The 60,948-nt window shown below is 43.8% G+C and overlaps 3 protein-coding genes across 3 annotated transcripts in view; 1 reads left to right on the forward strand and 2 right to left on the reverse strand.

Moving 5' to 3' along the window:
• The window catches only part of purg (purine-rich element binding protein G), a gene marked incomplete at both ends in the record, with an annotated part of 11,740 nt that extends 815 nt beyond the window's left edge, over positions 1-10,925 (reverse strand). Inside the window, one exon of the mRNA XM_083638366.1 lies at positions 10,437-10,925. Within this exon, the coding sequence (XP_083494492.1) occupies positions 10,437-10,925 (489 nt within the window). The remainder of the gene's footprint in view (positions 1-10,436) is intronic.
• A 3,764-nt stretch (positions 10,926-14,689) lies between these two features.
• Positions 14,690-28,741, reverse strand: LOC310777735 (uncharacterized protein; the record flags this gene model as incomplete). Its single annotated transcript, XM_083638103.1, has 11 exons — positions 14,690-16,753; positions 16,977-17,429; positions 18,852-19,295; positions 20,767-21,198; positions 22,757-23,013; positions 24,679-25,039; positions 25,262-25,657; positions 26,185-26,226; positions 26,512-27,089; positions 27,288-28,124; positions 28,613-28,741. 11 exons carry the CDS (start codon positions 28,739-28,741, stop codon positions 16,477-16,479), a joined length of 4,206 nt encoding a protein of 1,401 aa, XP_083494229.1. The 3' UTR covers positions 14,690-16,476.
• A 2,446-nt stretch (positions 28,742-31,187) lies between these two features.
• Positions 31,188-60,181, forward strand: slc38a9 (solute carrier family 38 member 9). The gene is made up of 15 exons (XM_083639510.1): positions 31,188-31,213; positions 33,598-33,734; positions 35,375-35,504; positions 39,112-39,230; positions 44,730-44,793; positions 46,019-46,112; positions 47,828-47,998; positions 48,976-49,035; positions 50,081-50,293; positions 52,321-52,440; positions 53,756-53,862; positions 55,172-55,285; positions 56,396-56,544; positions 58,781-58,870; positions 59,228-60,181. Exons 2-15 carry the CDS (start codon positions 33,637-33,639, stop codon positions 59,391-59,393), a joined length of 1,695 nt encoding a protein of 564 aa, XP_083495636.1. The 5' UTR covers positions 31,188-31,213; positions 33,598-33,636; the 3' UTR covers positions 59,394-60,181.
• Positions 60,182-60,948: the final 767 nt, after the last annotated feature.

A 60,948-nucleotide genomic window follows, 5' to 3' on the forward strand; every position in this document is an offset into this window, starting at 1 on the left:
GGTTACTTATGGATAGTCAGTGTGTTACCTGTAGTAGATGGTTGTAGGAGGTTACTTATGGATAGTCAGTGTGTTACCTACAGTAGATGGTTGTAGGAGGTTACTTATGGATAGTCAGTGTGTCTTACCTGTAGTAGATGGTTGTAGGAGGTTACTTATGGATAGTCAGTGTGTGTTACCTGTAGTAGATGGTTGTAGGAGGTTACTTATGGATAGTCAGTGTGTTACCTGCAGTAGATGATTGTAGGAGGTTACTTATGGATAGTCAGTGTGTGTTACCTGTAGTAGATGGTTGTAGGAGGTTACTTATGGATAGTCAGTGTGTTACCTGTAGTAGATGGTTGTAGGAGGTTACCTGTGGATAGTCAGTGTGTGTTACCTGTAGTAGATGGTTGTAGGAGGTTACTTATAGTCAGTGTGTTACCTGCAGTAGATGGTTGTAGGAGGTTACTTATAGATAGTCAGTGTGTTACCTGTAGTAGATGGTTGTAGGAGGTTACTTATGGATAGTCAGTGTGTTACCTGCAGTAGATGGTTGTAGGATGTTACTTATGGATAGTCAGTGTGTGTTACCTGTAGTAGATGGTTGTAGGAGGTTACTTATGGATAGTCAGTGTGTGTTACCTGTAGTAGATGATTGTAGGAGGTTACTTATGGATAGTCAGTGTGTTACCTGTAGTAGAGGTTGTAGGAGGTTACTTATGGATAGTCAGTGTTACCTGTAGTAGATGGTTGTAGGAGGTTACTTATGGATAGTCAGTGTGTTACCTGTAGTAGATGGTTGTAGGAGGTTACTTATGGATAGTCAGTGTGTGTTACCTGTAGTAGATGGTTGTAGGAGGTTACTTATGGATAGTCAGTGTGTGTTACCTGTAGTAGATGGTTGTAGGAGGTTACTTATGGATAGTCAGTGTGTTACCTGTAGTAGATGGTTGTAGGAGGTTACTTATGGATAGTCAGTGTGTTACCTGTAGTAGATGGTTGTAGGAGGTTACTTATGGATAGTCAGTGTGTTACCTGTAGTAGATGGTTGTAGGAGGTTACTTATGGATAGTCAGTGTGCAGTGGTGTAATGTAACTAAGTATAAATACTTAAGTACTGTACTTAAGTATTTTTTCTGAGTATCTGTACTTTACTTGAGTATTTATATTTCTGTCAACTTTCACTTTTACTCCACTACATTTCTCAAATAAAATGGATACTTTTACTCCACTACATTTCCCCCAAGCATCTTAGTTACAAAGTAAAATCAGAAGAAATTGCGTAGCCTGCAAGCGATCAGGTTTGGCAAATCAGTGCTCTAGTTTGCAAGTTACGTTAATCACGATCCACACGCCATTCCATTTGGTGGCTGTAATGCAACATAACGTTGTTTGCCAGCGGCTATAAAAGTCAAGAAGAAGAAATAGACTTCCACTTAAGCCCAGGGACGTCTTTTGCTTGATTTTTTTTGCAGCATTTACTTGTACTTTTTACTTCCAATACTTAAGTACATTTAATATCAGAAAATTACTTTTGATACTTAAGTACATTTAATATCAAGTACTTTAAGACTTTTACTCAAGTAATATTCTAATGAGTGACTTTGACTTTTACCAAAGTCTTTTTCTGGGAAGATATCTTTACTTTCACTCAAGTATGGTTTTCTAGTACTTTATACACCACTGTCAGTGTGTTACCTGTAGTAGATGGTTGTAGGAGGTTACTTATGGATAGTCAGTGTGTGTTACCTGCAGTAGATGATTGTAGGAGGTTACTTATGAATAGTCAGTGTGTTACCTGTAGTAGATGGTTGTAGGAGGTTACTTATGAATAGTCAGTGTGTTACCTGTAGTAGATGGTTGTAGGAGGTTACTTATGGATAGTCAGTGTGAGTTACCTGTAGTAGATGGTTGTAGGAGGTTACTTATGGATAGTCAGTGTGTTACCTGTAGTAGATGGTTGTAGGAGGTTACTTATGGATAGTCAGTGTGTTACCTGTAGTAGATGATTGTAGGAGGTTACTTATGGATAGTCAGTGTGTTACCTGTAGTAGATGGTTGTAGGAGGTTACTTATGGATAGTCAGTGTGTTACCTGTAGTAGATGGTTGTAGGAGGTTACTTATGGATAGTCAGTGTTACCTGTAGTAGATGGTTGTAGGAGGTTACTTATAGATAGTCAGTGTGTTACCTGTAGTAGATGATTGTAGGAGGTTACTTATGGATAGTCAGTGTGTTACCTGTAGTAGATGGTTGTAGGAGGTTACTTATGGATAGTCAGTGTGTTACCTGTAGTAGATGGTTGTAGGAGGTTACTTATGGATAGTCAGTGTGAGTTACCTGTAGTAGATGGTTGTAGGAGGTTACTTATAGATAGTCAGTGTGTTACCTGTAGTAGATGATTGTAGGAGGTTACTTATGGATAGTCAGTGTGTTACCTGTAGTAGATGGTTGTAGGAGGTTACTTATGGATAGTCAGTGTGTTACCTGTAGTAGATGGTTGCAGGAGGTTACTTATGGATAGTCAGTGTGTTACCTGTAGTAGATGGTTGTAGGAGGTTACTTATGGATAGTCAGTGTGTGTTACCTGTAGTAGATGATTGTAGGAGGTTACTTATTGATAGTCAGTGTGTGTTACCTGTAGTAGATGGTTGTAGGAGGTTACTTATTGATAGTCAGTGTGTGTTACCTGTAGTAGATGGTTGTAGGAGGTTACTTATGGATAGTCAGTGTGTGTTACCTGTAGTAGATGATTGTAGGAGGTTACTTATGGATAGTCAGTGTGTTACCTGCAGTAGATGATTGTAGGAGTTTACTTATGGATAGTCAGTGTGTTACCTGTAGTAGATGGTTGCAGGAGGTTACTTATGGATAGTCAGTGTGTTACCTGTAGTAGATGGTTGTAGGAGGTTACTTATGGATAGTCAGTGTGTGTTACCTGTAGTAGATGATTGTAGGAGGTTACTTATTGATAGTCAGTGTGTGTTACCTGTAGTAGATGGTTGTAGGAGGTTACTTATTGATAGTCAGTGTGTGTTACCTGTAGTAGATGATTGTAGGAGGTTACTTATGTGTGTGTTACCTGTAGTAGATGGTTGTAGGAGGTTACTTATGGATAGTCAGTGTGTGTTACCTGTAGTAGATGGTTGTAGGAGGTTACTTATGGATAGTCAGTGTGTGTTACCTGTAGTAGATGGTTGTAGGAGGTTACTTATGGATAGTCAGTGTGTGTTACCTGTAGTAGATGATTGTAGGAGGTTACTTATGGATAGTCAGTGTGTTACCTGTAGTAGATGGTTGTAGGAGGTTACTTATGGATAGTCAGTGTGTTACCCTTACAAACTAACAAAGCTGCTGTGAAAGAGGCCAACACCAAAACGTATTTTAGCCACCTAAAAGAAGGCCCGCCTATAAACAAATCAATATCATTTTAAGTGTACCTTATATCAACAACATTTTCAGCACTTTTCCCTGACCCTAAAGGCAGACCTTTCCTTTGACACTACATCTTCTCAACTGTAGAACTTCCGCATTCCTACACATGGCAGGAAACAGCGATCTGCGGAGTAATACAGTGCGTGGCAAGAAACAGTGATCTGCGGAGTAATACAGTGTGCGGCATGTGTAGGAATAGATCTGCGGAGTAATACAGTGCGCGGCATGTGTAGGAATAGATCTGCGGAGTAATACAGTGCGCAGCATGTGTAGGAATAGATCTGCGGAGTAATACAGTGTGCGGCATGTGTAGGAATAGATCTGCGGAGTAATACAGTGCGCAGCATGTGTAGGAATAGATCTGCGGAGTAATACAGTGCGCAGCATGTGTAGGAATAGATCTGCGGAGTAATACAGTGCGCGGCATGTGTAGGAATAGATCTGCGGAGTAATACAGTGTGCGGCATGTGTAGGAATAGATCTGCGGAGTAATACAGTGCGCGGCATGTGTAGGAATAGATCTGCGGAGTAATACAGTGCGCAGCATGTGTAGGAATAGATCTGCGGAGTAATACAGTGCGCGGCATGTGTAGGAATAGATCTGCGGAGTAATACAGTGCGCAGCATGTGTAGGAATAGATCTGCGGAGTAATACAGTGCGCGGCATGTGTAGGAATAGATCTGCGGAGTAATACAGTGTGCGGCATGTGTAGGAATAGATCTGCGGAGTAATACAGTGCGCGGCATGTGTAGGAATAGATCTGCGGAGTAATACAGTGCGCAGCATGTGTAGGAATAGATCTGCGGAGTAATACAGTGCGCGGCATGTGTAGGAATAGATCTGCGGAGTAATACAGTGCGCGGCATGTGTAGGAATAGATCTGCGGAGTAATACAGTGTGCGGCATGTGTAGGAATAGATCTGCGGAGTAATACAGTGTGCGGCATGTGTAGGAATAGATCTGTGGAGTAATACAGTGTGCGGCATGTGTAGGAATAGATCTGTGGAGTAATACAGTGTGCGGCATGTGTAGGAATAGATCTGCGGAGTAATACAGTGTGCGGCATGTGTAGGAATAGATCTGTGGAGTAATACAGTGTGCGGCATGTGTAGGAATAGATCTGCGGAGTAATACAGTGTGCGGCATGTGTAGGAATAGATCTGCGGAGTAATACAGTGCGCGGCATGTGTAGGAATAGATCTGCGGAGTAATACAGTGTGCGGCATGTGTAGGAATAGATCTGTGGAGTAATACAGTGCACGGCATGTGTAGGAATAGATCTGCGGAGTAATACAGTGCGCGGCATGTGTAGGAATAGATCTGCGGAGTAATACAGTGTGCGGCATGTGTAGGAATAGATCTGCGGAGTAATACAGTGTGCGGCATGTGTAGGAATAGATCTGCGGAGTAATACAGTGTGCGGCATGTGTAGGAATAGATCTGTGGAGTAATACAGTGTGCGGCATGTGTAGGAATAGATCTGCGGAGTAATACAGTGTGCGGCATGTGTAGGAATAGATCTGCGGAGTAATACAGTGTGCGGCATGTGTAGGAATAGATCTGCGGAGTAATACAGTGTGCGGCATGTGTAGGAATAGATCTGCGGAGTAATACAGTGTGCGGCATGTGTAGGAATAGATCTGCGGAGTAATACAGTGTGCGGCATGTGTAGGAATATTGAAGTTGTACGGTTGAGAAGATGTAGTGCCACAGGAAAGGGCTAGTCTGGCGGCAAGGTAAAGCACTGAACATGTTTTAAATATAGAGTACGCTTAAACTGATCGATTTGTTTAGGTGGGCCTTCTTTTAGCTGCTTAAAACTAGACATTTTGCTGCTGACACTGTTCACAGCAGTACACTGCTCTGCTCCTGTGGCTGCTCTCTGCTTCTCCTCACTGGGAGCGTGCCGATCACAATCTACTACATGTAACACACTGACTATAGCCTACCTTATACAACCCCACATCAACCATGTAACACACTGACTATAGCCTACCTTATACAACCCCCCATCAACCATGTAACACACTGACTATAGCCTACCTTATACAACCCCACATCAACCATGTAACACACTGACTATAGCCTACCTTATACAACCCCCCATCAACCATGTAACACACTGACTATAGCCTACCTTATACAACCCCACATCAACCATGTAACACATTGACTATAGCCTACCTTATACAACCCCACATCAACCATGTAACACACTGACTATAGCCTACCTTATACAACCTCACATCAACCATGTAACACACTGACTATAGCCTACCTTATACAACCTCACATCAACCATGTAACACACTGACTATAGCCTACCTCATACAACCCCCCATCAACCATGTAACACACTGACTATAGCCTACCTTATACAACCTCACATCAACCATGTAACACACTGACTATAGCCTACCTCATACAACCCCCCATCAACCATGTAACACACTGACTATAGCCTACCTCATACAACCCCCCATCAACCATGTAACACACTGACTATAGCCTACCTTATACAACCCCACATCAACCATGTAACACACTGACTATAGCCTACCTTATACAACCCCACATCAACCATGTAACACACTGACTATAGCCTACCTTATACAACCCCCCATCAACCATGTAACACACTGACTATAGCCTACCTTATACAACCCCCCATCAACCATGTAACACACTGACTATAGCCTACCTTATACAACCCCACATCAACCATGTAACACACTGACTATAGCCTACCTTATACAACCCCCCATCAACCATGTAACACACTGACTATAGCCTACCTTATACAACCCCACATCAACCATGTAACACACTGACTATAGCCTACCTTATACAACCCCCCATCAACCATGTAACACACTGACTATAGCCTACCTTATACAACCCCACATCAACCATGTAACACACTGACTATAGCCTACCTTATACAACCCCCCATCAACCATGTAACACACTGACTATAGCCTACCTTATACAACCCCACATCAACCATGTAACACACTGACTATAGCCTACCTTATACAACCCCCCATCAACCATGTAACACACTGACTATAGCCTACCTTATACAACCCCACATCAACCATGTAACACACTGACTATAGCCTACCTTATACAACCCCCCATCAACCATGTAACACACTGACTATAGCCTACCTTATACAACCCCCATCAACCATGTAACACACTGACTATAGCCTACCTTATACAACCCCCCATCAACCATGTAACACACTGACTATAGCCTACCTTATACAACCCCACATCAACCATGTAACACATTGACTATAGCCTACCTTATACAACCCCCCATCAACCATGTAACACACTGACTATAGCCTACCTTATACAACCCCACATCAACCATGTAACACACTGACTATAGCCTACCTTATACAACCCCACATCAACCATGTAACACACTGACTATAGCCTACCTTATACAACCCCACATCAACCATGTAACACACTGATTATAGCCTACCTTGTACAACCTCACATCAACCATGTAACACACTGACTATAGCCTACCTTATACAACCCCACATCAACCATGTAACACACTGACTATAGCCTACCTTATACAACCTCACGTCAACCATGTAACACACTGACTATAGCCTACCTCGTACAACCCCCCATCAACCATGTAACACACTGACTATAGCCTACCTCATACAACCTCACATCAACCATGTAACACACTGACTATAGCCTACCTCATACAACCCCACATCAACCATGTAACACACTGACTATAGCCTACCTTATACAACCTCACGTCAACCATGTAACACACTGACTATAGCCTACCTCATACAACCCCACATCAACCATGTAACACACTGACTATAGCCTACCTTATACAACCTCACATCAACCATGTAACACACTGACTATAGCCTACCTTATACAACCTCACATCAACCATGTAACACACTGACTATAGCCTACCTCATACAACCCCCCATCAACCATGTAACACACTGACTATAGCCTACCTTATACAACCCCCCATCAACCATGTAACACACTGACTATAGCCTACCTTATACAACCCCACATCAACCATGTAACACACTGACTATAGCCTACCTTATACAACCCCACATCAACCATGTAACACACTGACTATAGCCTACCTTATACAACCCCACATCAACCATGTAACACACTGACTATAGCCTACCTTATACAACCCCACATCAACCATGTAACACACTACATCAACCATGTAACACACTGACTATAGCCTACCTTATACAACCCCCCATCAACCATGTAACACACTACATCAACCATGTAACACACTGACTATAGCCTACCTTATACAACCCCACATCAACCATGTAACACATTGACTATAGCCTAACTCATACAACCCCACATCAACCATGTAACACATTGACTATAGCCTACCTCATACAACCTCACATCAACCATGTAAAACACTGACTATAGCCTACCTTATACAACCCCACATCAACCAAGCAAAATTCAAAAGATCTTCCTGCATTCCCTGTCATTGTGCAAATAGACTTTTGCCTTTTTTTCCCTTTGGATTTGTGCCCGTTTGCTTGGCTTTCCTCTTCCTCTGTATAAGCGGTGAATGTTAAATTGCACTCTTGTGCATTATGAGAAATAGCACATACATGTAGCACATTGTCCATTAACTAGTTGTTACATGCTTGCTCGATCAAATTCTTAACAGCGATGAATCAATTGTCGCTTAATCGTTAACATCCAACCCGGTCTCAAGGCAGTTCATGATGGCAGTCATGATTCTATTGAATCGTGTTCATGGACACATTTTTTTCAATTTTTTTCATGACAGTCAGGACGACTTTCAAACAAATGTCTTTCAGTCGGAAGTCATGTGCTGCAGGCACATAAGTCACATTGTTAAGTCACATTTAAGCTTTTGTTATTAAGCGGCTTATATAACAAAAACTGAAATGTGACTAGTTACATGTGACATGGTTAGGTTTATGACTGATCCATGCTGTCTGTACATGTCCGTTCATTGCTTTGTTCACTTCAGTTCATTTTCACGGACAGCTGTCCATTTTCTCCCCAGTTGTACTTCACGGCCAATTTTACTTTTTAAATATACTTTATTGAATTATGCCGCCCGGGTCGCTGCTCCACCCTCTGCCGATCTGCGGAGAGCCGTAGACTAGCACCATGCTTCCTCGAACACATGCGCAGTTGCCAGCCGCTTCTTTTCACCTGACAGCGGGGAGCTTCACCGGCAGGACGCAGTTCCCTTCCGCCCCGAACAGGCGCCCCGACCAACCAGAGGAGGCGCTAGTGCAGCGACCAGGACACATACAGTACCCTTAATCCGGCTTCCCACCCACAGACACAGCCAATCATGCCTGTATGGACGCCCAACCAAGCTGGAGCTAACACGGGGGCGCGAACCTGCGGCCCTCGTGTTGGTAAGAGCAGGGAATCTATACCGTTACACTACCCGGACGCCCAGAAAACTATCCGTTTATAATTCTGTCCATTTTCTGATGGATCAGTGTGCTCACCACCTTACAGCCCAGACACACTGGAAACGTATCTGACGCAGCGCGTCACAGAAGCGTCGAACAGCAGCCTGGCCATTCACACCAGAAGCGCTCTGTTTTGCTCCGTGCCGGTCACAACTTGTACTGACTTCATGCCTGGCTACACGCGGCCACTTCACGTCAAACATAGACCAGACGCAGAAACTCTCGCCGGAGAGCGCGAGATGCGTTGCATCGCAACGCGGAAGGTGTGCTCGGTCTAAACTGTTAACAAGGACGCTGAAATTAAATGTCCTGTGCATTGCGTCGGATCCGTTTCCAGTGTGTCTGGGCTGTTAAGCGTGAATTATGCTAGATGTACTGTCGCACGGAAATGAGAGACACAGAATCCGGAATCAGAAGTGACCGTTATTTTGGAGAACATTTGGGTGTGCACAGCCAGGCGAAAACTTGACGCACGGGAGCCTCGCAAAGGGATGTGCTGCTGACGTCCCTTGGAAGCACGGACACTCATGGATGGGTCGGGTAGCCTATGATTTGCACATTTGGCTTAAATTAAGTGAGTCTAACCCAAACCATAACCACGTTTTAGGTGCCTAAACACAACTGGTAATCATTAAAGTTGTTAAAAAAAATTGTTCATTTCAGGTTTTTAAATTTGTGGTGGAGTCATGATTTTATTTAGGTCATGTTCATTTGACAAAAACAATCGCAAAATCGTGTCCATAGGCTACACCAGTGCTTCTCAAAATGTTGCCTTCAGTACCCCCTTTCTCTGATTTCTGAATTCAAGTACCCCCTTTACCCGACTACAACATTTTGTTTAGAAAACTGCAAGAGAAAACTATAACAGATGATGCAATGAATGAATGATAACCCACCTTTTGAAGAATATAACATTACAAAATAAGAAATGGAGCGAATCAGTGCCTCCTGAGGGGATTTATTTGAACATTTTCTCCATTTTCTCCTTTCTCTCGAGTACCCCCTGTTGTAGCTCCACATACTCCTAGGGGTACGCGTACCCCCGTCTGGGAACCACTGGGCTACACAAATGTAGTATAGATTACATTTTTGTGACTGCCAACACGAACTGCCATGAGACCATTGAACAATGATATATTTTTTAATACATTTCAGATATTTTCAATACATTAGGCTATCAACAGCTATCAGTCATACATAGTGAAAAACTGGCAACACTGTCCGTTTTTTTCCATAGGCTAATTATTACCAGATTCACCAATTAGTGTAACACACCACCACTCACTATAACACACACAATCTATTCACTAATTGGTGATGATATATTATGATAAATTGGCGAATATCGTAATACTTCTCATATCGACTGATATGAAGAAGTATTTGTGATATAGATTTTCGCCATATCGTCCAGCTCTAAGTTGGGCTAAGTATGCTTGACCGATCAAACCCTTAACACCGATTAACCGATTGTCAATGAATCATGAAGAGCCATTAGCCTACCTCTTGCTGCCTCCTGCGGGAGTCATGCGGCGGGCGCCCCTGGCCATTGCTCTGCGCTGGCTCGCTGCTCGCTAGGCCCCCCCGCAGTCCGATCCGCGCGTAATAGTCGATGAAGTCTCCCAGGCAGTAGCGCAGGTCTGGCGCCATGGACATGGACAGCGTCAGCTTGCTCTTCCTGATGTTATCGTGCCGGCCCCTGCCGATCCACACCTCGGCGATCTTCAGGAAGCGGCCGCGCACGCTCTGCTTCACGTCCAGGTAGAAGCGCTTCTTCTGGATGTCGACGCGCTTGGACGCCAGCTCCTGGATGTCGATGCCCGGCTGCTGCTGCTGCTGCTGCTGCTGCTGTTGCTGCTGCTGCTGCTGCTGCTGCTGCGAGCCCGTCTGGATGTACTGCTGAGGTGGATATGCGGCTCTGGGCAAAGGATCTGATGTAATTCTGCCTCCTCCTCTCCCTCTTTCCATGCCTCTGGAACACGTATCAGCCATCGCAAAATTTAGATTCCACCACTATATAACGTTAGCGCACCATAAAGCAATGGCCCCATCCTTTGCGTAAAATCGGTGCATCCTTAAGCGTATTCATACAGCAGCTGGCTTTGTATAGCGGTGACAAGTTGGAGGTACCTCGAATGACCTGAAAATGGCAGCGAGCTACCGGGCTGCCGGAGTCATCAGCTGACCGAGTTTCTGTGTCCCGAATTAAAGGTCAGGCGCGACCGTTTGCGACTATAACGTCCATATTCCGCCGTGGCAGCATCTATTCCACTAGAGAGGTTTACCTGGAGAGGCGGAGGAGAAGGCTGTCAGCCGGCTGGAGGCAGGGGAGAGGAGGCAGGCTCGCTCTCTCTCTCTCTGTTCAGGGCGATGATGCTTCAGACAGCGAGATGAACCCAATGAACCCATCCACCATGCACTCCCCCCCCCCTCCCCATTAAAGAGACAACGATGACTAGTTTGTATCACAAGCTCAACTGCAGCTATTAACCGAGGCTACTATTAGCTTATAATAGGAATAGCTATATGCGGGGAAATCTAAATTCATATAGCCTACAGGAGGCTACATTGTGACATCCATCGGCACTCCCACAGTTCATATTTATGAATAGGCTACCTACCTATACTCTTATTCTTACAGGCTACCCCTCCTCACTCAGCCTCTTGTGGAAAAATAATCTTTGATTTTTTTAAATCTCTTTACTGTAGGCTACATCATGTTGTTCATTACTGTGAATCCATATAGATATCCATAAACACTGCCGCACTTTATATCATATTTAATGCTCTTATTCTACCATATTATCCATTCTTACTGTCTCTGGAACTGCTATTAATGCTCTAATAATACATTTATTTTTGCTATTTTTGATTAGCTGATTTCATTATCTGACATTTTGTTTTTCTTATAGGCTACCGCGGTAGGCTAGTTGTTGCTGGCCTTGTCCCAATAATTGCATTGTTCAGAATGACCTTGTATGTGTTATAGGCCTACTGTGCATTTGACAAATACAACTTGAAATGATTGGAGCCTAGGCTACTGCATTCATTTCAGACCATTATTTAGTTGGTGAATTATATAGCTCAGATTACTATAGGTTCTATAGTAGACAGATGTGTTTTATTCTATAGTTTAGAATAAAACATAATGTTGAAGGACAGATTGGTAGGCCTATGTGTGTGCACATATTGCTTAACACAACCAAACCGGAGTCAGTTAGTTACAAAGCACTTTGAACAAACAGGCTTGGTACAAAGTGCCCAACAGAAAACAGTGGACACACCCAGGGGTCAAACTCAATTTCATCCTGGACCACATCAGTATTATTGTTGCCCTCAAAGGTCCGGTTGTAAATGTAACATAAATATCTAGCCTATACGTGTTATAAATATTATAAATATAAATATTATATATATATATATAAAAATGTAAATGTAACATAAATATCTAGCCTATACGTGTTATGTTAACTATACATTTGCCAGTGTGGGCTCTGTTCTCTGTTCTCTGTCTGTTCTCTGTTTCAATTTTTGTGCCGGCCACAGCTATGCCGTTTTATGCGCGATCAGGCTGAAACTTTCAGGGGGTGTAAAGAGCACCCGAGCGGGTGACCTGATGGAGCCAGATTAATTAGCCTACTAATTACCTAATGATGTGATGTCATCAGTGATTATGTCATTATCATCATCATCGTCAGTATAATGGGAGCTAGGGCTCTGTCTGTTTGTTTCTCTGTCTGTCCCACTGATGACATCATCAGTGATGTCATAAAATTCATCAGAGATGTCATAAATCCCACTGAGGACATCATCAGTGATGTCATGAATCCCACTGATGACATCATCAGTGATGTCATGAATCCCACTGATGACATATGGACCACAATGGAAACAAGCCTTTGGCTTTCTTGTGTTTTATCCATTTGACCAACCGTAAAGGCACTTTTTTCCTTGTTGTACTTACCTTTGTGTCAATAAAGTATTCAATCAAACATCATCAGTGATGTCATAAATTCACTCACACACACACAAAGCCACGAGAGAGACTGAGGAGAGGGAGAGAGAGAGAGGAGAGGGAGAGAGAGGGGGAGAGACAGAGAGAGCAAAGGAGACATTGTGCACGCGCCAATACGGCAGGAAAGGCCACACAGCAGCCGAGCTGCGGGCAAGGCCGAGCAGCGACCATTTCTCTGTCCCACTGATGACATCATCAGTGATGTCATAAATCCCACTGATGACATCATCAGTGATGTCAGAAATTCACTCACACACACACACAAAGTCACGAGAGAGACTGAGGGAGATAGAGGAGAGGGAGAGTGGGGGGAGAGACTGAGGGAGAGAGAGAGAGGGGGAGAGAGACTGAGGGAGAGAGCGAGGGAGACATTGTGCATGCGCCAATAGGGCAGGCAAGACCACACAGCAGCCGAGCTGTGGGCAAGACCGAGCAGCGGCCGAGCTGTGAATGCAAGCTGCAGGGCCAGCTCGGTGAGCTGCAGGACAGGCGAGCCCGTGCAGCCGCCAAGCCTAGGAATTGAGCACGCGTAGCTCGCGAGATGCCTAGTATATATCTATAAAAGGAGCAAGTCACCCAAGTGGGCAAACTGTCTGTTCTCAGTTTCAAATTTTGTCCCACTGATTATGTCATAGGCATTTGTGACTTCACTGATGATGTCATAGGCATTGTGACATCATCAGTGATGTCATGCCAGTGTGGGTTCTGTTCTCTGTTTAAATTTTTGTGCCGGCCACAGCTATGCCATTTAACGTGCGATCGGGCTGAAACTTTCAGGGGGTGTAAAGCGCTCCCGTGCGCGTGACCTGACGGAGCCGGATTAATTACTAATTAGCTAATAATGTGATGTAATCAGCGACGATGTCATCAGTGATGATCTCATCAGTGATGTAATCAGTGATTATGTCATCGTTTTTGTTAATACTGTGACGTTTTGACCGAATCCGATTTAATTATCGTTATCGTTGTCTAGGGGCGGACTGGATCAACACTCACATGCTGAAATATGGACCGTTACACAGGCTGGATTTGTCAGAGAAGAGAGGGAGTGCACTTACTCAGCTAGTAGGCCGCGTCTGGTCTGGTCTGGGAGTGTCTTCTCCGGCCAGCTCCACTCTGCTGGTTGTGCATGAGGAATCCAAATCCACGATTGCCTCCTGCCATCAGGTGGGTCCAGAAGTGGACCAAAATAAGATCTAAACATGAGCTGGTAACAAGCAGTCTTCCCCGCGATGATCTTCTTTCTTCTGTGTGAGACAACTAAACCTTTTCATCTAGCGTGAGGCTTCCATGGGCGTACTGAGAGCCCTTGGCAGCCATTTTATAGACATTCTGGCCACCCCGAAATAGACACAAATTGTATTCTTTGCTCGCTCTCGCGGGCCACATAAAATGAGGTGCCGGGCCGGATTTGGCCCCCGGGCCTTGAGTTTGACACGTGCAATATACTATCCTGTAGGCCTATAGATAAAACAAACTACGAAGCAGTAATCCCTCAAAATAACCTTGTTTTTATTCATTTATACAAATTCACCCCTTAATGCAAATTCCCTAAAGATTACTTAAGGGAGTTGGTATTATGCAGGTGACCAAAACCTCCTTAAACACCCCTTAATCTGAAAACACCTTTACTTTCTAATAAAAATAATAAGAAGAAATAGGAAAGTAGGCAGTGGGCCCTACTAAAAAATCCAAGGCACTCGTCTCCATTAGAATGAAAAAGCCTTTATTTCAGCTTGGCTTAACCCAACAATCTGCCTTCATCAGGGCTGAAACAGACAAGAGCACACAGGTGCAGTCAGCCGACCAATCAGTAAACTGCATCTATACAAATACAAACAATATACAACAGCAGCATATAGGATACAAGAAAAAAAAGATACAAGCAGTAAATGAACATGTATGCTCAGTAAACCATCATGTAATCCATACAAAATACAACAAACATACCACCATATTATACCACAAAAAAACATGGCCATGGTCACTGAGTCATAGGACAAAAGAATGAGTCCATGACTGTAAAGATTAAAAACAACAATAAAGAACATTGAGAGAAAGCACATAAAACACGACCCAGCCTACATGAAAGAAAAGGAGTTAGATCCAACTCCTCAGTCCTGGTTTGACTGTAGCTTTGAGAGTAAATCCAAAATGATTGTCTTTGTAGAAGGTGTTTTAAACGCTCCTCTCCTCGTTTGTTTTCAACTGCCACTTCAATGACTCAAGCTCTAAGGGTATCTGCACTGCCATGTCCTGCCTCCTTATGGTGCATCACCATAGTTGTTCTCATTGACTGTTCTAATGGCATCTTTGTGTTCTGCGTAGCAGAGCCCACTGCCAGTGACGATTTTCCTATTTCTTATGGACAAGAACCACATCTCCAATGAGTTTGAGGAGATTCCTGAAGCCAAGCAGCATTCTTTTTCCTCTTTCTACATCCATATAAAAGGGAGCAAGTGTGCAAACTCGGTTTCAATTTTTGTCCCACTGATGATGTCATAGACATTGTGACATCACCAGTGGGATATCATCAGTCACATCATTATTGACCAAAATCATCTTATGACATCACTGATGTCGTAGGCATTGTGACATCATCAGCGATGTCATAGTCATTGTGACATGACATCATCAGTGACAGTGATGCACAATGTCTATGACATCATCGGTGATGTCACTCAAGCACTTCATCAGGGCAATTGTGCGCTGTGCATGCCAATAGTGCAGGCGAGGCCACACAGCAGCGGGCGAACCTAGGGGTTCGAAATCCTAGTTTCTTAAAAAAAGAAATCATTTCCACTTAATAACCATGTATGTACAGAAGGCATGGCAAATCCCTCACTATCTCTGTGAATCAATATGAATAAAATCCCTTTCAACCGGAAGTTATGTAATCATCTGCGTCTCTGTGACGTGCGCAATGTTTTTTTTCCAAGGATGGCGAAGGCATGACCCGCCCTTCTCTGCCTCTGATTGGCCTATAGCGTCAAACGTTGTTGATCAAATCACATTCGCTTGGCTATCCTATGCTGCGTCTCTCCTCGTCTCCTGCGCCAATCAGAGGCAGAGATGGGCGGAGCAGCAACAGTGGAACCGCCGCGCGCCGCGGTGTTTTGCCCTTTTTAAACTTTTGAGCACCTGCCCCTCTAAGGGTCTCTGCATGGCCCTGCTTCATTCATATAAACTCTGTACATGTGCATGGCTATATGATTCAAATATACAGTAAGAATAATACATAAATAAAAACATGATATACTAACTTATGTAAGATAAATGTTTTTTCAGAGTACCATTACACTGCCACATTTCATGAAGAAAAAAGTAGAAAATAATCAGAGCCACAAATAGTTGTGTGTATTGTGTTATGGAGCCATGTACATAGTTATCACAAGTTTAGACTAAAACTTACAGTTTTACAAGTGCTCTATAATTATGACCTATTAGAGCATTTTGGCACGTTTCTCTACTTTCTTTGCTTGGACCACAGACTGCTGCTGATTGGTTGGTTTGCCACATTTCAAAGCATTAGTCTTTCAGAACTATTCTGTTGAGCAGACTGTAATGCTGGAAGGACATGCCCGTTTGCTCCTCATAGGCCTTCACATGGGAGTGCACCTCCAGTAGGAAAGTATACCGATCCTCCTTACTGACAACTCCTGGTAATGCATTGTTACTGCACACTGATGATAACAGCTCCAGTATCTTCTCTCCTGTCTGTTGTTCCTTCTCTGCTGCTCGACAGAAGAGATTCCCCAACAACTTGGCTACTTCTGAGTGTTTGTTCCACGACCACCAACGGAAACTGGAACAGTGAGAATGAATGATTATGCCGTGATTTGATTTCTGCATCATATACAGCTGAGAACCAATCAGCCAAGACAGACACTGTACATCTCTTAAATGCTATGGAGAAATTAGTAGAGAGAAAGTAATACATAATAGATGTATGTGTGCAGTGCATTAATCATGACTAAAGAATGAAATTATTAGACTGGAATTATGTGAATTAATTACAATCCATTTACCTGAGCTGTGAGATGTGAGGCAGACACTGCAGGAAACTCCACACATCACCATCTGACCAGCCTGTCAGCTCCACTGGTTTCTTTTCTGATTGGAGTTTCAGCACTTCCAGGAGGAGGGAGGCCTTTCTCTCTGAGAGGTTGATGATCCAGCCTGTAGGTTGAGCTGACTGGTAAACTGACTGTAATGCTGGAAGGACAATCCTGCCCGTTTGAGTCTCATAGTCCTTCACATGGGAGTACAGATCCAGTAGGAAATCACTCTGACGCTCATCCTTAAAGATGTGCATGTATACCGGCGGGTGATTGACATTGTAAGGGAATGTGTTGTAACTGCACACTGATGATAACAGCTCCAGTATCTTCTCTCCTGTCTGTTGTTCCCTCTCTGCTGCTCGACAGAAGAGATTCCCCAACAACTTGGCTCCTTCTACTTGGTCTGAAGGCCAATGGAAACTAGAACAGTGACAATGAAAAAACATGTGATTATCTGATTTCTGCATCATATAAAGAACAAACCAATATGGACACATTGTATCTCTTATATGTATGGATGGAGAAATCAGTAAAGAGAAATACAAACTGATCTGTATCAACTACAAACACAAAGCATCAATCAAGAATAAATGTCCTCATCCTGTCTAGTGAGCAGTGTTGGGGACTAGTTACTACACGTAGTTCAATTACTAGTGTAACTACAATTTGCAGTAGTTGGGTGGTAGTTTAACTACGTTCAAATCTCAGTAGCTTTTTCAGTAGTGAACTACTTTGGGTCATGTAGTTTAGCTAGTTAGTTACAGACTACATATTCATAGTATTCTCATGATGTTTTTTTTCCATACAATATGGCACAATGTCACAGCTCATTGGTCACAGTTGTCATTTAATGACAATCACCTGTTATTTGATTAAAATCACCTGTGTCACCAAGGGGTCCGCTCGCTATGCACCCGCAGTGCCGACAGCCCAACACATTCTCACTCCCAACTCGTCAAGCGTCCGGCGTTAGATTTAGGGGGTGGGAGAGGTTAGATTTAGGGGGTTGGAGAGGTTAGGTTTAGGCTTAGGCTGTGGGAGGTTAGGTTTAGGGTTAGGGTCTGGGAGAGGTTAGCTCCAGCCGGTCCACCGACACGCTGCCTCGCTCAGCTGGTTCTGCTTGTGGGCTGTCGGCACATAAACGCGGCGGCAGCACTGTGACCAAAATGCCTGTGATTGAATACTATGAATGTCCTTAAAGATTTAGCATTTTCCTGATTCCAACTCAACAACCCCGGGCCGTCCCAGGTCCTTTCTGTGTGGAGTTTACATGTTCTCCTCATGTCTGTGTGGGTTTCCTCCCACCATCAAGACATGTATGTTAGGGTTGATACTCCTGTCAGTGTGGGTGAGGCACTGGCAATTCTAACTGGAGTTCCAAGTGACAGCAGTTGAAAATTAGCCATCTGGCTAACACTGGCACATTTACAGTAATGTTCATTAATGTGCATTGTCACTCAAATATATAAATCAATTAATAAGTTATTAAAATTAAATAAACAATTGCTCCCTATAATCTCCTTACAACATCCCCGGGCTGCCTAAGTGAGGATTGGCATGCCCTAGTCCCTAAATCAAACACACCTACACTTTACTCAGTGTTAGTTCAGTTGTACTTTCGTTTGAATGTTTGTCCCACCAATAAGGAATATTGAAACAGTGAGAATGAATGATTATGCCATGATGTGATGTCTGCATCATATACAGCTGACAATCAGCTAATCACACTGTCTATCTTAAATGCTAGGGAGAAATTAGTAGAGAGAAGATAATACATCATAGATCTAGAGACAACTTTTAAATGTAGACTGAAATTATGTGAATGATTTACAATCCATTTACCTGAGCTGTGAGATGTGAGGCAGACACTGTAGGAAACTCCACACTTCACCATCTGACCAGCATGTCAGCTCCACTGGTTTCTTTTCTGATTGGAGTTTCAGCACTTCCAGGAGGAGGGAGGCCTTTCTCTCTGAGAGGTCGATGCACCAGAATGCAGGTTGAGCTGACTGGTAAACTGACTGTAATGCTGGAAGGACAATCCTGCCTGTTTGAGTCTCATAGTCCTTCACATGGGAGTACAGCTCCAGTAGGAAATCACTCTGATGCTCATGCTCATTATACATGTACGGGTACTTGTATGGGTAAGGGAATTTGCTGTAACTGCACACTGATGATAACAGCTCCAGTATCTTCTCTCCTGTCTGTTGTTCCCTCTCTGCTGCTCGACAGAAGAGATTCCCCAACAACTTGGCTTCTTCTACTTGGTCTGAATCCCAATGGAATCTAGAACAGTGACAATGAAAAAACATGTGATGATCTGATTTCTGCATCATATAAAGAACAAACCAATATGGACACATTGTATCTCTTATATGTATGGATGGAGAAATCAGTAAAGAGATACAAACTGATCTGTATCAACTACAAACACAAAGCATCAATCAAGAATAAATATCCTCATCCTGTCTAGTGAGCAGTGTTGGAGACTAGTTACTACATGTAGTTCAATTACTAGTGTAACTACAATTTGCAGTAGTTGGGTGGTAGTTTAACTACATTTAAATCTCAGTAGCTTTTTCAGTAGTGAACTACTTTGGGTCATGTAGTTTAGCTAGTTAGTTACAGACTACATATTCATAGTATTCTCATGATGTTTTTTTGCCATACAATATGGCACAATGTCACAGCTCATTGGTCACAGACAGTTGTCATTTAATGACAATCACCTGTTATTTGATTAAAATCACCTGTGTCACCAAGGGGTCCGCTCGCTATGCCGACCACCCACAGTGCCGACAGCCCAACACATTCTCACTCCCAACTCGTCAAGCGTCCGGCGTTAGGTTTAGGGGGTGGGAGAGGTTAGGTTTAGGCACGGGGGAAGTTAGGTTTATGGTCTGGGGGAGGTTAGGTTTAGGGGGTTGGAGAGGTTAGGTTTAGGCTTAGGCTGTGGGAGGTTAGGTTTAGGGTTAGGGTCTGGGAGAGGTTAGCTCCAGCCGGTCCACTGACGCGCCTCGCTCAGCTGGTTCTGCTTGTGGGCTGTCGGCACATAGACACGGTGGCAGCACTGTGACCAAAATGCCTGTGATTGAATACTATGAATGTCCTTAAAGATTTAGCATTTTCCTGATTCCAACTCAACAACCCCGGGCCGTCACAGGTTCTTTCTGTGTGGAGTTTGCATGTTCTCCTCATGTCTGTGTGGGTTTCCTCCCACCATCAAGACATGTATGTTAGGGTTAATACTCCTGTCAGTGTGGGTGAGGCACTGGCAATTCTAACTGGAGTTCCAAGGGACACCAGTTGAAAAGTAGCCATCTGACTAACACTGGCACATTAACAGTAATGTTCATTAATGTGAATTGTCCCTCAACTATATAAATCAATTAATAAATTAATACAAATAAATAAACAATTGCTCCCTATATTCTCCTTAAAACATCCCCGGGCTGCCTAAGTGAGGATTGGCATGCCGTAGTCCCTAAATCAAACACACCTACACTTTACTCAGTGTCAGTTCAGTTGTACTTTCGTTTGAATGTTTGTCCCATCAATAAGGAATATTGAAATCGTGAGAATTAATGATTATGCCATGATGTGATGTCTGCATCATATACAGCTGACAATCAGCTAATCACACTGTCTCTCTTAAATGCTAGGGAGAAAGTAGTAGAGAGAAAATAATACATAATAGATCTAGAGACAACTTTTAAATGTAGACTGAAATTATGTGAATGAATTACAATCCATTTACCTGAGCTGTGAGATGTGAGGCAGACACTGCAGGAAACTCCACACATCACCATCTGACCAGCCTCTCAGCTCCACTGGTTTCTTTTCTGATTGGAGTTTCAGCACTTCCAGGAGGAGGGAGGCCTTTCTCTCTGCGAGGTTGATGAACCAGACTGCAGGTTGAGCTGACTGGTAAACTGACTGTAATGCTGGGAGGACAATCCTGCCTGTTTGAGTCTCATAGTCCTTCACATGGGAGTACAGCTCCAGTAGGAAATCACTCTGAGCCTCACACGTATATATGATGTGTGGGTAAGGGAATGTGTTGTAACTGCACACTGATGATAACAGCTCCAGTATCTTCTCTCCTGTCTGTTGTTCCCTCTCTGCTGCTCCACAGAAGAGATTCCCCAAGAACATGGCTCCTTCTACTTGGTCTGAAGACCATTGGAAACTAGAACAGTGACAATGAAAAAACATGTGATGATCTGATTTCTGCATCATATAAAGAACAAACCAATATGGACACATTGTATCTCTTATATGTATGGATGGAGAAATCAGTAAAGAGATACAAACTGATCTTCTGTATCAACTACAAACACAAAGCATCAATCAAGAATAAAATTAATGTCCTCATCCTGTCTAGTGAGCAGTTTTGGGGACTAGTTACTACATGTAGTTCAATTACTAGTGTAACTACAATTTGCAGTAGTTGGGTGGTAGTTTAACTACGTTCAAATCTCAGTAGCTTTTTCAGTAGTGAACTACTTTGGGTCATGTAGTTTAGCTAGTTAGTTACAAAACTACATACATGATGTTTTTTTGCCATACAATATGGCACAATGTCACAGCTCATTGGTCACAGTTGTCATTTAATGACAATCACCTGTTATTTGATTAAAATCACCTGTGTCACCAAGGAGTCCGCTCACTATGCCGACCACCCGCAGTGCCGACAGCCCAACACATTCTCACTCCCAACTCGTCAAGCGTCCGGCGTTAGATTTAGGGGGTGGGAGAGGTTAGGTTTAGGCGTGGGGGGTGGGAGAGGTTAGGTTTAGGCGTGGGGGGTGGGAGAGGTTAGGTTTAGGCGTGGGGGGTGGGAGAGGTTAGGTTTAGGCGTGGGGGGTGGGAGAGGTTAGGTTTAGGCGTGGGGGGTGGGAGAGGTTAGGTTTAGGTGTGGGGGGGTGAGAGAGGTTAGCTCCAGCCGGTCCACCGACACGCTGCACGCCGCCTCGCTCAGCTGGTTCTGCTTGTGGGCTGTCGGCACATAGACTCGGCGGCAGCACTGTGACCAAAATGCCTGTGATCGAATACTATGAATGTCCTTAAAGATTTAGCATTTTCCTGATTCCAACTCAACAACCCCGGGCCGTCACAGGTCCTTTCTGTGTGGAGTTTACATGTTCTCCTCATGTCTGTGTGGGTTTCCTCCCACCATCAAGACATGTATGTTAGGGTTAATACTCCTGTCAGTGTGGGTGAGGCACTGGCAATTCCAACTGGAGTTCCAAGGGACAGCAGTTGAAAATTAGCCATCTGGTTAACACTGGCACATTTACAGTAATGTTAATTAATGTGCATTGTCACTCAAATATATAAATCAATTAATAAGTTAATCAAAATAAAGAAACAATTGCTCATTACGTCATTTGCTCCCTCGTCATCAATTGCTCCCTATATTCTCTTTAAAACATCCCTGGGCTGCCTAAGTGAGGATTGGCATGTCCTAGTTCCTAAATCAAACACACCTACACTTTACTCAGTGTCAGTTCTGTTGTACTTTCGTTTGAATGTTTGTCCCATCAATAAGGAATATTGAAACAGTGAGAATGAATGATTATGCCATGATGTGATCTCTGCATCATATACAGCTGACAATCAGCTAATCACACTGTCTCTCTTAAATGCTAGGGAGAAATTAGTAGAGAGAAGATAATACATCATAGATCTAGAGACAACTTTTAAATGTAGACTGAAATTATGTGAATGAATTACAATCCATTTACCTGAGCTGTGAGATGTGAGGCAGACACTGTAGGAAACTCCACACATCACCATCTGACCAGCCTGTCAGCCACACTGGTTTCTTTTCTGATTGGAGTTTCAGCACTTCCAGGAGGAGGGAGGCCTTTCTCTCTGAGAGCTTGATGATCCAGACTGCAGGAGCTGACTGGTAAACTGACTGTAATGCTGGAAGGACACTCCTGCCTGTTTGAGTCTCATAGTCCTTCACATGGGAGTACAGCTCCAGTAGGAAATCACTCTGAGGCTCATTATACATGTTGTTTAGGTAAGGGAATGTGCTGTAACTGCACACTGATGATAACAGCTCCAGTATCTTCTCTCCTGTCTGTTGTTCCCTCTCTGCTGCTCCACAGAAGAGATTCCCCAACAACTTGGCTTCTTCTACTTGGTCTGAAGACCATTGGAAACTAGAACAGTGACAATGAAAAAACATGTGATGATCTGATTTCTGCATCATATAAAGAACAAACCAATATGGACACATTGTATCTCTTATATGTATGGATGGAGAAATCAGTAAAGAGATACAAACTGATCTGTATCAACTACAAACACAAAGCATCAATCAAGAATAAATGTCCTCATCCTGTCTAGTGAGCAGTGTTGGGGACTAGTTACTACATGTAGTTCAATTACTAGTGTAACTACAATTTGCAGTAGTTGGGTGGTAGTTTAACTACGTTCAAATCTCAGTAGCTTTTTCAGTAGTGAACTACTTTGGGTCATGTAGTTTAGCTAGTTAGTTACAGACTACATATTCATAGTATTCTCATGATGTTTTTTTGCCATACAATTTGGCACAATGTCACAGCTCATTGGTCACAGTTGTCATTTAATGACAATCACCTGTTATTTGATTAAAATCACCTGTGTCACCAAGGGGTCCACTCGCTATGCCGACCACCCGCAGTGCCGACAGCCCAACACATTCTCACTCCCAACTCGTCAAGCGTCCGGCGTTAGATTTAGGGGGTGGGAGAGGTTAGATTTAGGGGGTTGGAGAGGTTAGGTTTAGGCTTAGGCTGTGGGAGGTTAGGTTTAGGGTTAGGGTCTGGGAGAGGTTAGCTCCAGCCGGTCCACCGACACGCTGCCTCGCTCAGCTGGTTCTGCTTGTGGGCTGTCGGCACATAAACGCGGCGGCAGCACTGTGACCAAAATGCCTGTGATTGAATACTATGAATGTCCTTAAAGATTTAGCATTTTCCTGATTCCAACTCAACAACCCCGGGCCGTCCCAGGTCCTTTCTGTGTGGAGTTTACATGTTCTCCTCATGACTGTGTGGGTTTCCTCCCACCATCAAGACATGTATGTTAGGGTTAATACTCCTGTCAGTGTGGGTGAGGTAGCCTACTGGCAATTCTAACTGGAGTTCCAAGGGACAGCAGTTGAAAATTAGCCATCTGGCTAACACTGGCACATTTACAGTAATGTTCATTAATGTGCATTGTCCCTCAAATATATAAATCAATTAATAAATTAGTAAAAATAAATAAACAATTGCTCCCTATAATCTCCTTAAACCATCCCCGGGCTGCCTGTGAGGATTGGCATGCCCTAGTCCCTAAATCAAACACACCTACACTTTACTCAGTGTCAGTTCAGTTGTACTTTCATGTGAATGTTTGTCCCACCAATAAGGAATATTGAAACAGTGAGAATGAATGATTATGCCATGATTTGATGTCTGCATCATATACAGCTGACAATCAGCTAATCACACTGTTTCTCTTAAATGCTAGGGAGAAATTAGTAGAGACAAAATAATACACAATAGATCTAGAGACAACTTTTAAATGTAGACTGAAATTATGTGAATGAATTACAATCCATTTACCTGAGCTGTGAGATGTGAGGCAGACACTGTAGGAAACTCCACACATCACCACCTGACCAGCTTCTCACCTCCACTGGTTTCTTTTCTGATTGGAGTTTCAGCACTTCCAGGAGGAGGGAGGCCTTTCTCTCTGAGAGCTTGATGGTCCAGACTGCAGGTTGAGCTGACTGGTAAACTGACTGTAATGCTGGGAGGACACTCCTGCCTGTTTGAGTCTCATAGTCCTTCACATGGGTGTACAGCTCCAGTAGGAAATCACTCTGAAGCTCACTATACCACATGTTTAGGTAAGGGAATGTGCTGTAACTGCACACTGATGATAACAGCTCCAGTATCTTCTCTCCTGTCTGTTGTTCCCTCTCTGCTGCTCGACAGAAGAGATTCCCCAACAACTTGGCTCCTTTTAAATGGTTTAAACTGTAACTGAAACTGGAACAATAATAATGAAAAGGTATGTGATTATCTGATTTCTTCATCATATACAGCAGAGAACCGGAGACAGACACTGTGTCTCAATGCTAGGTATAAGTTAATAGAGAGAAAGTAATATAATAGATCTACATGAAGTACATGAGTGAATATCCACATAGTGTCCGTCTGACATAACCGTTACATGTAGACTTAAAATATCTGAATGATCAGTCCATTTACCTGAGCTGTGAGATGTGAGGCAGATGCTGTAGGAGACTCCACACTTCACTCTCTTCATCTGACGACCTGCTGGTCAGCCACACTGGTTTCTTCTCTGATTGGAGTATCTCTCCCAGGAGGGGAGCTGAGTGGTAAAGTGGTCTCAGTAATGGAATGACACCTGTATGTCCTTGAATCTTGATATGTTGATGTAAATCAAGAAGGAAGTTGTATCTCTCAGTGTGAACAGAGAACAATGAGAAGAGTCTATTCACCACATCGTGAAAGCTTTTTGTTTTGTAGAGTGCTGCTTTCAGGCATAAATCAAGAAGTAGCTGTTTTTCTTCCATCTCCAGTGTCCCAGGGTGTTGTTGTTCCTGATCCTGTGAACCTGCAACTGTGCAGGGGTTCCTGAAACTGACAACAGATGACAGATGTCAACAGGCAACCAAATAATAATAGCAATAATAATAATAATAATAATACTTATTATTATTGTTATTATTATTATTAATAATACTAATACTACTAATAATAATTTGTTTATTTTATATGGCGCTTTTCAATGACCCAAAGGTCGCATATCACGTAAAACAGGACTCCCCTTGCCTGTGATGATAAAGCAGTTGGATGGTCTATCTAAACATGGTGAAAGTATCAAAACGCACGGTCGCAAACTAAATCCATACAATTAATATTAATAATCAATACAAACATTATAAAAGCGAGCCTCACAAAGTTTCTGCCTTTATCATTCATGTAAGAAATAATAGACTCAAAATAAAGTGAAGACTTGGATTAGGGTTAGGGTTAGGGTTAGGGTTAGAATTGCAGAATGTTTTTCCAACTTTTGTGTGTAATTCAAATTGAATTTAAATTGTTATTGTACATTAGATTAATTTATGTGGAATTAATATTACACAAAAACATGCTAAAACACATACCTGTCCAAAACTGTCAACAGTTGCAGTTTAAAGGAGTCACACCTATCATCAGAGGATTTGAAGAGACACCGCCCCTCATTATTCAGGTAATCAACTATACAGTATCAAGTCTGCCAATGTTGTTTTATGCTAAATCAGTATAGTACCACATTATTTTGTAATCAACATCTCCTGAGTTAATTAGTCGACATGAGATGTTAAATGTTATGATGATCAATTCTCTCATACAGATAGAGTAACATCATATTTAGCAGTGGCTGAGTGGTACCAGAGTAAACTAGATGTAGCGAGCAATACTGTGAACCTCTAAATACAGTACATGCTCACCATTGGACATTGTGGAGGCAGCCGGTTATCAGTCTCAATCCTTGTTCTGATATCATTACGTCCTCCAGGTCCAGCCTTATTTTACTCTCCGTGGACTGACGGATTACATAGGACACAGCACAGCAGTGGTAAGGATCAAGACTCTCTCCACTCAAATCAAGACAATAGTCCAGTTTGTCCAGAAGGTAGAGGCAGGCTTCAGTCGACTGAGATTCATACAGGCATTGGCATAAGAACAGTATATTGATATCAACCTCACTGTCCTCTGTGTCACTGTCGTCTTGGTTAACAAATTGGTCTACCAGTTCTGTGATCAGGTACTTCGATATGTTCTTGACCTGCTCAGCTGGAATCAGACACTTCAACATGTCTCGATTCTTGTCATTCAACCATCCACACAGGAAAGGGACCAAATGTTTCATGTGTTTCATCTTCTGGGTCAGGCAGTCTTGTACAACACCTTGGATTTTTTCTGGATTCTTCAAGAGCCACAGTCCTGCCAAAAACTCCTGCATCGTGTAGTGGAGAAACGCAGATGAGGTTTTGCACTCAGTAGGACCGACAGGAACATTAAGTGTCTTCAGAAAGCCCAAAAGACCACATCTGTGTTCTTCCAAACTCACAGATTTTTCTTGAGTTGCATGAAAAGCAACCTCAGCCAAAGACAGTATTGCATCACGCTTGTTGGTGCTGATATAGTGATTAAGTTCAGCTACTGTTTTGCCATCGTTTATTTGAATGCAATAACGCAGGATGTTGATATATATGTCAGTTACCGTCCATGGTTCTTGATGATCATCTTTTGAGGTCTTAAAAGAAAAGCAGGCAACCACCATCAGTGCATACATCGGGACATGGCAAAGAGTGAACAACTCCACGTTTCTCAAAACACTGCTCAGGTGCTCAGCGCTCAGCATTTGAGATAAGTATGCTTCAATGGACTGTTGGCTGAAGCCTTTGACCTCCACTCTGAGATCAGCCCAGTCTAACAGGAAGTCTTTTGACTCATCCTCTGGTCTGCACGTCATCACAATCTTTGCATCAGGTAGAAGGTCCTTCTCGACAAGTCCACGCACCACTGGCAGAGAGAGATCTGTGACTCCATCAAAAATGATTGTAACATTTTCAGAGTTCTCCTTTATGTCCTGTAAGACCTCTTCTTTGCCTTTTTCATCTGGTTCTCTGAACACACAGAAAAGAAGGTCCTTCAAACTCATGGCACTTGTGATCTTGGATGTTTCTCTCATGTCAAAATAAAACATGTAGTCCAGTTCCTTGGTATCTCTTTCTGCCCACAGTTTCAACATTTGATGGGTGACTGCTGTCTTCCCAATGCCAGGCTTACCAACCAAGAGGATGTTTTTCTGATCTGTTTTCAGCAGGTCACTGGGGGAAATTCCTTCTTTGACCTCAGGGATGTATGTCCTTAGCTTTTTAGGACGGATTTTCTTGCTTTTTCTGCTCTTGGCACTTTTTATTTTAGATGGGGCAATATTTCCTTGTGTGTCTAATACAAGTGAAGTGTAAGATAGATTAGCCTTCGTATTCTTTGACAGGACTGCTTTGCTTTGGATCCATGAACCATCTGATATCTTTTGTGCTTTGGACTTCAACTGTGTCTGGTATTTGAGGCATGGTCTTGGGCCTAAAAGGAAAGTAATAATAAATAAATTAACTGAATTGACTGATGTGCCCTTGCACAGTATTGCTAAATTAATCATGGAGTAATAATTCCACACTGATAAATCAATATTCAAAATGCATAATATTAATGTAATCATCACATCAGTGTCCAACAATGAAAATATTACACATACTGTAACCAACCACCAATGTAAATACCTTTTAAGTAGGTCACATCTTCTGCGTCCTCCGTGAAAGGAAAGCAGCTGATCCAGTAGTCCAGGTCAAACTTGCTGCTCTGAGTAGATGCCGAACCTTGTTTTTTTTTTTTTAGAGGGGGTGGCCTCAAGGTCCTCTTCCTCGTCATGTCAATTATCTTTAGTAACTCATAGCAGGCTTTTTCCCCTTTATTTGTCACCCACTTCAGTATCGTCCTGGTTTTGACGATGTCATCAGCCTCTGTCTGTATGTTACTGACCTCTTCATCATTGAGAACTCCTTGCTCATAAAGGTTCTCCACAATAACTGAAATGCTCTGTAATCCTCTCACCAGGTTGGCTCTGGCGCTGCTGACGTATTCTAAGGCCGACTGACTTGTACAAGCCATGTTGCCTTATCTTCAACATGGACACAGGCCCAATTCAGTGATCTAGAAAAAATTAAACTTACAGTAAATATCACAATATGTCTGCCAATATTGCATTATCTATTGTGAAATTCTGAAATATTTAGCAAAAGAACTGCAAAAGGTTTTTGCAGTGCAGTCTGAAGATACAGAGTAGCTAAAATATACTGAATGAAATGTCTTCATGTTCAGTGAGAGATACTAAAATGCAGCCTAATTAGGTCTAAGTGACCATTCAAACCTTCTACTCTACAACAGCAAAATTTAATATCTTTGCAAGATACAGAAGCTGCAATGTTATTCTGATGTGACACCTTTTACAACCAACAAAACAATGAACAAATCAATCAATAAGCCTATTTAATTATTATAACCCCCCCCCCCCCAGTGTGTTTTTATTTGAACACTAAAAGGAGCTGTCCATCAGCACCACACACAGAAATCAGGAAAAAGTGCGGGGCTGTCTGCAAAAGGCAAATTAATTCATAATTGATTACAGATTAAATAACGTATCATTCAACAATGGAGAAATGCATTCTCATAGTATAATATCTTTTTCCATGAAGATCATAATGTTTTGCAAATGATTTGGCGGTCCACCTTGCAATACCTTTGCGGGCCACCAGTGGGGCCCTGTCTCACCATAAGTATCAGATTCAGATTAAAATGACAGGTTTTAGCTGGAATGAGATCCACACATCACGGTTACTATTCAGACTTGAGGCCTTTCTCAATAGGCATTCCTGTCTGTTCTTGTGTCTTCTATGACACATTCAAACTACCATTACAAAGGTAATTAGCATCATAGTCGAGATACAGTATTAACAAGAATGGTAAGTCGATACTTGCTGAACGTTGTTCACCGGAAAGTAGGCTATGTCTGAATGTAGAGGGGTGATCTCCACACATTTTAGAGTTAATTAAATTTTTTATTGTAATTATCTATGTGGAATTACTTGTTCACTTTTACTCCCATCAACTGCATCATCACCAATAAATCAGCAGTTTGTGATGATTTTAGGCTAGTCACTTGTGAACTTTCACATTGTATCAACTTACTAAAACTAAACTAAACCATATCTTAAGTTGTCCATTTTACACAATCTGTGTGTCAGAACACTCATGCAGAAACCCTCCACTAACATTTATTTTAGACTGTTAAATACAAATAAATTGCTTCAAAATGTTTGCCATGCGTTTAAACAACGTTATTTCCTGGTTATTCTGATCGAGACTGCAGACCCACAGAGCTATTTGTAAACTGCATACGTAAAGCATCAACTCTGTAAAATATGTGCTCATAATGAAATATATTTGTCTAGAACCACTGAGCGACATAATGAAGAACACAAAATGTTTTACATCACAAATTATATTTATAATACACGCCAAGAAGATACTTCCTTGAAGTTCCTTACCTCAGTGGCACATTCACAACCACGTCTCGGCCTCTGACTGTTACTTTCGTTTTTGCCTAGGTCTGGATATAGAGAGCCAAAGTCACGCCTACTTCCGGGTTAGGCATACGAACCAAGGGATTTCATCCGCAATTCTTTTTTCCATAGACATTTCATAGAATGCTTATAAAAATAGTTGTACCTGGTCTAACCAAGCAATTCAGTTTAGAATCACAGGAGGAGAGACCATAGAATATTTCACTCCGACCAAAACTAAAAACATTAGGATTTCTTTTATCCGACATTTTGTAAAGTTTTGGTTTGAGTGTATAAAGTTTTGGTTTGAGTGAAATCACTTGGTTTGAACCACTGAGCTAAATAAAGGTTTGAACAAGTAGGCCTACACTTGTTTTTCATAAGAATTTAACGAAATGTCTATGGAAAAATAAATGGTGGATGAAATCCCTTGGTTCGTATGCCTAATCTGGAAGTAGCTGTGACTTTGGCTCTCTTGTTTTTTATTCTCACAAATATCCACTAGATGTCACCATTAGATCAGAAAACCGAGCAGCTGCAAGAGGCTATATAATTGGTGGGAGTGGTTGCCAGGGAGGTGTGAGAGGGAAGAGAGTTGTGGAGGAGTGGATGGGGACGTTTTTTGGAACCAGACGAAGGCTTCCCCCCCTTTTTACCTTAGCTTTGCTGTTTTTGGAATCTGTTTCGGTAAGGAATTGTATTATTGTACTGAATTGTTCTCAAAGAAGCAGAAGAAGAAGACGACGACGACGACAACGACTTTGCTGTTTTTCATGTCCCTAAACAGCCACCGTAGACTTGGTGGGTGCGCTCGTTTAAAGCTGCACCAGTACCCTCCCGTTCACGTGACGAGCGGCCCAGCTGCTACAGCATGTGACAAACCCCGGACGCTCTAAAACGAGCGCACCCGCTCTTGATGTGTTGACGTCACTTGTCTACAGTGTGTGTGTGACTCTTCTGTTGTTTTGCTGACACTGCTGCAGCGACGAGGAGCTGAAGACAACACACTGTGAAGTGTTTGGTAGGGCTCTTTGATTCTAACATGATTCAACTAACAACAAGCTTTCTCTCTGGCGGTTAATATTTGACCTGTTTAATGTAACATTAGTCCTCATGTGTTTTCATTAAGAGTAGGCTACATGCCTCCTGATTCCCGAAGAGAGGAGGAAACTGAATGGCACCTGACCTGACTGTTCTCTTGCTCTAATTAACGCTAGTTCAAAGATTAAGTACGTTACAGACCTCTTCGTTAGTTATTTCAAAAGACTGCGGCAGTGTTTACATGTAAAGAAGGTAACAACCCGACCACGTTAACGTTTTAGCTACTTGTACTCTCGTGTGATTGGATCCGGATGTATGTGAATTAGACAAGTAGCTAAAATCCAATCCATGCTTTCTGGCATTCTGTTGCTAGGGAATTGGAGCCACACATTATTTCCTGACAGCTATTGTATTAGCAAACACTGCAACAGGAAATCAACTTTGGTCCATTTAGAATATTTATGTTGTCCAGTTGAAACTGTCAATAGGCCACGTACTGTGAGCAAATAATCATTACATTGCCAAATCCACAGAGGAAAGACAGCTCTAGTCAAACAGGAAATACCTTTTTCTGATGCCGGTTGATTAAACAATGTGAAATTTAAATGTGTTCATCATGAACCAATAATTGGGTAAAAACCTTTTACTGTCCTTTTACTAAAAGGACACTTCTTCACCTCATACTGAGCAATGAACTGGTGATTACAATCAATTGACAAAACAGCCAATGAGCTGTTTGTCATTGATTGAGCTGTTTGTCATTTGATTACAATAATGACAAAAACAGCCAATGAGCTGTGTCTATTGTAAAACGCCATATTGGTATGAAATGCATGTGACATCATGGGAATACTACAAATAGATTTGCAACTGGTGGCTAATTTGCTGCACACATATATTATCTATCCATCCATCCAGTAGAGTGAGGCAGCCCTCTTCCTGTTTTGGTAGAAGGGTCATCCATAGTGCTTCACAATGAGTAGGTACATTCACCCATTCACACAGACGTTCCTACGCTGATGGCGGCAAGCTACCACGCAGGGTGCTGGCACAGCCACCGGGAGCAATTTGGGGTTCAGTATCTTGCCCAAGGACACTTCAACATGCAGAGTTGATGAGGCGGGGATCGAAACAAGCCTGTGGTGAAAGTGTACTGACTCAATGTCTCCGTTTCTTTGATGTCATTATTGTCAGTATTAATGTTGTTTGCCAGTCTATTATTATTCTCTAGCTCTGTTTCTTTCACTTTCAAATGATCAGAATGGAAGTTTGTTTGTCACTGATTAACTATATGCTGATAGTCAGCCTTATCTGAATCGTTTGTTTAAATTTATGTTGACATTCAGATTTTAAAGCACTTTCTAAAGTTTCTAAGTAAAAAAAAGAGAGTTGATGATTATCTGACTGCGTATATTAATTGATTAAAAGTAGCCATGTGCAGTAATAATATAGAAAATTGCGGATGTGATACTTGGAGCTGCGATACTTGGAGCTGTATCGAGATGCATCGTGGAATCAAATCCAATCGTTGACAGATGAATCGTAATCGAATCGTGAGGCCAGTGAAGATTCACAGCCCTAATCAGTAGCAGTATACATGCAGCTGTTAAGGTAAGACAACAAAGACGGCTCCGGCCCCGGGTCCTGGGCCTTGTTTTGCAATGATGACGTAAGCCCAATGTCCACCTGATGCAGTACGGCTCCGCTACGGCTGCCCAACCCAGAACAGACTAAAGTGCTTTCACACATTCTTAGGCCTGGAATATGTGGACTGGAGCCCTAGACATTCTTCTGAGACATTGAGGCCATTTACACCTGGCATTAACATGCGTTTTCTGCCATCAGATTGCAATCAGATTGTGCTTGATCACATTAGCCTGATTTCATTTACACCTGGCGTTAACATGCTATTTTCCATATCCAGATAACATCCAGATAACTTATTAACACCCAAAATGGGTGTCCTCTCAGTCCGCATACAGTTGCTGTATCCAGATTGAGAGGACACATTGCAGTTACACTTGTGTTCAATCTGTGTACACAATGCGTCCCTGACCACCTCCGGAGGTGGTTTGGCCGATCAGATTGCAATCCACCTTCAATGTGTCTTGGGGGCGTTTACACCTGGCATTTCAAGTGGTCAAGCACAATCAGATCGCAATCTGATGGCAGAAAACGCATGTTGATGCCAGCCAGGTGTAAATGGCCTCAAAGGTGGCAAAGCGTGGCATGTGCGGCCTGCACACTTGGTGAGCATAGAACAAGCTACTAGTACTTGTACGTCACGAGTAATGTTTTATGATCGCTCTCTGTCAATCTTTGTCCAACCAATTCCTTCTCCACGATGTGTTTTCACACTGTCAGGTGATGACTGCAGGCCGCTAACTGAAGGTCACAAGCGTCATGGAGGAAGACTACAAACCACTGTTGGGCTCGGTGCGAACAGGAGAGAGCTACTCACATAGAGGCTCCACAGACTCTCTGGACTTCAGGTCTAAAAGGTAAGCTACACCACCAAACGCCACGGCAATCGCAACGACGGAGGAGGCTAGACGTGCACCCGAGCGAAGGGCACACCCAGAACCCTGACACTGAATAACACAATGTCTGTGAAATGTGCTGAATAGCTTAAACTTGATCTGCATTGCTTGTGCATGACACGCTATCATGCCCGGGCAATCATCTACACTGTAATAGGTCCATCCTGTCTACTGGATGTTCCCATACCATTTTTTGCTTCCCGATACAATTCCGTTACAGAGTAACCAATCCGATACCAGTGCGTTAAAAAAAATATATATATAATCTTTTTTTAACAGCTGTCTATTGCTAACCCTATATGGATGTGATATGATCGTTTGCTGGCTCAGGTTAAGCGCTTTGATTTCTGGGTATAATTACTTATTTACCCGATCCAGTGTTTTCGATGCTGGTATATCGGTATCGGAAACAACTCAACTGCTGTTCGCTCACCTATATGGTCAGAACATGATGTTGTGTACTGGACAGCAGATGAGACCCTTTCTAGGAGTTAGTCCTCCTGGACTTTCCTAGAAAAGCAATTACCAGGATGTTACCAGGACGTGTGTGTGCACGTGTGTGTGTGCACGCGTGTGTGTGATTGTGCACGCACGTGTGTGTGTGTGTGTGTGTGTGTGTGTCTCCTTGCCTCCACCCTAGCATCATTCCACATTGCCAGTTTGTGTGAACTTTAATCCAGTTAGGTATTTCACAATGACCAACTAGCTTGCTAGCAGATACAGCATCGCACCCCCGGCATCTCTTTCAGTGTCTATGAATTCCTTAGGTCAGGCCTTGTTTAGATGTTCAAAACAAGTGCGTACGATTGCTGCGTATTGGGAATATGACAGGCTCCCTGAGAATAAATCAGCCCATGACATTGTAGTGTTAGAATACACCTTCATCATAACGGTGCTTTGACAGGTTGAGTTTATCAACAGACCCAGTGTAATTTCTCCACTCTATCCACCTTATTTCTAGCTGCCATGATGCCTGATGGGTGATTCTTCCACTTCCGGTGTAATTTCTACACGGTTTTAACTTGACAAAAAAAACGTCTATGAGGATTTTACAGCAGAGCCATTCTGCTCTACAGCCGTGTCGTTCGGGTGCTGGGATAACGTAATGCATTGTGGGTAGTCGGCTACTGTGGCTAATGCTAGCGGCTAGCGTAATAGTTACTTTACATGGCAGTAAAACGCCACTGAATGACCAAATTGATTTAACTTTTAACCATTTCGAGTAACACCGTTTCCATCGCATTGGTTAGTTGTTTATAACGTGACTATATTTATAACTTTTATAACGTCCTCCAGTTTCCGGTTTATATTTCGGGTCTGCAGCCGAGTATAACAAAGGAAATGGCAAGCTGCAACAATAAGTCACGTTAAACCGGACCTTGTACCCACAATTTTTTTTTTTACAGTGGGGCATTCAAAAATAAGGTGGATATAATTCATAAATTGTAGGTTTTGCTAACGTTGTGGCGCTGCTCACTAGCTCTGCATGTTTTTTCCAGTCATATTTAGTTGTCATTTTACGATTTACTACTCTATAAAATAGCCACACAGACATATAAATGGTCCCCTCCTGATCCGTCTCCCTCTCCCTGTTTGCCCAGGCCTTTCCACGTGGAGCCCAGGAACATCGTAGAAGATGACCCCCAGGAGAAGGTGTCTGCCGAGGCTGCCATCCTCAACAGCCGAGTCCATTACTACAGCCGACTAACAGGCTCTTCTGACAGACTGCTGGTACCGTCGTTCATTTACAATCACTACATATTCCATTATTTGTTGGGCAACAGAGACGTGAAATAAGTTTTGCGCCGGGTGTCTGGTCAGCGTCAGATGTTCCTACAGACACAATTGGCCGTGTCTGCGGGTGGGAAGCCGGTGCGGGTGTGAGTCCAGGTCGCTGCACCAGCGCCTCCTCTGGCCGGTCGGTGCGCCTGTTCGAGGGGAGGGGAACTGGGGGGAATAGCGCGATCCTCCCACGCGCTACGTCCTGCCGGGTGGAACTCCTCGCTGTCAGGTGAAATGAAGACGGCGCATGTATATCAGAGGAAGCATGTGTTGTGCTCGTCTCCAACTCTCCCCAGATCGGCAGAGCGGGATGGAGCAACGACCGGGTCAGCAGGGGGAATTGGCAAAAGTACAATTTGGGGAGAATAAATAACATAAAAAGGTTTGCACCAAACATTGCTGGAGCCAATGGAGAAAAGAGAAACCAACAGTTTCTATCAGTGAACTTGTTTTGGTGTAACTAAATTGATTTGACGAGCAGGGAATGTTGTCAATGGATCTCTTGTGTCACAGTTGTTTTGAGCAGTGAGAGCTGCTTCCTGTGTGTCACGCACTTGTGGAACATCCAACTGTGTGTCAGCAAACCTCTCATAAACGTCCTCTTTATGAGGGCGCCTGTAACCATAGGTTACTGTAAGCCATGAGGAATCATAATACAGTCAGGCTAACTGTAAACCATAGGTTACTGTAAGCCATGAGGAATCATAATACAGTCAGGCTAACTGTAAACCATAGGTTACTGTAAGCCATGAGGAATCATAATACAGTCAGGCTAACTGTAAACCATAGGTTACTGTAAGCCATGAGGAATCATAATACAGTCAGGCTAACTGTAAACCATAGGTTACTGTAAGCCATGAGGAATCATAATACAGTCAGGCTAACTGTAAACCATAGGTTACTGTAAGCCATGAGGAATCATAATACAGTCAGGCTAACTGTAAACCATATGCTACTGTAAGCCATGAGGAATCATAATACAGTCAGGCTAACTGTAAACCTACTGTAAGCCATGAGGAATCATAATACAGTCAGGCTAACTGTAAACCTACTGTAAGCCATGAGGAATCATACTACAGTCAGGCTAACTGTAAACCATAGGTTACTGTAAGCCATGAGGAATCATACTACAGTCAGGCTAACTGTAAACCATAGGCTACTGTAAGCCATGAGGAATCATAATACAGTTTCACTCTTGCTTATAAGACTTGGTCAGTTGCTGGTGACACTGGTTCTATTTGTGATTACCCCAATAATATTGGGGATATAGGCACAGTAGCAGTGGCATGTTGATGGTCGACGAACCTGCCTAAAGTCCACCCAGACTTTGTAGTGTTAATATACAAATGAAACGTTGTCATTTCAGTTGATGGCGTTAATGTATGTAAGTGCAAATTAATGTAAAGTTTAGGTCTGACCATTAGAGTGATGCATAAGTATGTTATCACATGCTGCAGCAGGTTGAGGTTCCGCATGCAAGTCACTGTCCAGGGCGTCATCCCTCGCTAACACCTGACATACCGACAATGATGGCGTTATGTGTGTAGTCTCTCAACAGATGCCTTGTCTTCCGCAATTTGAAAATGCTCCCGACTAGGTCTGAGGGGATAGTTGGTCAAAAAGGATGTACCGCCTTAAGGCGGGATGTCTGCTCGTTTTCCCCATATAGATATATATACAGTATATACAGTATATAGAAGAATTGCAACATCTCCATTCACTCCAATGGACCAGTTTTTTACTCTCAAGAGTTCCAGGAAGTAAGGTCCTGGATTAAGCAGCACTGTCGAGTTGCAGCAAAATGGACAGTTTGTGTTGTACTCTGAAATGTTTTTTTGTTTTTAGTTTTTAGAATCAAATTGTACATTATCAGCTTTATTTTACCATTCAAAAGTAGCGCGAGACCCCTTCCTGGCTGTTCATTGGCTAATGAGTCACGCATTTTGGTCCTCCGCTGACGCCACTCTCTCTCTAAATTGCTCTGGTTTTCCCCAATCACACCGCCTCGGTTATTTTTTAAATTTTATTTAACCTTTATTTATACAGGTGAATCACCTTGAGACCTGGATCTCATTTTCAAGTGCGGCCTGTTCAAGCAGCATCCAGACAGAAAGTTACAGTAACAAAAGTTGACAGACAGTATGACAACAGTAAACAGTACCAGTACAAACAATAAATAAAATAACCAAAAGGCTAACAGAGACACACTAGACAAAAAAAAGGGGGATGTTAAAAAGGAGATGGTCAATTGTTAAAACAGGAACACAGCGAGGCAGTGATTTCAAGGTTGCGCAGCAGTAACTTAAAGCTAGGCAGTGGGATGAGGCTGGACAGCTTCAGTGTCTGTTGAAGCGTGTTCCAGTTAGGGTTACATGTGGCGTGATTGGTCGAATACCATTGAACTTCCTCCTGGCTCTGGCTAAATTTTTATGGGCAAACGTACAGACTGTCTATGAGCATTGTAGAGGAAATAGTCTGGCTTGAGAGACTATGGTCTGTGTAATATAGACTTCCTCTTTGCCCCTCCTGTTGCAGTCATGGATTATCTTGCTTTTTCAATCTAATTTAATATCCAGACATTTTTTTTTTGTCTTTTCTTTTCTCTGTGACAGTAGGGACTCAGTGAGTGTCTGTAGTACACAAAAGTCAGTTTATGGTCATCTTCTTCCTCCTCCTTCTTTTTCTTCTGTAGTTTCTAGGGCTGGGAATCGGAGGTTTCATCACGATACGATAGATTATATCGATTCCTTGGACAACGATATACTGTATTTGCTGATAATATCACAAAGTATTTGGATTCGATTCGATCCAGGGGCCTGCGATCGTTATGAGACCATATCATATGCCCATTTGAACACAACCAGCTACATTTATATCAACTCGCATAAAGCAACTAAAATATGATTTGACAATTTTATTTCTGGGCTCTTCCAGGCACTTAAATGAAAAACAATAGATCTGTTGGCCACATGTGTCATGTTCAAGTGCAAGTTGTTTTGATCAGTTAATTTAAAGAGCCCTTGATGACCGTTCAATCATGAACATAAGCCCTGCACATCTGCTCCATCACCTTGGATTTTACAAGGCGTACAACGATATGGCGATATGCATCCATGTTTTCACTTTCGAATGATACGATATCGATGATGTATCGATATGTCAATGTATATCGATGTATTGTCTCACCCCTAAGTAGTATCGCTATAATATCCCTATAGGGAATCATAGTTTTATTGTGATATTTATTTGGAATTACTCTAAAATGTATAAGAATACTATAGTTTCATGAGGCCCCTTGTTATTTGGTGTGAATAAAAATATGTGGTAAATAAAGCCTTGATGATTGGAGACGGGTGGTGATGTCATCAAAGTGCTCCAAACGGCCCCCGGGCTGCGGCGGGAGTGATGATGTCATCAAAGTGCTCCAAACGGCCCCCGGGCTGCGGCGGGAGTGACCCGACCTGAACTGAAATGGAGCCTTGATTGGTTATGCAGTAATGTATCAATGTGAACTCGGGCATAGACTGTAAGAACTCAAAGGTTGTGTTTCCTCCAGAGTCCCCCAGACCATGTCATCCCACGGCCAGAGGAGATCTACATTTACAGTCCTCTTGGGACTGCATTCAAGATCACAGGCGGTGACCATTCTTCGAAAAACCCAAGTTTCATCACAATGTAAGTGCTATTAGTCTTGTCTTGTCCAATGTTACTGTACTGTATGTCCAGCCTAGGGTCAACTAGACGCAAACTGAATAGAGTTGACTCCCCTGCTTTTCCCCCGCTCCCGAGGAAACCCAGCAAGCAGAATGGCAGTTTAGCTGTAGCGGGTTTATTATCCAACGTACGGTGTTTAACTTCAAGATGGCATTTTCAACACAAAAAGGGACTAAATCAGCTACTCTAACTTGGAGGAGAGACCGAGCGAGAGAGCCCCATCGAGACCAGTGTCAAACTCCACTGCCAGCTTCCTCTTTTCAGCCGGGTCTGAGGGCATGTCCCCCCGGAAGACGCAGACACGCCATCTGTTTCCTCTGGGCCCCGGAACTCTCCCAATTATAACATTAAGAACTGGGCACATCTGTCGTCTTAGTATTGATGACATGGTCCATAAGCATAGCCCCCTTCACCCTGTCCTGCTAACAAGAGCCCCCTTCACCCTGTCCTGCTAACCATAGCCCCCTTCAACCTGTCCTGCTAACTATAGCCCCCTTCACCCTGTCCTGCTAACAAGAGCCCCCTTCACCCTGTCCTGCTAGCCATAGCCCCCTTCAACCTGTCCTGCTAACTATAGCCCCTTCACCCTGTCCTGCTAACTATAGCCCCCTTCAACCTGTCCTCCTAACTATAGTACCCTTCACCCTGTCCTGCTAACTATAGCCCCCTTCAACCTGTCCTGCTAACTATAGCCCCCTTCAACCTGTCCTCCTAACTATAGCCCCCTTCAACCTGTCCTCCTAACTATAGCCCCCGTCACCCTGTCCTGCTAACTATAGTACCCTTCACCCTGTCCTGATAACAAGAGCCCCCTTCACCCTGTCCTGCTAGCCATAGCCCCCTTCAACCTGTCCTGCTAACTATAGCCCCTTCACCCTGTCCTGCTAACTATAGCCCCCTTCAACCTGTCCTCCTAACTATAGTACCCTTCACCCTGTCCTGCTAACTATAGCCCCCTTCAACCTGTCCTGCTAACTATAGTATCCTTCAACCTGTCCTGCTAACTATAGCCCCCTTCAACCTGTCCTGCTAACTATAGCCCCCTTCAACCTGTCCTGCTAACTATAGTACCCTTCACCCTGTCCTGCTAACTATAGTACCCTTCACCCTGTCCTGCTAACTATAGCCCCCTCCACCCTGTCCTGCTAACTATAGCCCCCTTCAACCTGTCCTGCTAACTATAGCCCCCTTCAACCTGTCCTCCTAACTATAGCCCCCTTCAACCTGTCCTGCTAACTATTGTACCCTTCAACCTGTCCTGCTAACTATTGTACCCTTCAACCTGTCCTGCTAACTATAGCCCCCTCCACCCTGTCCTGCTAACTATAGCCCCCTTCAACCTGTCCTGCTAACCATAGCCCCCTTCAACCTGTCCTCCTAACTATAGCCCCCTTCAACCTGTCCTGCTAACTATTGTACCCTTCAACCTGTCCTGCTAACTATAGCCCCCTTCAACCTGTCCTCCTAACTATAGCCCCCTTCAACCTGTCCTGCTAACTATAGCCCCCTTCAACCTGTCCTCCTAACTATAGCCCCCTTCAACCTGTCCTGCTAACTATAGCCCCCTTCAACCTGTCCTGCTAACTATAGCCCCCTTCAACCTGTCCTCCTAACTATAGCCCCCTTCAACCTGTCCTGCTAACTATTGTACCCTTCAACCTGTCCTGCTAACTATAGCCCCCTCCACCCTGTCCTGCTAACTATAGCCCCCTTCAACCTGTCCTGCTAACCATAGCCCCCTTCAACCTGTCCTCCTAACTATAGCCCCCTTCAACCTGTCCTGCTAACTATTGTACCCTTCAACCTGTCCTGCTAACTATAGTACCCTTCAACCTGTCCTGCTAGCCATAGTACCCTTCAACCTGTCCTGCTAACTATTGTACCCTTCAACCTGTCCTGCTAACTATAGTACCCTTCAACCTGTCCTGCTAGCCATAGTACCCTTCAACCTGTCCTGCTAACTATAGTACCCTTCAACCTGTCCTGCTAGCCATAGTATCCTTCAACCTGTCCTGCTAACTATAGTACCCTTCAACCTGTCCTGCTAGCCATAGTACCCTTCAACCTGTCCTGCTAACTATTGTACCCTTCAACCTGTCCTGCTAACTATAGTACCCTTCAACCTGTCCTGCTAGCCATAGTACCCTTCAACCTGTCCTGCTAACTATTGTACCCTTCAACCTGTCCTGCTAACTATAGTACCCTTCAACCTGTCCTGCTAGCCATAGTACCCTTCAACCTGTCCTGCTAACTATAGTACCCTTCAACCTGTCCTGCTAGCCATAGTATCCTTCAACCTGTCCTGCTAACTATAGTACCCTTCAACCTGTCCTGCTAGCCATAGTACCCTTCAACCTGTCCTGCTAACTATTGTACCCTTCAACCTGTCCTGCTAACTATAGTACCCTTCAACCTGTCCTGCTAGCCATAGTACCCTTCAACCTGTCCTGCTAACTATTGTACCCTTCAACCTGTCCTGCTAACTATAGTACCCTTCAACCTGTCCTGCTAGCCATAGTACCCTTCAACCTGTCCTGCTAACTATAGTACCCTTCAACCTGTCCTGCTAACTATAGCCCCCTTCACCCTGTCCTGCTAACTATAGCCCCCTCCACCCTCTCCTGCTAACCATAGCCCCTCCACCCTCTCCTGCTAACTATAGCCCCCTCCACCCTCTCCTGCTAACCATAGCCCCCTCCACCCTCTACTGCTAACCATAGCCCCTCCACCCTCTCCTGCTAACCATAGCCCCCTCCACCCTCTACTGCTAACCATAGCCCCTCCACCCTCTCCTGCTAACTATAGCCCCCTCCACCCTCTACTGCTAACCATAGCCTCCTCCACCCTCTCCTGCTAACCATAGCCCCTCCACCCTCTCCTGCTAACCATAGCCCCCTCCACCCTCTACTGCTAACCATAGCCCCTCCACCCTCTCCTGCTAACCATAGCCCCCTCCACCCTCTACTGCTAACCATAGCCCCCTCCACCCTCTACTGCTAACCATAGCCCCCTCCACCCTCTCCTGCTAACCATAGCCCCCTCCACCCTCTCTTGCTAACCATAGACCCCTCCACCCTCTACTGCTAACCATAGCCCCCTCCACCCTCTCCTGCTAACCATAGCCCCCTCCACCCTCTACTGCTAACCATAGTCTCCTCCACCCTCTACTGCTAACCATAGCCCCCTCCACCCTCTCCTGCTAACCATAGCCCCCTCCACCCTCTCCTGCTAACCATAGCCTCCTCCACCCTCTCCTGCTAACCATAGCCCCCTCCACCCTCTCCTGCTAACCATAGCCCCCTCCACCCTCTACTGCTAATCATAGCCTCCTCCACCCTCTCCTGCTAACCATAGCCCCCTCCACCCTCTCCTGCTAACCATAGCCCCCTCCACCCTCTACTGCTAACCATAGCCTCCTCCACCCTCTCCTGCTAACCATAGCCCCCTTCACCCTGTCCTGCTAACCATAGCCCCCTCCACCCTCTCCTGCTAACCATAGCCCCCTCCACCCTCTCCTGCTAACCATAGCCCCCTCCACCCTCTCCTGCTAACCATAGCCTCCTCCACCCTCTCCTGCTAACCATAGTCCCCTTCACCCTGTCCTGCTAACCAGAGCCCCCTTCACCCTGTCCTGCAAAATACATCTTGCAGGAGACTTGTCAAGGTTACCATTCTCTAGCAACACCGCTTCAATGTCTCTGATCTCCTGTTCCAAACCCCTGACAACCTCTCTTCCTCTCTTAGTCTGCTTGTTGAATGAGAGAGCAATTTTCATATCCAATTCATACACAATATACAATACCGGTCATTTTATATACAATGAATGACCACAGATCAACAAATAACCCATGGTCGTAATAGGGCTTGGCAATATGGACAAAACGATCTCTGTATTTTTAGGGTAAATGGCGCTACACGATTAAATCTCTGTATTTTCTACAAAGTGGGCTAAATGTTCAGCTGTAAGTCAAAGCCACATGTGAGATGTCACACGCACTTTGATTCAAACAGACTGCTTGACTAAATACCTCTATCTGATTTAAATTGTAACTTCCTTGAATCTTGTTTTTGCATATTAGGACCCCCTCGAAAACGAGATGATTCATCTCAAGTTTCTTTTTTCCTAAATGAATAAACTTGAATATCACTAATGCGACAGCATTGTACTCATCAGTAATGTGGATACAATGACTAAGTGGGTAAAGGCAAATAATAACAAAATAAATAATAACAGCTAGAACAGTCTGGTGAGATCAATCAGAAAATGACATAACTTTACTGTAATGCAGCCTTTAAAACCAGGAAAAAAACAACATATCACGATATTACTTTATCCCAAATCTAAGACAATCTCTAGTCTCATATCACATAATTGATATATTTGCTAGCGCTAGGTCGTGACACCACCAATAAACTCCAAAACCAAAACAGTTTGCTCATACTTTTTCCACTTGAAGGTTGTGTGTTTGACTGCTTTGATTCTCTCCTCTCCTCTCCTCTCCTCTCCTCTCCTCTCCTCTCCTCTCCTCTCCTCTCCTCTCCTCTCCTCTCCTCTCCTCTCCTCTCCTCTCCTCTCCTCTCCTCTCCTCTCCCCTCCTCTCCTCTCCTCTCCTCTCCCCTCTCCTCTCCCCTCTCCCCTCTCCCCTCCTCTCCTCTCCTCTCCTCTCCCCTCTCCCCTCCCCTCTCCCCTCCCCTCCCCTCCTCTCCTCTCCTCTCCTCTCCTCTCGTCCTCCCCTCCTCCCCTCTCCTCTCCTCTCCTCTCCTCTCCTCTCCTCTCCTCTCGTCCTCCCCTCCTCTCCTCCTCCTCTCCTCTCCTCTCCTCTCTTCTCCTCTCCTCTCCTCTCCTCTCGTCCTCCCCTCCTCTCCTCTCCTCTCCTCTCCTCTCCTCTCCTCTCCTCTCCTCTCCTCTCCTCTCTTCTCCCCTCCTCTCCTCTCCTCTCCTCTCCTCTCGTCCTCCCCTCCTCTCCTCTCCTCTCCTCTCTCCTCTCCTCTCCTCTCCTCTCCTCTCCTCTCCTCTCCTCTCCTCTCCCCTCTCCCCCCTCCCCTCCCCTCCTCTCCTCTCCTCTCCTCTCCTCTCGTCCTCCCCTCTCCTCTCCTCTCCTCTCCTCTCGTCCTCCCCTCCTCTCCTCCTCCTCTCTTCTCCTCTCCTCTCCTCTCCTCTCCTCTCCTCTCGTCCTCCCCTCCTCTCCTCTCCTCTCCTCTCCTCTCCTCTCCTCTCCTCTCCTCTCTTCTCCCCTCCTCTCCTCTCCTCTCCTCTCCTCTCCTCTCCTGTCCTCTCCTCTCCTCCTCTCCTCTCCTCTCCTCCTCTCCTCTCCTCTCCTCCTCTCCTCTCCTCCTCTCCTCTCCTCTCCTCTCTCCTCTCCTCTCCTGTCTCCTCTCCTCCTCTTCTCTCCTCTCCTCTCTCCTCTCCTCTCCTCTCCTCTCCTCTCTCCCCTCCTCTCCTCTCCTCTGTCCTCTCAGATTTGCCATATGGAACACGATGATGGGCACATCCATACTCAGTATACCTTGGGGTATAAAGCAGGTGAGTCAGTCATATCCAAAGACACTAGGGGCCCTATCTTCCCAAAAGCGCAAATTTAGCGTTTGCGCTCGTTTAACGCCGTGCCAATGCAAATTGGGGGCGGACACAAGCGCATGCCTGTGATAATTGTACTGGGCATTGGCTGCCACATGCCAAAGCAGGCGTTTCAGTGCTAAAATGTGGGAAGAGATGGCATTACCTTATCGTCAGCAGCGCGCAATTACTTTGCGCTAAGAGCTTTGAAAAGGACCTTTTACGCGCAAATACCTGCTAATCTCCGTGCAGCGCAGCGCAGTGCAAAGTAGAATTAATTTTGGATATGTCAGCCTAGACATCAAATTATGCTGCTAAAATTGGGTATTAGCAGATAATTCAGTGAGGCAATCAATAATTCACTGAGAAACTTGTATCACATCGCATAGCAAGAGGGAAATTAATTTAGAAAACTTGTTGGACAATGGACATAGGCTATTTACCTTCAAAACCCCAAGGGTCGTTGGCACCACAGATGATCTGTCAATAAGATCTCTCTGTCCTCGCACGAGTGAGTACACTCTATTACGCATGGAGAGAATTACAGCATATTGCATGCCTCGCGCAAACAGCCATTGCAAGATGGGAATCTGATTGGTTTTGATTGACGTAATGCCCAGCATTACCTGGCCACGCCTGTGAATAATTCTGGCAGTTAAGACCGCCCAAATCCCGTTTGCGCAGGCATTTTTAGGCGCAGATGATTTTGGCACGGCTCTAATTTGCGTCTGCGACAGGTGCCGTGAACGTTTCCGCATGCCGGCCGAGAATTGCATCCCCAACATATTTCGGGCTGTTTTAACTTAGAAATCAGGGAGGTCACGTCAACCAGACAATTATATCACTTTTAAACCGTTACATTTCTGTATAAATCATTGCAATATCCTCCCGTGAGGTGAGGAGGCTGCTGGCGCTGGGGTGCAAAACTCGGCATAACACCTGGCGGACGGCGCAAAATCTTCCCTGCCTCAAGGCACGCGCAAACAGGTGCGCAAGGGCTATTAGGGGATAGCGCCTGTCGGGAGATAGGGCCCTAGATGTATTGACATTAGTTATTGGTGAAATGGCAAGTGGTTTGTTTGTTATGTGTTTTATGATCAAATCTGTCTGCAAATAACATTTCCAAAGGATGAAAAATGAATTGAGTTAAGAATCACATCAATGCCGGCGATATCTTTGTCCCCCCCTACAGGCTGGCTTCACTCTTGGGATTCTCATTCTCCTCTGCATGGGCCTGCTGTTGCTCTACTGTTGTTACAGAGTGCTCAAGTCACCAAAGTCAATACGTGAGTGCAGCAATGCTTTGGCTTACAGTTACAATTCCATTTTTAAATCATTCCTATTCCCATCCCCGCCGCAATAGTCATCAAAAGGAGATCACATAGAATAGTATCCATGTTTGTGATTTGGTTAAGGAGATAGTTCAGAGTCACAGTAGTTTTGTGGAAACTACGTTTTTTCCCCCCATTTTCCACAGAGTCAGAAATGCCCTCAGACAGACCTTTATTTAGTGCCTTTTGGTGTAGTTGGAAGTATGTCAAACAGCATTGTTGGGGGTCTATGGCAGGGGTTCCCAACCTTTTTTGTGCCGCGGACCGGTAGATAGATGGGGGAAAAAGTCGCAGACCGGTTGTCAATTTATTTTTATTTTTTAATAAACATAGGCTATAATATTATAGGCTGTGTGGTAGTTGAAACATAGTTTCAAGTTGACATTTATTTATGTTTGTAGTTTGTCATTTTTTACAAACTCGCGGCCCGGTACCGGTCCGCAGCCCGGTGGTTGGGAACCACTGGTCTATGGGATCAAATAGAGTAACATAATCATGAGCCCATAGGCATCCCATAGGAACTGGGGTGGGGGGGTGGGGGGGGCACCTTTTTCCAAGCTTTGTCTGAGGGGAGGCCCACAGTCTCAGACTTTTAAAACCCCTGGATGAGAGTAAACTTGCATTATGTATAGTACACAGTACTCTAGAGCCGAGCGGAGTCACATGACCAGAGCTTTAGACATAGTGGACCGGAAAAGAGGCAGAAAACGGAGCAGAGAAAACAAAGAAACCTAAAATACGACCCCAAATCACCGAGATACTAAAGTAAAGTAAAGTTAATATCCTTTATTTATCCCCATGGGGAAATGCATCCTCTGCATTTGACCCATCCTCTACTAGGAACCTTCCTAGAACTAGGAGCAGTGGGCAGCGCCCGGGGACCAACTCCAGTTCTTTTTGCCAGTGCCTTGCTCAGGGGCACTGACAGGAGTATTAACCCTAACATACATGTGTTTGATGGACATGTGTGAGCTGTTGACGTTAAAATATGCTATTGAGACAGAGCTATTGACGTTAAAAGGCGCATCAACCGGTGAATGCCAAACGTCACCCTGGTGATCTGCTTGGGTTTGCTGCTGCCTGGTGCTGAAACGCTGCAGAAGAGTCCCGACATCTCCATTCACTCCAATGGACCAGTTTTTTACTCTCAAGAGTTCCAGGAAGTAAGGTCCTGGATTAAGTAGCACTGTCGAGTTGCAGCAAAATAGACAGTTTGTGTTGTACTCTGAAAGGGTTTTTCCCCCCTTGAATCAAAATGTACATTATCAGCTTTATTTTAGCATGCAAAAGTAGCGCGAGACCCATTCCTGGCTGTTCATTGGCTAATGAGTCTCGCATTTTGGTCCTCCGCTGACGCCACTCTCTCTCTAGAGGACACTACTGCCGGCCACGTCTCTCTCCGGAGTTGTTTTCCTTGCTGCTGTAACCCGGTGTTGTCAATTGTTCGGGGTGCCTGATTTGATGAAACAGGTCTTCCCAGAATGCGGCTGATGGGAAAACGTGTGTAAAAGTGGCGTATGATGCACTTTCCAGTTGCTGCTGGGAAACATGTCAATCAATTGAGGAATTGCAACAAAGAAACCATTTACTTTCACCAATTCAAATAAACTCAAGATGAGAAGATGATGTACGTCACTCACTGTCCCCTTGTTTCTCTGTGTTCTCCCCAGCCTATGTGGACACGTCGGATTGGGAATTTCCTGACGTGTGTCGATACTACTTTGGCAAGTTTGGCCAGTGGTCCAGCCTGGTCTTCTCAATGGTGTCACTTATTGGAGCCATGGTGGTTTACTGGGTCCTCATGTCCAACTTCCTCTACAACACTGGCAAATTTATCTACAGTAAGTCATCCCACCTTTGTAAGTATGAGAAGGGAGGTACTTCAGTGTTTCCCATACATAGGGGAATTTATGGCGCACCGCCACAACGGGATTTTGACCGCCACACCAAAATGTTGACCCAAAAAAAATATTATTTTTTCTTTCTTTTTTTTACAGTGCACCTGAACGCAACATGCAAGATACCCGCTGAATATGTGTCCAAATGTTCATGTCATTCTGGCCAATACTCCACTTCTGTTATAGCATTTCAGTCTGGAATATGGATTATCTTTCAATAATCTATGATTTAGCTGCTAAATTGTCAAATACCGCCATCTGCGCGCTACCCAGGCACTTATGTACCGTATGTACTACTTAACCTAACTAACTATCCGGTGTGCACAACATTGTCAGCCTAAACTCCGGCTGACACCCCAAAAACCTACAATCCGCTACAGAAAAATGTATATTGTTTGTTTATTAACTGGCCCCTCGCCTTCTATCATTTCACAAAAGTGGCCCCCGGGCAAAGCAAGTTGAGTATCCCTGACCTATAGGGAGAAATTTAGTTTGTCATTGTAAACCCACAGCACAGTAATGATGACATGTTCTTCATAGATCTAGCCTTTTAATTTAGCTCTTAAGTGCTTTCTCAAAGTACACCAAATTCATGCATTTTACTTTAAAATGTAAAAAAAAAATCTCGCGGGGGTCTGTGGAACCCCCCACCACAACAACTCAAAATCCTGTGGGAAACACTTTACTTATTGTTCTGTGCCTTTTGGTTCATTCAGCAAGCAAGGCACCTCTCTCTCCGCCCTAAATGCTTTCTCTTTTAGTGTTGCCAGTTGGAATAAAAATCCCTAAATCTGACTATTATTGGCATGTTTTTACCACAGATACGTCGACATACTATGTAGTGCATTTCGCTGTTAAAATGTTTTGATGCAAGACGAGCTTTCGCCTTGATCTGATGGCACTTTCTCTCCTCTCGATAGACTATTCTCACAACATCAATGTGTCCCATTCAGAGGTTGGGACCAATGGCTCAGATAGAGGTAAGATCACAGGCATTATCTGACATAAAGCTACAATAAACGTAAAGTGATTCTGATGGCCAGTCATTGTCACAGTGGAAATAGTTTACTGGGTTAGTAAACCTCAGGATGTGCCAAAGAATATTATTCCATGCTGTCTGTCTGTTCTAAGCTGTCCGTCAGCATAGCAGACCATGCTTAACATGCAATAAATGTTCCAAAGTCTAGAACAAGTATGTAAGATGTCTTGGAGCAAAACATTGATGGATACTATGAACAGCAACTAGTTTCTATGGTTTTGGAAACCACTCTTCTGGCACAAATAAGATAACTTGTGTCTTTTTGTCAGACACATAGTGGCTTTAAATGTACTCTTGGATGGTTGTTGTGCTCCCATTTCTGGACTGCACACGACGTCATAGGCAGAAGAATTGCCTGTCTCCTAAATCAAGGCTTCTCAACCTTTTGCAACCTAAGGCCCACTTCTGGTTGTTAAAAAATATCCGAGGAGCAACTCCCCAAAATCCCAAATAAATGAGAAAACAAAACACAACATGATAAAAAGGAGGAACAAATTGGGCTGAATGTGTGTTATCCCACTGTCAGCTGCATGGTGATATTCAAACACAACTGGCCACTGAAATTATGGATTTTAATTTGACGTTTTCTATTTATTTTGTAGGTATACAGTACCACAGTTTGCAGAAATAGGGACAGAAAAAAAAAAGAAAAAATAACATTTTCACTGCATGCAGAACACTGTGTCTTTAGGACCCTGGAGCTCGTAAACCCTATGTAGCCGAATTTGGAACCATTTTACACCCACTTGCCAGCAAGCTAGCATATCCTCTTTGGTAGCTACATGTTCATCTGGATTTCTAGTTTCCGGCAATATCAGAGCCTTCACTGTATCTTAAAAATTAAGCCCACAAATGTTCTGAGCTTCAACTTGAAAATATTTCACGGCCCACTAGAGTTGGGAAACCCCGTCCTAATAAATCACAATTTGAATCAGAAACAAGAGGTGACTGCCAAGATGATGCTGATTTACCAATTTGTTCACCAGTAATCTGTCCATACCCCAACATTGACCCCGGAGTTCACAACACCACCAGTGTCTTCTACTTGGGTGACAGCAGCAACGGTACCGCCGATGCAGTCGCCGTGTTTGACCACTGGTGGAGCAAGACCAACACTATCCCCTTCTACCTCATCATCCTGTTGCTGCCACTACTCAACTTCCGCTCTGCCTCCTTCTTCGCCAGGTTCACCTTCTTGGGTAAGATCATGAACGGGCAGAGGGATGAGATGTTTAGTCGAAGTGATGGATGGATGGGGGTGTTTACAGCCTGCTTAAAAAAAACGGTTTTGGTCTCTATAGCTAATTTCCCCTTTCTTGACAACTGTATGTTGGTGAATTTTTATATAACTCACCCTATGGGTCCAAAAAGTCAAAGTCAAATTGTATAGAAGTCGGGGTGGTGCAGTGGTAAGCGCTGTCGCCTCACAGCTCGAAGGTCCTGGGTTCGATTCCCACCTGGGACGCTGTGAACGCTGAAGGAATGCGTGCCCGTCCGCATGTCCTCGAGTGCCCACCGCCCGGGTGGGGTCGTGAAAAGGGCCTTTCTGTGTGGAGTTTGCATGTTCTCCCCGTGCCTCCCGGGGGTTTCCTTCATATAGGAACCCCATTCACCAAAACATGCAATATCCTGGTTGCTAATGTGGTTCCTCCTCTGGTCGTTAAGGGCGCCTGTTCAGAGGGAGGGGAACTGGGTGGAATAGCGTGATCCTCCCACGTGCTATGTCCTACCGGTGAAGCTTCCCCTGTCAGGTGAAAAGAAGCGGCTGGCTAACTGCCCATGTCTCGGAGGAAGCATGGAGCCAGTTTCGGCTCTCCCCAGATCGGCAGAGGGTGGAGTAGCAACCAGGATAAATTAATTAATTAGCACTGATGGGGATAAAAATGGGATAAAAAATCGGGGGGGGGGGGGGGGGGGGGGGGATTGAATAGAAATTGTATAGAAGTCAATGGGAAAACCATCTGACTTCTCACACTTTGACTTATGACTTAAGTAAACGAAAAAGAGTTTATGGTCTTAATCTCTAGTTTCTGGTCTTCTTCAGCATGATTTTCATTTAGTATATTATGGCCCCATTATGGCCCACTTCTTGTCAGCTGCATCAGGTTTTTGGAGTATGGTATGAGGGTTAGGGTTAGATGGTATGAGGGTATGGGTATCAGCCTGAGAGCGCTATATGCTGGGGAGTAGGGATGTTGATGTTCTTAGCTGACTAATTTCCCAGTCGACTAAACGAAAATTTCAATTTAAAAGTCTAAAAGTAAGAAAACACTCAGAAAACAGCCAGAATTGAGCACAAATTAATTGATGGGGGTTCCGTGGAGGTCATGAGCTACGCATGGCTCTACAGATGGGGGTTCCACCATGGCTTGTGTGGAGGTCATGACAGGATGTCATCCTACACACAGGTGGATCTCACACAGGAGATGATGAAAAAGAACCTGCTACTCCTGATAAATTAACACGTGCCGTTTCAAAAGCAGCTCTTAATGTTTTTCAAGTGAATGCATAATCAAATAAACAAACGGCCCGGGGGCCAGAACCGGCCTGCCAGAGGGTCCAATCCGGCCCACAGGATGACTTTGCAAAGTGTGAAAATTGCACTGAGAAGTCCTTCAATCCAATCTGATGCACTTGTGAAGGCTAAAGGCGCCTTCACATGATAAGGTCTGCGCTTTTCTCACCGCGGCGCGAGGTAGAGCTTCACAACCCGGCCGCCGGCGCTGCTCTGCTGTGTCGGTTTTAACGTTATTAGCGAACAGCCGAAATGGACGCGGAAAAGGAATGCGGAAGTAACGGAAAAGCCACCGTCACTTCCTTTTCCGCGTCCATTTCGGCTATTTGCTAATAACGTTAACGCATAGAAGACGTCAACTCGTCTCACAACAATAGTGGAAAATTACTGGAAAGTCGCGGCGCAAGTTGCTATTTAGACTTTAGAGTTTGCTATGTAAACAGTGGAGCACGGACACGGAAAAGGAAGTGACGGTGGCAGGAGAGGCGCGCTGTAGCTGTACAGGAAGCTGGGAAAAACGGTAGGGCTCTCCCAGAGTCTATTTTTCAAATAAAAATAGACTCTGGGTTCCCAGATTGCCTTGATTCATATGACTGCTGGTGTATGAGGTAATGGCATCACTATGTGTCAATAACAGACAAAGAGGTGCCAGTTGTTTGATTTTTCCCCCTGGTGTGCTGTGTGTGCATTGCCTCATCCTTATCCATTCAGGTACCATATCAGTGGTCTATCTGATTATCCTGGTCACTTATAAGGCCATTCGTCTCGGCTTCCACCTGGAGTTCCACTGGTTCCATGTTCCAGCTTCCAGTTCCCAGTTCTATGTTCCAGGTAAACTTCATACACATTATAGCAGCTAGTGCAGCGCCCGTTCCCCCATGCACCCCCCCCCCCTGCACGCGCACACACTGCACTCTGTCAGGTCCCCCTAAGCGCACTCCCGAAGTTTGAAGTCGATCCGACCAATGGTTCTCGAGATACGCGGAGGACAGAGAGAGAGACAGACAGACACTGCTGGCATTATAGTTAGGATGTGCTCAAGGCCTTTAATGCTTTATATGACCAGAGATAATGAGATGACGACAATATGACAGCCTAATGGCCGTGGTAATGACGAAGGTGGTGATTGTTAGTTTATAATTGCAAGTAATAGTTGTTTTTTCCACCAAGCTTATAAAGGATCCTTTTGACAGCAGAAGTAGTGGTTCAGCGTTAGAAACCTAGGCCCTATAGGTTTGGAGTTAGGCTGAACACATTTGTAAAATGTTGCTGTTCTTGGCCAACATGTCTCAGAAAATGGGGCCAACTGTAAAAGTGAGAAAGACGATTCATTCTATATTTAGGTGTCACAGTCACCATGCTGTGAAGTTTCCGTTTTGGCTGGTAATTATACAGTTTGTGAAACTGTCACTTTTCAAGGTAACTAACCATCGTTTTTAGACATCTTAGCTGACAAAATCATGTAATGGTGACTTTATGGCTGCATTTACACTGCAGGTCTTGATGCCCAGATCCAACTTCCTGTTTGTCAAAATTGAAGCCAATGCGGAAGTGTCCTCTTTGCCTGCTGGGGGCGACCCATTGGTCTGTGGACTGATTTGAAGCCTCAAGTATGGCCTCAGTAAACACTTTCCTAATGTGTTTGGTCTCAATCGCTAGTTTCAGACTATGTTTTGGGGCGTGATTGACAGGTCGCTTGTCCACTGATCACACAGCTCGCCGATCATGGACCAATAGCAGGCCGTGCTCTGTGGCAAACCCCTGGACTTGTGTCAAGATCCAAGATGGCAATGGCCAAAATGCGATACGTGAGGCGTCAAAAAACAGAAGTCCACAGACCAATGGGTCGCCCCCTGCAGGCTATTCGAAAGAATGCAGGTTTAAGTGCACTTCCACATGGGCTTCAATTTTGACAGAGCTACCCCCTTGTATGTAACACATTTATGTGTGATGAATGGTTTACACTTTAGATGCTACTACTGCTGCTCGTTCAAGGTATTTGTGCTTGTATGAGTCTGGACAGACATGGATGTAGACTCAGGCATACACACTCAGGCAGAGGCATACAACCACCCACAAGGCGGTTATTTCTACTTCATGTTTTAATTAATTTTCTAAATTGTTTGCATATGTATTTCCTCCCTAGAGTTCAGAGTGCTCTTCCCTCAGCTGACAGGTGTTCTCACACTCGCCTTCTTCATCCACAACTGCATCATCACACTAATGAAGAGCAACAGACACCAAGAGAACAATGTGAGTCTTAGCCACCTGTGCACTATACTGTAGTTACACCTGTAGTGTACGACTGTAGTTACACCTGTGCACTATACTGTAGTTACACCTGTAGTACGACTGTAGTTACACCTGTGCACTATACTGTAGTTACACCTGTAGTACGACTGTAGTTACACCTGTGCACTATACTGTAGTTACAGCTAAAAACATCTCACAGTTACATTGAAGGCATATCTTGCTCTAATTTACCTGTAGATATGTAATGGATGTCCAAAGGACAACTTCAGCTATTGGCTGTTCTTTGGTACCAGCTGATGTCACCACCTATCGCACTCTATTCACCTTATGTAGAAGAGACAGTCTGGCTTGAGAGACTAACAGGAAGTGTCAACACAATGGGAAGTTCTGATTGTGTTGACACTTGCTGCGACTCATAAACCTAGTCTGACTCATATGCGAGTCAAACTAGGTTTCGACCAGGTGAGTCAGACTAGTTTGAGCAGGTAAAACAGCCGGCGTTTTGAATAGGAAGTTGTGACACAGTGGGTCAAGTGGGCGGGGCTACATAAGGTGAATAGAAGGTGACATCGGCTGACACCAAAGACCAGCCAATAGCAGATGGCCAGTTAATTTACCATTTTCACCATTAGGTGTCAGGCTTCACCACAGATTTGGGTTTAGGGTTTAGTTCAGGGGTGTCCAAACTTTTTTGAATGGGGCCAGATTAGATAATGTCAAAATAACGGGGAGCCAGCCACTTCTCGCATCATATGGGTTGTTTACCATCTGAATACATTAGTTCTTCTGCCTGTGTTGTTCCTATTTGGTGCTTGTCTACAAGCTGTATGATAGTGTGCTCATCGTTAGGTGAATGGAACAAATGCAAATTGAACTTGCTTGATTAACCTGTGTTAGGGCCCATATAGTATATTTTGAGAGACAAGCTGAGGGCCATTCAAAATCGGTCCGCGGGCCGCAATTGGCTCCCGGGCCGGACTTTAGACATGCCTGGTTTAGTTAACTTTGCCGATTTTCACGCAGCTTTGTATCATTACAGTGTCGGTAGTATATTGAAATTAACAATGTTTACCTTGCCTCCATGTTGCCTGCTTCCCCTTAATCATCCCAACAAAAACAATGATAGAAACAAAGCTGGTTGAAAATCAGCAAAGTGGGTCTTTAACCTGGCTTTGTGCTTCCAGGTGTGCGACCTGTCCGTGGCTTATCTTCTCGTAGGCCTGTATGTGTTTGTGCTTCCAGGTGCGCGACCTGTCTGTGTCTTATCTTCTCGTAGGCCTGACCTACCTGTATGTGTTTGTGCTTCCAGGTGCGCGACCTGTCCGTGGCTTATCTTCTCGTAGGCCTGACCTACCTGTATGTGGGAGTGTTGATCTTTGGATCCTTTCCCTCACCCCCACTGTTCAAAGGCTGCATCGAACCAGTAAGACTTTCATTTTCTTTTCTATGCGATGTCCTTTGCTCTACTCACTGTATTGGATGAAGTAGTTGAGTGAGTAAGACAAGAGGACAACAGTCATTAAAAACGAGGGAATTGAAAAGTCCATTGTAGGAGAATCTGGAAAAACGACAGGGTTCATTGTAAACATTATTATACAGTGTTGGATGAAATACAGCACGTTTCCAAACACAATGACACTTATCCATTGCCTGTCTCGGTGCGATTTTGGCTCGGCTACAAGATCAGCTGTGATTGGCTGTACGTCAGGCTCGTGGGATTAACCTGAGAAAAGCTTTAGATGAGCTAACAAGCTAAGCTACTGATGTTATCAGACATGATAGACATTAAAAATATGAATCATACAAACATTCACTGATCATGATTCAAGTGTTACAGGACCATTTCTCATAAACATGAGCCTTAAAGGAACAGCTCACCCTAAAATCCAAAATACATATATTCCCTCTCGCCTGTAGTGCTATTTATCCATCTATATTGTTTTGTGTTGGTTGCCTGAGTTTTGGAGAGATATCGGCCGCAGAGTTTCTGCTTAATACAATGGAACTGGATGGCACTCGGCTTGTGGTGCTCAAAGTGCCAAAGAAATACATTTGATAAACTCAACAGCAATGTCTCTTTCCAGAAGTCATGACCCGGTTACTCAAGATAATCCACAGACCTTGTTATGAGCAGTTTCATGCAGGAACTATTTTCTTTTGACCGAACTACATCCGCTAGCTGCTAGCTAGTTTTTACATGAGACTGCAAAAGAAAATAGCTCCTAGATGAAACTGCTCACAACAAAGTCTGTGCATTATCTTGAGTAACCGGGTTATGATATATGGAATGAGACAATGCTGTTGAGTTTTTCAAATATATTATTTTGGTGCTTCGAGCGCCACAAGCCGAGTGCCATCCAGTTCCATTGTATTCAAGAGAAGGCAGACGTCTCTACGGCCGATATCTCCAAAACTCCGGCAACTATCCCAAAACGATATAGATGGATAAATAGCACTATAGTACGGTAGGGCGAGCCTATCCTGTAGGCCGAGTAGATCCTGTACCTACACCTGCTTTCCTCTCTCTCTGCAGAACTTCTTAGACAACTTCCCTAGTAGTGATGTGATGGTGTTTGTGGCTCGGACCTGCCTGCTATTCCAGATGACCACAGTGTACCCCCTGCTGGGATACCTGGTCCGAGTCCAGATGATGGGCCAGATCTTTGGAAACCACTACCCCAGGTAGCTCTCCTGCACTTGAACAAGTATTTAATGGGCACAAGGGTTCAAGTTTTTATTAGCACTAATTTTGTGAGAGTACTTGCACAGCAGGCTACATTTGATTGAAATCTAAATCTCAAATGAATAAAGTTTTAAATTAAAATCAGGGTATCTGCAGGTCCCGCAAGAGGGAATCAGGACTAATGCACTCATGTTTTTGTAAACATGGACGTCTGGGTTCTATGTGCCGTCCAACCTCACCAGTAGGAGATCAAGCCCCCAGGAATAGCGCTGGGCTGTGAAGCCATTTGAACATGGTGGCGAAGCTCTGTATTGCAAGTCACGTGACGCCATGCAGCCCAGAAAGGAAAATTCCCATCCACTTGCAAGGGGACCCCGGCAGCTGTTAAACCCAGGGGAATTTTTTCCATGTGTCACTCAAAGTATAAAATGACTCTTTTAATTATAAAAAAAAAAAATATGGGGCATTTTTTTTCCCAGAAGCCACTAAGAGCCGTATACGGGTGTATTTTCTTCTTTTAATACATCCATGGGTGGGAGGGGTGGGAGGGGTGGGAGACGTCATGGAACACGTCATGGCACACATGCGCACTTCGCCTTAGGCCGCATGGTCAGGAAGTAAAACCAGGAAGAACCCCCCCCCCCCCCCCCCCCCCCGAATGCATGGGTGGGCGTGGCTCGTCCCCTATCCAGTTCTTTTAATACATCCATGGTAGCGAGCAGCACACTCAAAGAATGGATAAACTCGGTGCAAGGTGCAAGGCAAAAACAAATGTCTAGAAGCGAGAATAAGCCAGCACACTCAAATGTCCTTTCACACAGGTTTAATCAATCACCTTTGGGCAGTAGCAACAATGGACCTTTCAGCCTACAGGCCTTCTTCAGCGTTGTTGTCCCCATGACAATGGATGACTCAGATTCACAGAGATGAGTTATCTGTTATCACAAACATAATGTGATGATACAGCTTCACTAACAGTTGGACTTCAGGTCCCTTCATAATTGATTTCCCGGTGTCCATTTAGAAAATATATTTTCTTAACATTGTTTTTTTTTTACGTTTTGCTCCGTGTGAAATGTTCTAGGCTCTCTCCCGTTTCTAAATATAGCTGAATCATTTGCTTTGACCAAGTGAAACTATTTTCATAAGCTTTTTGCCAAATGTCCATGAGAAAATAAATGGCAAATGAAATCTCTTGATGCACGTGCCTAACCCGGAGGTGGGCGTGACTTTGGCTCTCTACGAGAGTGCTGACTACATGGAAAAATCTCCCCACATGGAGAAAAGTAAACTACTTCCTGCTTGAACTCTAACCTTTCAGACATGTGACTTCAATTAACCAATGAATTGACACTTGAATGATTACTGCTGCTATATGACAAACCTCCACACAATGTAGGGCTGTCACTTTTCATTCGAAATTCGAATGCAACTTCGAATGTGGGGGAGGGGTTCGTATTCGATATGTAAATTGACTGTTCGATTTTTTTATTTTTTATTTTTTTTATTATTATTATTATCTTTTTTTTTATCAACCAAAATTAACCAACTGCTGCTTGCTGGTAATGTTAATCCCATGTCAGAAAAAGTCTCCAGATTTGTCGCGTCTCTTCTGAGAAAGATTGTCTCCAGGGTCTGAAAAGTTGTCTCGAGTTGGATGCAGCCAAGTTTGTGAGGCAGTGTTGTGACTGTGAGCGTCCAAGCTAACACGTCGTGCTGATGCCCGGTGGCCTGGACTGATTTTTTTTTTTTTTTTTTAATTAACCAAAAAACTTTGAATATATTCGAACGAATTTCGGGCAATTAAAGTTGTTCGAACTTTATTTTGGGAAAAAGTGACAGCCCTAACACAATGTCTCAAATAAATTACACAAAAAGCTCCAAAATATGTGGCTTGACAGCAGGTCTTATTGCTACTTAGCTTAACTTATACTTATTAGCTTACTTATGGCTAAAACATCAAATGAGATAACCTAAATGAGCTGTTTGGAGTGATTTTCAATATAATAAATGCTGAAGAATAAGTGCACAGTAGGTTTTCTACACTTTAATCTAGTGATAAAATTAGAGGTTGTGGCATGACAACATTTTCTCATGTGGCCCCCCAGGAAAAAGAATTGCCCACCCTTGTCTTAAAGCGTCTGTCAGTTATGATGAGTCTTGTGCAGTAAATTCTATTCGTGCTTCCTATTCCTTTTTCAGAATTTAATAAGTTTTCACACTTTCTCTCCCAAGCTTCTTCCACGTCCTCACTCTGAACGTCTTCATTGTTGGAGCTGGTGTCGCCATGGCCAAGTTTTATCCCAACATTGGATCCATCATACGGTACATTCAGCCAAAACTCTTTTAAAATCGTTTCCTTATTCAAATCATAAAAAAACTGCTAAAAACCAAGTTATCAATTATAATATAAATGAATCTATTTGAACAACTGAATTACCTAAGAGATTAATTTGATAGATGGCAGTGTGCTCAGAAATACTATATCTTGCGTTGTCTTGTGTGTTCCCTAAGCAAAATTAAGAATTAACTCCTCCCCTGCCAGCATCTTTTATTATTATTATTATTATTATTATTATTTTGGTTCTCTAAACTTGTGGAACAGAATAACTGGGCATGAGGCAATGCTGCTGTAATGAATTGTCTGTATTGATGATGGTAGCTCTTTGTGTCCCCCTGCAGGTACTCCGGTGCAACATGTGGCCTGGCTTTAGTATTTGTCTTCCCTGCCTTGGTCCATATGATCTCCCTAAAGCGGCAGGGGGTGCTCCGCTGGCCGTCTGCCCTCTTTCACAGTTTCCTGATCCTGCTAGGCATAGCCAACCTGATTGGTCAGTTCTTCATGTAGAGACAACTGGCATCCAGCCTGTGTTATTTTAATGGGTATAGGCTTCCCACATAAAGGGTTTTCAACACGATACTGTTGAATTATTTTATCTGAATGGTATTTGTTTGCTCTCACATGGTGATGTGTAGGTACAGTACAACATCTGTACCTACACATGGTGATGTGTAGGTACAGTAGCACATCTGTACCAGCCTGGCCCAGCCATATAAGACTTGAGCTATTGTAGGCCCGTTTTAGTTTGAAGTAGATTCTAATACACCGTTACCTCCCTGACTCAAACATTAAACTATGCAATTTTGAGTGTATTACTTTAATTCTGTTTTTATATGTGAGGATAATGAAGAACTGGCAGAAATAATACTTTCCTCAGACAGAATTGTCTTCTATTTCTACAGCCTGTCCTTCCACTAATGATTCTACTTTAGAGCAAAGTAGTATGAAGATTAGAAATACGGTATCTGGTGTTTTTGAAGACAGTCATGTGACCTGTTGTAATCAGTGGAAAACGTGGGCAAGATGTCTTAATGTGTATCAGCAGTGTTGAGTAAATGTTTGACATTTGGATTGGCCGCCGTGCATATGAACACTTTATATAGGTAATGTATCCAAAGTGCCATGTTTTAGCAGTTGTAGGATGAACAAAGGGAATATGTAAATATGTGTGAAAACAAGCCATCATGTAATTATGGCTTTACAACAAGCAATGTATCTTATGTGGATATATGAGTTTGTGGAAACTAAGTATTAATGCAGTACAATTGCTATTTTCTTATTTATCATAATAAATGAGGAAGCAATCAGTAATCAATGTTAACAATGATTGATTAAAAATCATTCTTGTCATATACAGTTCTCAAGTTTTCATATTACAGTAGCATGGAGGAGTTTTTGTGATTGAGAATACAAGTTTCCAGAAAACCTACTTTAATAAACAACTTTTTAGTTTCTGGTTTTTCTAGCTTATCCAAAAAGTGACGAGAAGACCTCGAGAATGCGCATCAGGCAAATACCACACACACACACACACACACACACACACACACACACACACACACACACACACACACTTGAGATAACAGATGAGTAAAGGGATATAACCGCATTGCCAAATCATTTTTCCACAGACTGACACTTTAGGTGCCTCTTTCATTTGAGTACCTGTCCTGACATTTTGGAGAAAGTCTCAGCCTGGTTGAGAGCATCCTTGTTCTCTCAGTCTGGCAAGGGGCATCTGACTTTAGCAAATAAAAACAAGCTAACAGGATTGTAAGACGGCAGGAAAGATAGTAGGCCGGCCCGTCAATACAAGCCATGAAATGACGTCTACATCACAGCTGTAGGCCTACAAGAGGAGAGCCCTGCTGATCATCAATGACAATGTGATACACCCCCTCCACCCTGAGTTTGAGCTGCTCCCCTCAGGGCGGCGCTATAGAGTACCCCCGACAAGGAAAAGGATCTAAAAGGGTTATTTTATTTCAAATGCAATCAATGTAGTCAATACACTACAGTGATGCAAATAGGGGAGTGTAGGCTGTGCACATCAATATGAATG

The sequence above is a fragment of the Poromitra crassiceps genome (assembly GCF_964638095.1).
Source record: "Poromitra crassiceps genome assembly, chromosome: 6".
Classification (NCBI taxonomy): domain Eukaryota; kingdom Metazoa; phylum Chordata; class Actinopteri; order Beryciformes; family Melamphaidae; genus Poromitra; species Poromitra crassiceps.

What these genes read in the sequence shown, in the direction of transcription:
- slc38a9 (XM_083639510.1), top strand. Translation starts at nt 33,637, where the DNA reads ATGGAGGAAGACTACAAACCACTGTTGGGCTCGGTGCGAACAGGAGAG. An exon ending in CTGGACTTCAGGTCTAAAAG is followed by an intron (nt 33,735 to 35,374) that starts GTAAGCTACACC and finishes CTGTTTGCCCAG; the next exon opens with GCCTTTCCACGTGGAGCCCA. An exon ending in TACCTTGGGGTATAAAGCAG is followed by an intron (nt 44,794 to 46,018) that starts GTGAGTCAGTCA and finishes CCCCCCCTACAG; the next exon opens with GCTGGCTTCACTCTTGGGAT.